We start from the raw sequence: 51,453 nt of genomic DNA, 5'->3' as shown, positions 1-51,453 counted from the left end.
AAAACAGTAAAGGAGGAATAAAAGAACAAAAATACATATGTGATATTTAAAAAATGAAATGGTAGGTATAAATCCAATTATATTAAAAGAGCTACATTTTATAATGGGTCAGTCTGTCAGGAAATTTTAAACATATGTGCCTAGCAACAAGGCCACACACACACAAAAACACCATGACCAAGTGGGACTTATTCCAGGAATACAAGGTTGTTTAACATCCAAAAATCAATGTAATATGCCACATCCAGAGAGTAAAAGACAAAAATAATATGATCATCTCAATAGACACAGATCTGATGCAATTTTGTCAAAACCCCAAGTGTATTTTTTGTAGAAATGGACAAACTTATAAATTAAATTCATATGAAAATTCAAGGGACCCCAAGTAGCCAAAACAATGTTAAAAGAAGAATAAAGTTGGAGGATTCCCACTTTCCAATTTCAAAACTTACAAGGCTACAGTAATTAAAACAGTGTAGTACTGGAATAATGATAAGCATATAGATCAATGGAATAAAAGTGAGAGTCCAGAAATAAACTCTCACATTTACAGTCAATTGATTACAAGGGTGCCAAAACAATTAAGTGGGAGAAGACGAGTCTCTTCAACAAAAGTGCCGGGACAACTGGATATCCAAGTGCTAAAGAATAAAATTGGATTCCTATGGATGAAAGGCATAAATGAAAGTTAAAACTGTAAAACTCTAAGAAGAAAACATAGAATAAATCTTCATGATCATACAATGGAATATTAGTCAGCAATTTAAAAAAATGAAGTACTGATGCAGACTTCAACATGAACCTTGAAAATATTATGCTAAATGGAAGACGCCAGCCACAAGGACCACATATTATATGATTCTATTTACATAATATATCAAAAACAAGTAAGTCAATAGAGATGGAAAGATTAATGGTTTCCTAGGGCTGGGGGTAATGAGGGGGTGGGGAGTAGCATATAAAGAATGTGGGATTTCTTTCTGGGATAATGAAAATCTGAATTGATTGGTATGATAATTGCACAACTCTGTGAACATACTAAAAGCTGATGGATTGTATACTTTAAATGAATGAATTGTATGATATGTGAATTATATCTCAATCAAGTTAAAAATATGTGTTGAATGATAGTGGGTAATGAACATTCAATTCTAGTTCTTTGTGAAATCTCCAAACAGAAGTCAATCCTCTGGCTGTAGTAGTTGTTCAGTACCCACGCCCTAGATTTGCTGACCATACAACAATGAAGCTTCTATGCACATGAGTCAGGTCAAATATCCCCAACATATAATGAAATCAGCCATTTTTGTGATCATAAATAATTTTTGAAGTTTGTAGTCATAGAGGTGGACTGATAAGAAAACTTATCCAGAACTCAGAAATAAACCAAAAGGATAACCAGACGTCTTGTCAACATCATACAAGAGCATGGCCTAACAAGCCTGCCTAAAGATTATCTGATTCTCTAGAAATATGTACGTTTGTTTGATTTACTATTTACTGTTTTTTGGGGGGGAGGTTGTTTGATTTTTTGAAGATATTTTTGATGTGGACCATTTTTAAAGTCTTTGTTGAATTTGTTACAGTATTGCTTGTGTTTTATGTTTTATTTATTTTGGTCGCAAGGCATGTGGGATCTTAGCTCCCTCTCCAGGGATCAAAACCGCACCCCCTGCATTGGAAGGCGATGTCTTAAACACTGGACCCCAAGGGAAGTCCCTTACTGTTTTTTTTTTTTTTTTTTTTTCTTTTTGCGGTATGCGGGCCTCTCACTGTTGTGGCCTCTCCCGTTGCGGAGCACAGGCTCCGGATGCGCAGGCCCAGCGGCCATGGCTCACAGGCCCAGCCGCTCCGCGGCATGTGGGATCCTCCCAGACCAGGGCACGAACCCGTATCCCCTGCATCGGCAGGCGGACTCTTAACCACTGCGCCACCAGGGAGGCCCTCCCTTACTGTTAATTAGGGTCCAGACATTTTACAACTCTATAAAGTTAGATGCTAACTTGTAGAAAATTTGATAAGGTACAGTTAGTTTGTTTGGTTGATTGGTTGTTTGGTCATTTGGTTGGTTGGTTTGTCTAGTAGAGATGCAAATTATTTCTATCTGATGGAAAAGATAACCCCAAAAGTTGTGTTTTTATTCCCCTATATGGTATTAACAAATTTTGCATCTAACATCAATATTTTGTCAGCATTCTTTGTCATCCTACTATTTCCTTCGTTAAACATCTAAATAAAAATTTGACACACACTCACTATATGTATGAATATTTTTAACATTTTCAAAATTATACTTGGACAAACTATTTGGAGAGAACACAGCATTAGAAACAGATCCCGGTTCTGGCACTTACTAACTGTGTGACTTGGGCAAAGTATTTAATGTCTATGAGTCTCAGTTTTCTCTTCTACAAACTGTGAATACCAGTGCCTACCTCCAGGGGTTTTAGTGAGCATGAAATAGGATCAACTCATGAACGTGAAAGAGCTTATGACTGATAACACTGCTTATTTGTATACATAGTAAATATGAATTTTATATTCATCTATAGGTTTTTCTCCTGGGCCCTAAAGTAGATGTTTTTCTTGCCTTATAGAACATCAACCCATTTTGCATCTAATTTATCAATCTTATTTCAGCATCCTTTGTCATCCTATTGGTTGACTGATACTATTTACAGCTCTTCACTTCCTGAATTTTTGATAAATTAGGACACTTTGTACAAAATTAAAGGGAAAACTAAAGATCGTCTAATCTAATCCCCTCTTACAGATGGGTAAACTAAACTGAGGCTCAGGGAGGATGAGTGACTTCCCAAGGTCACTGGCAATTGTCAAAGCCAGACATGAACCCAGGACTGTCTAACTACAGAGCCTAAATTCTCTGTTACTCTGCGCTATGATTTTGGCCAGAGTCTGATTTTATCAAGGCCCTAAGTTCATAACTCATATTGCAATATTTCCTTTTCTATCACCAGCACTTGGTACAGAATAATGTTCCCTCTATTGAATGAATGAATGATGGATGCTGAGAGATCAACCAAGGCTTCTCTTTCCAGGTCTGATGTTCTGCCTAAAGGCAAAGTTCAATGCTTGAAAACATGGTATTAGTCAGGGTTCTCCAAAGAAACAGAACCAAGTGTGTGTGTGTGTGTGTATTATAAAGAGATATGGGGGGAAAGAGATTGATTTATTTTAAGGAATTGGCTCACATGATTGTGGAGGCTGACAACTTCAAAATCTGTAGGGTAGGATAGCAGGCTGGAGGCCCAGGGAAGTGTTGATGCTTCAGCTCAAGTCCAAAGGCCATCTGCTGGCAGAATTCCCTCTTCCTCAGAGGTGGACAGTCTTTTTTTTTTTTCTTTTTAACTTTTGTACTGTGTATTCTTTCTTTCTTTTTTTTTTTAACATCTTTATTGGAGTACAACTGCTTTACAATGGTGAGTTAGTTTCTGCTTTACAACAAAGTGAATCAGTTATACATATACATATGTTCCCATATCTCTTCCCTCTTGCGTCTCCCTCCCTCCCACCCTCCCTATCCCACCCCTCTAGGTGGTCACAAACCACCTAGCTGATCTCCCTGTGCCATGCGGCTGCTTCCACTAGCTATCCACCCTACGTTTGGTCATGTATATATGTCCATGCCACTCTGTCACTTCATCACAGCTTACCCTTCCCCCTCCCCATATCCTCAAGTCCATGCTCTAGTAGGTCTGTGCAACCTAAGTGTCCACCAACAGATGAATGGATAAAGAAGATGTGGCACATATATACAATAGAATATTACTCAGCCATAAAAATAAACGAAATTGAGTTATTTGTAGTGAGGTGGATGGACCTGGAGTCTGTCATACAGAGTGAAGTAAGTCAGAAGAAGAAAAACAAATACCGTATGCTAACACATATATATGGAATCTAAGGGAAAAAATGTCATGAAGAGCCTAGGGGTAGGACGGCGACAAAGACACAGACCTACTGGACAGTCTTTTTCTTAAGGCCTTCAACTGATTGGATGGGGCCCACCCACATTATGGAGAGTAATCTGCTTTACTCAAAGTCTACTTATTAAAATGTCAATCTCATCTAAAAAATACCTTCATAGCAGGACATCCCTGGTGGTCCAGTGGGTAAGACTCTGCACTCCCAATGCAGGGGGCCCGGGTTTGATCCCTGGTTGGGGAACTAGACCCCGCATGCATGCCAGAACTAAAAGATCCCACATGCCACAACGAAGATCTCACGTGCTGCAACTAAGACCCAGTGCAACCTAAATCAATCAATCAATCAATCAATCAATCAATCTTCCTCCCTGGAGGCTGTAAGTGCCTTGAGAACCTGATTTCATTTGTCTCTGCCTCTCCTGTGCCTGGCATGGTTCTTGCCACAAAGTAGATGCTTAATAAACGTTTGCTGACTTGAGATGAAAAAAAAAATACCTTCACAGCAATACCAAGAAGTGTTTGACCAAGTATCAAGGTACCATTTCCCAATTAGGTTGATGCATAAAATTAGTCACCACATTTGTGTTCCTGCAGTCCGGAGGAAACCTTAACTAGGTAATTGCATATGTGTAGAATATAAGAGATTCCTCTCAGCTTCTAAAGCAGACCAGAAAAATACAGAATTGCAAGAAACCAGGATCTAGAGATGGGGGGTTCATGGAGGCCATGTGGACTCTGAGCAAAGCTCCAAGATACACTGGGACAGAGCAAGCCATCTTGAGGGCCAACCTAGAACCAAAGAGTGTCAGCCAAGGAGAGACAACTCTTAGTTCACTCTAAGAAGCAACTTTTTTAGAGCTGTCTGAAAATGGAACAGAATAAACTTTCTTGGGGGTGCTCATGAGCTCCCTACACTGGAGGCACACAAGCAGAGGATTCCACTGGAACGGTGGAGGGCCTGGGAGACAGAGGGAAGTGAGTGCAGCATGGGCACAAGGTAATGGGCACAAAACTCCACTAAATCATACTACACCATGGCTTCTTCTGCTGGCTCTATCACTAGTTTGCTATGTGATCTTCAATGAGTCCCTACCACTCTCTACGTCTTTTGACCCCAAAAGTGAAAAAAAAGGAGTTAAATTAGATATTCTTTGAAGTCACTTACACTTCCAAAATCCCTTTAAAGCTAAGACTCACACATCATAAAATGACTACCGTTTTGAGTTAAAAGCTTGTGAATGTGAGGTGATCCATCTTGTTCCATATATAGTTATGTCCTGGCTCAGACATAATCTCCCTCTTTACAGGCCCCTGAACAGCTCAGTTCTTTCCAGGAAGTCTGAAACTGAGCACCAGAACTCCGGAGATCACTGTGCTCCCTCCCTTCCCCTTCTCCCCTGAAAAAATTCCCAAGGTCTTTTTGCTCTACACATCCTTGGGCAAAATGCCTTCCTACTCTTTGGGGAAGCCCCACTTGCTTGCTAATTCTCTAAAGAAATATGCTTTTAGCCTGAAAACTAGGTGCAGGAATTTTTTTAATTACAACTTTTTTTTATATATACTGTAGCTGAAAGAACTAATTGAACTAATGATTAGGCAAGAAGGTAAAATGATGGAACTCTCCAAACATGTGGAATTTGAGATTAAACAAGTTTCTGCGCAGATAGGAAGAAAAAAAAGGAAATGAAAGTTTCTGTTTTATAGCTTTCAAGCAGAGTGATGGTCACATGGTCTCGTTAATGTGGTTATAATTATTTGAATCAATTCTCATGGCTTAATTCAAAAGTGTTCAATTATCACACAGTCATGTAGCTGAGAGAAAAGAGAATGCCTATTACTGGAAGATATCTCAGTACAGTTGGACTAATTTTTGATGTAAACTGTGAGCTCAAGAAAAATATATGTAATAAAAGCCTTTGCCTTTTTTTTTCCCCAAAGATTACTTACTTAAAAGACATTTCTTTAAGAGCACGTACCGTGTAGCTAGGATTTTCCATGCATCATACCACTTATTCCTTGTAACAATTCTATGGTGAAAACGTTATTACCCCTAATGTTATTAACTTAACCTCCCAAAGAGGATAAGTTAACTTGTCTAAGATAACCCAGCCATTAAGTGGCAGAACTTACTCTAAATGTCCTGCTCCTAACTGACTCTTACTGAGTTAAGTCCTCTCTATGCCTCTGTTTTCTAATCCATGAACTGGAATAATTCCTGTTGTAGTTAGTGCACAACCAGACCATTAGATGCATGACAGTGATAGAGGGTAGAGGACAGTAATTGTGAGAATCAAAATGAAAAATTGTTTTGAAATTGAAACAGTGCTTCTAAATTTTACAGGGTATTGGTAAATATTACTTAGCTACTTTAGATATGCATGTAAGTTTTATTTGTCCCTCCAGATTCACTCTCCAGACAGTTCTCCATTCTGCATTGTACACGGGGAGGTACATCTGTACCACATCTAGCCCACATCAATGGGCCCTGTAGGAGACACTGTCAATGCCTTACTCAAATCCTTTGGACCTCACCCACTTCTGGTCTCCACAGACTTCCAACTGCTACTATCTGCACCTTTGTGTCTGAGGGCTTTTCCCAGAACCACACAAGGCCAGTCTGCCAGCCTGGCATTCCATATATACCCAGGAATTAACACCCATCCCCAGGAGAGCTCTCGACCAAAGACTGTAGAGGTATAAATACCCCAACTCCCTCACCCTTTGATGGAATTATTTTTTTAACAGAAAAATTGTTGGAACCATTTTGAGGCATGTGTTTACATTGTTTTCCTGAGTTTCTCTGTGGGAATCAGCTCCAGTCACCCACTCTGATAACTGGTTTAATACACAATCTTATTGGCTACCTTCTTTTCCCTGTGTCACTTCCTCACTCCTCTACTAGTTTACCCTGAACCTCTCAAATAAAAGACTTTTACTTAAACCCTCATTGCATAGTCTGCTTCTAAGGGAACCCAAACTAACATAGGTTTCCTTGATGTCTGACTTTCTGCTGGGTTTAGCTAAGAGGGAAGCACCAGCAGGAACTGAGGTGTTTTGCATTCTACCCTCTACCCCCGGGATGTCAATGCCTGGCTCTGTCCTGTACCCAAAGGTCCAACTCCTTTCAGGGGCCTTCTTCACACAGTTCTCTCTGTCTCCAGATCCCAGCAAGTGCTCCCTCCCCTTACCCTGTCAGGCCTCAGGCTACAAACAGAAGCCCACCTCCACTAGCCCTGGGGTACTGCAGTATTCCTTCTGATTACGCTCCACCCCACTCACATGTTTTGCAAATAGTCCCTTTATTAAATTTTCTTCAAATTCCAAGTTTAGTCCATGATCTGTTCCTGTTGGTACCACAAGCGGTTCAGCAGGTTTGATGACTTCTGAGTTTGGCCACAGATAGTTGGGTGATGTGAAGTACACAAGGTGATGACAAGGACGGTAGAGGGGACAGAGGTGAAAGGACCAGTGTACAGTGCAACAAAGGCTAACTGCTGTGGTGGGAAGGGAAGCTGGTTATATTAGTTATCTTATTGCTGTGTAACAAAGTATCTCAAAATTTAGCAGCTTATCAGAAGAAAAAGAAAACACTAACTTGAAAAGATATCTGCACCTCTGTGTTCATTGCAACATTACTTACAATAGCCAAGACATGGAAAAAGTTGTTTCCATGGGTGAATGGATGAAGAAAATGTGAAAGATATGTATGTATGTATGTGTGTGTGTGTGTGTGTATATATATAATATATATAATATATATATATAATATATAGAATGGATTTCATGTAATCTTGGCCAAGTTACATAAGCTTTTTTTTTTAAAACTGAAGTATAGTTGATTTATAATATTGTGTTAGTTTCAGGTTTACAGCAAAGGGATTCAGTTATATTTTTTCAGATTATTTTCCATTATAGGTTATTACAAGATATTGAATATTGTTCCCTATATTATACAGTTAATCCTTGTTGCTTATCTATTTCATATATAGTAGTTTGTATCTGCTAATTCCATACTCCTAATTTATCCCTCCCTTGCTCCCTTTCCCCTTTGGTAATCATAAGTGTGTTTTCTTTTTTTTTTTTTTAACATCTTTATTGGAGTATATATGCTTTACAGTGGTGTGTTAGTTTCTGCTTTATAACAGAGTGAATCAGTTGTACATATACATATGTCCCCATATCTATTCCCTCTTGCATCTCCCTCCCTCCCACCCTCCCTATCCCACCCATCTAGGTGGTCACAAAGCACCGAGCTGATATCCCTGTGCTATGCGGCTGCTTCCCACTAGCTATCTACCTTACGTTTGGTAGTGTATATATGTCCATGCCGCTCTTTCACTTTGTCCCAGCTTACCCTTCCCCCTCCCCATATCCTCAAGTCCATTCTCTAGTAGGTCTGTGTCTTTATTCCCATCTTGCCCCTATGTTCTTCTGATCATTTCTTTTTTCTTTCTTTTTTTTTTTTAGATTCCATATATATGTGTTAGCATACGGTATTTGTTTTTCTCTTACTTACTTCACTCTGTATGACAGTCTCTAGGTCCATCCACAAATAACTCAGTTTCGTTCCTTTTTATGGTTGAGTAATATTCCACTGTATATATGTGCCACATCTTCTTTATCCATTCATCTGTTGATGGACACTTAGGTTGCTTCCATGTCCTGGCTATTGTAAATAGAGCTGCAATGAACATTTTGGTACATGACTCTTTTTGAATTATGGTTTTCTCAGGGTATATGCCCAGTAGTGGGATTGCTGGGTCGTATGGTAGTTCTATTTTTAGTTTTTTAAGGAACCTCCACACTGTTCTCCATAGGGGCTGTATCAATTTACAGTCCCACCAACAGTGCAAGAGGATTCCCTTTTCTCCACACCTTCTCCAGCATTTATTGTTTGTAGATTTTTTTTTTTTTTTTTTGCAATACATGGGCCTCTCACTGTTGTGGCCTCTCCTGTTGCGGAGCACAGGCTCCGGATGCGCAGGCTCAGCGGCCATGGCTCACGGGCCTAGCTGCTCCGTTGCATGTGGGATCTTCCCGGACCAGGGCATGAACCCGTGTCCCCTGCATCGGCAGGCGGACTCTCAACCACTGTGCCACCAGGGAAGCCCATGGGTGTTTAATTTTGTTGAAAGCTTTCTCTGCATCTATTGAGATGATCATATGGTTTTTCTCCTTCAACTTGTTAATATGGTGTATCACATTGATTGACTTGCATATATTGAAGAATCCTCGCATTCCTGGGATAAACCCCACTTGATCATAGTGTATGATCCTTTTAATGTGCTGTTGGATTCTGTTTGCTAGTATTTTGTTGAGGATTTTTGCATCTATGTCATCAGTGATATTGGCCTGTAGTTTTCTTTCTTTGTACATCATTGTCTGGTTTTGGTATCAGAGTGATGGTGGCCTCGTAGAATGAGTTTGGGAGTGTTCCTCCCTCTGCTTTATTTTGGAAGAGTTTGAGAAGGATAGGTGTTAGCTCTTCTCTAAATGTTGGATAGAATTCGCCCGTGAAGCCATCTGGTCCTGGGCTTTTGTTTGTTGGAAGATTTTAAATCACAGTTTCAATTTCAGTGCTTGTGATTGGTCTGTTCATATTTTCTATTTCTTCCTGGTTCAGTCTTGGCAGGTTGTGCATTTCTAAGAATGTGTCCATTTCTTCCAGGTTGTCCATTTTATTGGCATAGAGTTGCTTGTAGTAATCTCTCATGATCTTTTGTATTTCTGCAGTGTCATTTGTTACTTCTCCTTTTTCATTTCTAATCATAAGTGTGTTTTCTATGTCTGTTTTGTATATAGATTCATTTGTATTTTTTTAGATTCCACATGTAAGTGATATCAGCTGATATTTGTCCTTCTCTGTCTGACTTACTTCACTTAGTATGATATCCTCTAGGTCCATCCATGTCGCTGCAAATGGCAGTATTGAATTTTTTATGGTTAATATTCCATTGTATATTTTATAAAATATTTATACATACCACATCATCTTAAACCAATCATCTGTTAATGGACATTTGTGTTGTTTCCACATCTTGTCTATTGTAAATAGTTCTGCAATGAACATTGGGATACATGTATGTTTTCAAATTAGAGATTTCCTCTTTTCCAGATATATGCCTAGGAGTGGGATTGCTGGATCATATAGTAGTTCTATTTTTAGTTTTTAAAGGAACCTCCATAATGGCTGCACCAATTTACATTCCCAACAACAGTGTAGGAGTGTTCCCTTTTCTCCACACCCTCTCCAACACTTATTATTTGTAGACCTTTTGATGATGGCCATTCTGACCAGTATGAGGTGATACCTCGTTGTGGTTCTGATTTGCATTTCTCTAATAATTAGCAATGTTGAGCATCTTTTCATGTGCCCGTTGGCCATCTATATGTCTTCTTTGGAGAAATGTCTGTTTAGGTCTTCTGCCCAATTTTTGATTGAGTTTTTTGTTTTTTTGATATTGACTTCTATGAATTGTTTGTATATTTTGGAAATTAAGCCGTTGTTGGTCATATCATTTGCAAATATTTTCTCCCATTCTGTAGCTGGTCTTTTTGTTTTGTTAATGGTTTCCTTTGCTGTGCAAAAGCTTTTAAGTTTGATTAGGTCCCAACCTAACCTTATTTATTTATTTATTTATTTGGCCACGCTGTGCAGCTTGTGGGATTTTAACTCCCCGACCAGTGTTTGAACCCTGAGCCCTCAGCAGTGAGAGTGTGGAGTCCTAACCACTGGATCACCAGGGAATTCCCCCAACATAACCTTTTCAAAACATGCTGTTTAGACTGTAAATTGAAAAATATATTATTAATTGTACTTGTATAAAACTGAGCATGTAAAAAAGAAATGGGCATGTCAAGTTGGAAAGGTGGGGAAGGAATCCATTATTTGCTGAATACCTACTGTATGTCTGACATTGTGCTCGGTGCTTTACATGTGGTATGTAATTTAACTCCATCCTCAAATTAATCCTGTGATTTAGATAATGCCAGTCCCAAATTGCAGATGTGGAAACTGAGATGAGGTAAATTAGTCACACTAGGTTAGAAATATCATTGGGGACACACAAAGAATTGCCAGCAGTCCATGGGCACATTCAGTTGTAAAGAAACCAATTTCTAGACTCTTGACTTCCTAAAATGATCTGCCTGAGAACACTGTCTCCTTTCCAACCTCCTCTTTCTCAACAGCCCTTCTCTCATTTTACAGAAAAAAACATTCCTCTTTCCCCGCTACCCCCCATGTGGCTAATCTGACCTTGGTGCATTGCCCCAAGGGACAGAAGCCTCTGGGTACCAAACAACAGGACCAGCCAAAATAAGGGTGTTGATGTGGAAAAATGAATGACCCTAATCTCTGCTTAACAAGACCTTTTGCAACATAGGAGGTTTATAATTCTTTGCTTTCAACAAAATTGCTGAAGTAACTAATGGAACTGTCAGCTAATAAATCATGAAAATTAATTTTTGAGGCTGAAATGGAATTTTTGGTACATAACTCAGAGGAAATACAAAGAATTGTGTGACAATGCTGTGAGAAAAACTTTTCATTTCCTTCTACTTATTCATGTGAACAAAACTTCTTAGCATTTACATTTTTTTAAAGTGAAAGAATCAAAATAAAACTGATACTGAACCCTGTCTCAAAAAAAAAGTAGCAGCTTAAAACAAACATTTATTATTTCACAGTTTCTGAGGGTCAGGAGTCCAGGAGCTGCTTAGGTAGGTGGTTCTAACTCAGGGTCTCTCAAGAGATTGCAGCCAGGCTGTCAGCTGGGTCTGTAGTCATCTCAATACTTGACGGGAACAGGAGAATCCACTTCCAAGCTCATTCACTAGTTGTTGGCAGGCCTTGGTCCTCACTGGCTGTTGGTGGAGGCTTCAGTTCCCTACTGCATAAGCCTCTCCATAGGGCTGCTCACAAAACGGCAGCTTGCTTTTCCCAAACAATTGATCTAAGAGAGCACCCAACACAGCAATAGGGCACCCAGCATAGAAACCACAGACTTTCATAATCTAATCTCAGGTCACCACCACTTCTACTGTATGCTATTGGTCACACAGACCAACCCTGGTACAATGTGGAAGGGGAATACACAAAGGTATCAGTACCACTGAAGGACAAGTTGCAGGCTGGCTTCTACAGGTGGTCAAGAGTAACAAAACATCCCACTGAACTTCCCTGGGAGGGCAGAAAGATTCTCTCATGTAAAGTGACAGCTCAAAGTCTAAAAGAGCTTCCCAGCTCTTTTAGTGCCCTGTAAGAGGCACTCAAGAGGCACAGGTGAGAGTGTGGGCAAGACTGGAGATCCCAATCATCCAAACATAATAAAAGAAATCAACTTAGTTAGCGCTCATTAAATAAGCTGGAGATCCATGTAACTTCAGACAAACACTTCATCTCTCTGAAACTGTTTTCTCACTTGTAAATGAAGGGACTGGACTAAACTCTGTGGCGGAATAACAAACACGTAGCAACTTATCATGTTTTGTGCTCTACCCACTTTAACTTTTAACTCATTTTACCTGCATGGTGAAAGGTAAAGCTCATTTGGAAGAGCCCTTGGCACCATTGCAAATGTGTTGGGTGCTCCCACACCAGTTTCCTATTCTCAGCCTGAGCTGGAGCTCTGAAGATGTGATTCATGTGTTTAGTAATGGGCTGGCTCTTTCTCTGGGCTTCTTGTGAAATATGCTTTCCTCTGTGGCAATCACCGTGCTTTGTGACTTGGAACAAAGTAAACTAGAGACAAAACAAGTTAGCTTCATCTGCTTCCTTTAAATATAAAAGTGTCTGATCCTTTCTGTGATGTTTTTATTTTGACCTCCGGAAGAAGAGAGAGTCTTGATAATTTCTGAGGAAATAAACTCCCAGCGGCTGAATTTGGCTAAACCATGAAATGGATTTTCCCCCAGCCTAACAAGGGCATCTCTGCTGAGACTCCAAACTACCCTTCATATGACAGTCTATGTACATGTCTTCCCAGGGTTAGGCATTGGGAAATCCTGTGAGTTCTGCTTCAAAATATAGTCAGAATCCCTAGTCCATGACATTGTTGCCTGTTGCCTGGTCACTGCAGTAATCTCCAAACTCACCCCCTGCTTCTAGCCTTGTCCCTCTACAGTCCATTCCCAAAACAGCATCCAGAGTGACCCTTGTTAAATGTAGGTTAGATTGTATCACTGTTCTGTGTGAAATCCTATAATGGCTCCCCACTTCCTTCAGAGCAAAATACAACGTCCTTAAAATGCCTTCAAGATCCTACATGAGCTGCACCCCCATTACCTCTGGAACTTCATCCCCTATACCTCTCTCCCTTGCTCACTCCTTACCAGCCCCACTACCTCCTTGCTGTTCCTCAGTTAGGCCTTAGAGACTTTGCTCAGATGCTGCTTGGAAGGTTCTTCCCCCAGATGGCCACCCAGCCCTCTCCTCACCTCCTTCAAATCTTTGTTCCTATCTTACCTTCTTATGAGGCCAATCCTGACCACCCTATTTAAAATTGTGACCAGTCTCCTTCCCCTATTTCTTCCTTTACCTTCTGAAAGAAGGAGTTACTTAAAGACCAAAAAGAAAAAAAATTTAGTTACTGGATTCCATCTGCAGGAAGTTCCAGATAGTTGAAGATAGTATACTGAGTTAGGCTGGAATTCAATTTTCAATTCTCTTTTATTCAATTCAACAAACAATACACTGGTGGTCTCCCAGAAGCAAGCTTTAGGGTTGGATGGTGAATTGTGGAGAGATGGAGGTCCAGCAAAGTGTAGTGAAGGCAATAAAATTGGAACAAAGACCTGCATTCAAACCCTAGCTTCACCTCTAACTTCCTTTGGGAAGCTGGGCAAGTCTCTTCCCTACTCTGGGCTTCAGTTCTCCATCTTGAAAATAAGGAGAGGGAACTAGTTAGTCTCTAAGGTCACGTTTGGCTCTATAGCTCCATGACTTTACCCTTATTTCACAGAGAGCTATGGTCTCTTGTGTCAGTTGCGAGTTCTCAGGGGTGAGTGGGCACGGTGAGTGGGCACAGAGATTGCCCACTGAGCTATCTTTTATAAGCCAGCACCTCAGGGGCCTGAGGTCTGCCTTAAGCACTAGCAGCAATTGGGTAATAGCTGCAGTGGTTAACCTGAAGCCACCCTGTGCATCCTCCAGCCGAAAGAGGATGCCCATCTCACCTTCCTGCATCCTCAGCAGAACACAGAGGAAGTGTTCCATGTTGCCACAGAATTAGCATTAGCTTCCGGTTAGTCTACTAAGCAGAGAAGGTGGGGGGGTGGGGTGGGGCACAAGCCTTGGTTAGGTTTGAGGTATGCTTGGGAAATTACTGTTGAAGCCAAGCAGACAGCATTCTAGAGGTGTGAAACTCATGTGCCCATAATGGGAATGATGCAATTCCAGCAAAGTTCCAGGGCAAAAATGAGCAGGCCATCGATAAATGTTCCACTTGCCCTTGCATTTGCTTTCTTCTCTTTTTAAGTTGTTAGAAGAGCAACTGGTTTCTTACTCTGCTGTGAACATGAATGAACTGCTGTAGTGTGCAGGGAACTGCATTTATGGAATTAGAAAACAGAATACTGTACCAGGAGTGAGAAAACCTGGGGCATGTTCCTGGGGCATGTTGACGCTCAGGACCTCATTTTCTTCATTTGAAAAATACAAGCATTGAACTAGGATCTTTCTATTATATGATAATTCTAAGGTATCCAGTCCACTACCCCAGGAGGCTATAGCAGGCGTCAGCAAACTCCAACCCGTGGCTGTTGTCTGTTTTGGTAAAACCTGCCAGCACCACTGAAGCAGGCTGGCCCTGGGAGCCTCAGAAACCAAGCCAGGTAACTTCCTGACTCACTTTCTCCCTCTGCTCCCAGTGCCTGTCTGCAGTGCCAGTGCTTGTGCCTTGCTGCTGCCCAGGGCCCAGGCTGGTCCCTACCTACACATTGGGGATTCTGCCACTGCTGACTACCGGTCACAGAGCAGAGGAATCTCAGTCTTCCCCAGTTGAGATGGCCAGGCTTTCTTGGGAGAAGAGAAGGGCATCCGGATCTCAGTTTCCTGCACTGTAAAATAGAGATAATGATAGTACCTGCCTTTTGAAGTTCTGGTGAAAATTAAATGAGACAATGTATGTATAGTTTTGACACAGTGTTCTGCATTCAGTAAGTGCTCAATAAACGTCAACTAATATTACTATTCAGTTCTATTTCTTCTCAATCACCAACTCTAATATCAGGTAATAATACAACACTAGTACAAAGGGAAAAGCACTGAACTGATGGCAGGTAACATGGGCTCCAGTCTCTGCCAGCCCAGCTCTAAGTGGTTATTTTACATGTCTAAGCTTTAGTTTATGCACTAGAAAAATGTAAACGACACCTAGCAACATTGTTCATTCATTGATTCCATTCCTTCACTAAGCAATATTTATTGAACACCCACAGTATAGACTAATTCCTAACGTTAAATATGCAAAACCTGAAAATGAATGGGATATGGCTTCTGCGTGGAGGAGCTCAATCTAAGAAACTTCAAACGAGATAACGTCCGTGAAAGTTTCCTATAGGTCAGTAACAAGACTGTCAGAAGAAAGTGCTGGTGTGGACTCTTAGTTTTCCAGTTCCCATGAAACTCTGTCTCAGAGATCCTCCCTAACTTCCGGATGTTTGTCTGGAAGGTGAGGGCAGTAGAGGTAGTGTTAAATAAAACAGAAGAGCAGCCTTCCTTTCTGTTAGAAACAAAGGAAAGGAGCGCACTGAGTCTGTCTGGATTTGTTCTGCGACTCCGTACTTAGCAAAAAAAGGTCTAAGCTCAGCCCAGACGGCTGACGCTCACAAAAATTCTGGAGGGGTAAGGTGGAGGCGTAAGGTGGAGGCGGGGGAAAACCTGGAACCCCAGATGAGCATGCGCACTTTGACTTTCGTCCCTCGCAAAGCCCCTCTAGCTCGGAAACCTTACGTCAAAGTATACGTTGAAAGACGTAGGGAGCGAAGCCAGGGAAACGCTGGCTCTCGGGTCACGTGATGCGACGAGAGCGTCGTTGACTCCTCCCCCTCAAGATGGCGTCGTTGCTGCAATCGGAGCGGGTTCTGTACGTAGTCCAGGGAGAAAAGAAGGTTCGGGCTCCGCTCTCGCAGCTTTACTTCTGCCGCTATTGTAGCGAGCTGCGGTCGCTGGAATGTGTGTCTCACGAGGTAATGCAGTCGTCCCATGAAGAGTGTGTGTGTTGGGGGAGGGGGAGGCGGTTCCTCCTAGTCACCGCGACCAGCGGGTGGTAATTTTCCTAGCATGCTGATTGGCTCTGCCTTCCGTCACTCAGATTTGCCTGTGATTTAATTTGCTTATACGTACGTAATTTGTCACTTGGAAAGGAGGAGAGGCCTTGGGTGGGGCTGAGCGGCCAGTCTGTTCTAGAGCGCCCTCTGGGACAAACTTGACTTTGGGGACCCTGGCCATCTCGGGGGGGGCGGGGTTGGTCATTGGGTGGGTCGGGGGAAAAAAGGTATGGGGATGCTTAGTTCAGGCCACTTGAGGGGCGAGATATCGTCTTTCCAGCATTGATTGAGGGAGTGGGGAGGTCCGCGGGCATTCTCATCCAAGCCCCTCCCATCCTGGAAGTTCTGCCCCTGCTTGGGCAGAAACTGGGCCCTCTTCCAACTGCCTTGTTCTGTTTCCTGACCTAGCCCAAGGCTGCAGCAGATAAGAGGTTGGGATGGGGTGAGCTGAGTGAAAAGCGCTTACAATCGGGTCTGTCGTTTAAGAAGCTCAAAGTGTTATATTCATGGCGCTTCTCCTGAGGGTACATTTCTGACCTTCACTGGCGCAAGTGGGCGTTGGAGGTGGGATTGCTCAAAATGTAAAAGACCCCCGGAAAAAAAAAATCACCAAATAACAAAACCCCAGAACTTCTGCAGCACTTGGAACATGTTTTACATTCAATAGGCTCTGCGGATTAAAAGACACGTTAAGACGTAAGTCTTGCTGTTGAGTAACTTGCAGTCTCGTGAAGGAACAGCTGATTAGTAACAATACATAGTTAATGCTTATTCAGTACTTTCTATATGCCATGTGCTTTACATAATCTTTAATCATCCTACAAACTAGAATGGATACCTTTTTTTAAAAAGCACTTTACAGTTAAAGAAAGAGGCACATAATGCTTGCGCTGGGTCACACAGCCAAAAATTTGTGGGTGGGAGGGGGCAGCAAGATTTGAAACCAAGCAGCCTGATTCAGAGGACTTCAGTGAGGATCCCTGGACGGTTAAAAATGCATATGAGAATATGTCCTATACTATAAGCCATTTTACACATTATGAATAATTATTATTTTATTGGGAATAGTTTTCATACTGTTAAGAAAAGTCAGAGAAAGCAGTTAAATAACACAAGAGCTGTATTATATACATGATTTTTTTTTCTCCATCTCCATTAGCACTTTGTATGCTTATTCTTTGGCAGGTCCTTTCTCTTTAGGATGCTGTCCCAGCTCCACCTCTAGAATTTATTGGATTAGATTCTCATTTGGTGATCATTAGGGAGCTGAGTCTCCATAATCTGTAAGGATCTCTTCAGCTAGGACATTCAGTCTGTGACTGCATCTTTTTATTTATTTGTTTGTTTGTTTGTTTGTTTTTATGTTTATTTTTGGCTGTGTTGGGTCTTCGTTTCTGTGCGAGGGCTTTCTCTAGTTGCGGCGAGCGGGGGCCACTCTTCATCGCCGTGCGCGGGCCTCTCACTATCGCGGCCTCTCGTTGCGGAGCACAGGCTCCAGACGCGCAGGCTCAGTAGCTGTGGCTCACGGGCCCAGTTGCTCTGCAGCATGTGGGATCTTCCCAGACCAGGGCTCGAACCCATGTCCCCTGCATTGGCAGGCAGATTCTCAACCACTGCGCCACCAGGGAAGCCCTGTGACTGCATCTTTTACGGACTGGTGTGCACCTGTGAAATGGAGGCCATTAGGGTTTGGGGAAGGATGATGCTAGTGAGGGCTGAATCAGTCCAGAAATTTCTAATGACAAGCCTGGGATTGGAGCTGCATGAAGGGATGAGCATAATTTGGAAAGGGGACAGGGAGAAGTGAATTATATTTTGCCTTTTATGATGAGTAAGTGCAAATATAAGTTAACAGTATTATATTTTGTGTTCCTGGAGACAGGAACTTGAGCAGTAACTTTATCTTTTCAAAGGTGGTTCTGTTTGTAAGCAGATGATGAAAAAAGAAAACAGTTTCTGTCACAGTATTTATGTTCAAGTGAATCTGTCCATCTGCAGGTGACTAGAGTTCTAGAATTATCAAATAGGATCTACTACATTAAAGAAAATATTTAGTCCTTAAAAAATACAATGAATTTAATTTTTGTACTATGTTTTTGCATTAAATACAATAAGACTATGTTGTTAACTTAGTTTAATTTGCCATTTAAAAATCTCTAATTGGTTGGCTACAGCTGACTGTAAATGTTAATGTATGCTTTTCTTCGGTGGACATGTAATACCTCAGTGATGGGAAAACTTTTAAAATCTCTTAACAATTTGTGTGGTCAAGTTATTGCAGCTAGACTAGACAGAAGGATATTTGATCACAGCCTCATAAATTGGGTTATTTTATTTGTTAAACTATTTAGATTATCATAGAGATCTTCTTTTACATAAACATGTTTTAACACGTCTAATACATAAAACCCTGATGAAAGGGAATAGGAAAGATCAGAAAGGAAAAATAGAAGGATTTCAGGAAATTCAAAGGTTAAGACAACAACAGGTGATTGAAGAATAAACCCGATGCTGAAAACAGTCCAGGTTCTTTGCCAGATCAGTGGTCTCTCACCTCTGCTGCAGAATAATGTAATTTAAATTTCACTAATTGGCATAGGCATATATATATACAAGCCAAGCTAAATGTCTTTTCCTCTGATTTTTTGATTTCTTGTTTCTTTCTAGGTGGACTCCCATTATTGTCCCAGTTGTTTAGAAAATATGCCATCGGCTGAAGCCAAACTAAAAAAGAATAGGTAAGACTGGGATCAATTTTTTCTATTTTCCCCAACTATTTTTTAAATAGCTGGTAAAAAAGGCATGGAATTGACTCTCATTTTTAACAAGCTGGTTTTTTTTTTTTAGCATCACTTATGCCAAAGATGAAACTTTCATTTTAAAATAATAAATTGTATTTTAGAACACTTTTAGACTTAAGAATTACTGTGAAGATGATACAGAAAATTCTGTTTATTCCTTACCCAGTCTCCCCTACTGTAAATGTTGTATGTTAGTATGGTATATTTGTCTCAACTAATGAACATTATTGGTAACATTATTATTAAATAAACTCTATTTTTTATTTAAATTTCCTCAGTTTTCCCCTAATCTCCTTTTTCTGTTCTAGGATCCTATTCAGGATACCCACATTATATTTAATAGTCATGTCTCTTTAGGCTCCTCTTGCTGTGATATTTTCTTAGATTTTCCTTAGTTTTGAGGAGTACTGGTAAGATTTTATAGAATGTCCCTCAATTGGAAGTTGTCTTATGTTTTTCTCATCAGCTGGGGGAATGTGTTGTGGGGAGGAGAACCACACAGGTAAAGTGCATCTCTCATCACATCATATCAAAGGTATATACCACCAACATGACATTACTATTTTTTTTTTTTTTTGCGGTACGCGGGCCTCTCACTATTGTGGCCTCTCCCGTTGCGGAGCACAGGCTCTGGACGCGCAGGCTCAGCGGCCATGGCTCATGGACCCAGCCGCTCCACGGCACGTGGGATCCTCCCGGACCGGGGCACGAACCCGCGTCCCCTGCATCGGCAGGCGGACTCTCAACCACTGCGCCACCATGGAAGCCCGAACATGACATCACTATTGATGTTAACTTTGATTACCTGGCTTGAGCTAGTATTTGTCAGGTTTCTCTGATGTAAAGTTACTCTTTTTTTTTTTTCTTCTCCTTTTCCATGTTGTACTCTTTGTAAAGAAATGCACTATTATAGCCCACAGTTAAATAGTGGGGAGTTATGATCCCCTTCCATGAAGGCTATCTCCATGTATTACTTGGAATTCTTTTGTATGGAAGATTTTTCTCTTCTCTCCTTTTTATTTATTTAGTCATTTACTTCAAGCAGTATGGGCTTGTGAATATTTATTTTATACTTTAGGTTATAATCCAGTATTACTTTTTTTTTTTTTTTTTTTAAACACAGATTGTTCCAGCTTTGGCCATTGGGACCTCTTTTAGTAGACTTCCCTCTCCCTTTGGCATACCCCTGTCATTATATGGCAGTGAGGAGGAGGGAAGTGTTATTCAGTTGTTTGAGAACTTTCTTACTTACTCCAGGCTCATCCTCTGTATTTTCTGCTCCAGTCCTAGAATTAGCCATTTCTCCAAGGAGCCCTGGTACCTTTTATTCGAGATTGGTATTGCAAACTAAGATTGGTATTAAAAACCAAGATCTGGTACTCACTGCTACTGGTGCCATTTTGGTTTTTAGCATGGTGTGGAAGTCCTTTGTAACCAGTCACACCTCTGTACCTCCATGGATATGAACCACTGTTTTGTCTTTCCTGTCCCGGAGAAACAGCTCCTTATAAACCAGTTTTGTATGCTTTCCATACATTAAATTTTGTCATTTAATCCTCAAAATATCCCTATGAGGTGGGTACTATTATTATCCTTATTTGAGGATATTATCTAGTAGCAAAATATCACAGAAAATTGGAGTTATGGAATGGAACATCAGAACAAGTCCTGGACTGGAGGTGAAATCCTGATAATCTCAGATGGTGGGAAAGTTAAAACCAACAAGGCATGGGGGAGACCGTAGGGGAATGTTGAGTGTTTCACTAGGAAGAGTAATGCCTAAAGAGAGCAGAAAGCCCTGAAAATGCCCCGCTTCTGAAACATTTCATCTTGGTAACATTGTTTAGTATCTGTTTCAGCTCTCTGGTACAGCAAACAAGCAGTTATTTTCCAAAGCCAGTTTCACAGCTTATTGTATTGTTGCCTCTCAGTTTTCCATTGTGCAGTTGGTCTGTCCTCTCTAAAGTCATAAGGTGTGACATTTCTCTGTCCCACAGAAATCTTTGTGGTCTGTAAAAGAGTCTAAAAGTTAACTCCAGACTGTTAACCGTGATTCCCTCTCTGGAGTAGGATTGGGTCATGCTGTAACTCTTCAGGAACTTTGATGATGATTGCATTTTTAAAAATAATTATTGTAATACTTTTGAAATTTTAAAATGAAGTTTGTAGGAGCCTCTTCAGAGTACTTTTTAATTTCTTTTTGCTTGAGAGCCACCCTTCCCTTATAGTTCTCTCTTGAATTCCTAACATGTAGAACAATGTCTGGCACATAGTAGGTGCTCGGTAAATATTTGTTGAATGAATCAATGGTTGTTTGTCGTGTCCTAGATGCGCCAACTGCTTTGACTGTCCCGGCTGTATGCACACCCTCTCCACTCGGGCAACAAGCATTTCCACACAGCTTCCAGATGACCCAGCCAAGACCACGGTGAAGAAAGCCTATTATCTGGCCTGTGGATTTTGTCGCTGGACATCTAGAGATGTGGGCATGGCAGACAAATCTGTGGGTGAGTGAGTCGGACTTCAACATGAGATTTTGTGAAATCGGCAGTACTGTAATTGCACACAAATCATTATTTCTGTTACCTGTTGGGAGGTAGGCGATAAATTCAGAGTATTTTGTCATTAAATCTTTTATGTTCCCACATTCTCACATGGACCGTGATGTTTCATCTGAGACTTGGTAAACTATTTCATTTTCTTAAAGTTGGTAAAATAGCATTTATAAATCTGATACTTTTTTAAATCAAAAGATTAATGTTCTTCATAAAAAATAAATGCTCCTGATGGTGGAACACACCATGAGCAAACCTAAAAGATAAAAGTCACAAAGCTTGCATCATATATAACAGTAAAGATAAATAACCAAAAATAAGGAACCCTTAGAAATCAGAAAGCTACCCAATAGAAAGAAATTGTCAGAGGATATGAACAGCAGCTCTCAGAAATGGAAATAAAGATGGTCAATAACCAAAGTGCACAAATCATTGGATTTTTTTTCTTGCACACAACTTGGTGAGGTGATTTTTTTAAGTCAATAAATATGCAAAAAGATAAGTTCAGTTTTGCTAGTAATCATGAAAATGGAAATTAAAACTTCGTCCATTGATTTGGCAAAATTTTAAAAATCTGGTAGTATGACAAGAATATGGGAAAATAGTTCTTTTGTCTGCTGCCATTTTAGAGAGCAGTTTGACAACATTTATTAAAATTTCAAATTGCTTTTATTCTTTTACCCAGAAATTACATGTCCAAGTATCTATCCTGGAGCATTCAAACACATACTCAAAGATACATCTATATGTATCATAAGTGAAACAGGAAAGTTATGTATGTTTGGACCTAAAGAAAACCTAAGGTATTAAATTACCTTTCCATCATTTGTGCATTTCAAAGCAGAGGTTGCATTTACCTTCATTAGGAAACTTCCTTTATGTTTTCATATCCTGTACTCCATGGTTAATATCAGAGAGTAGAAACACTCTTTATTACAATCAGTTCAAAATCTTGAGTTGCTGTTTATTTTTTATATAAACAGCAGCACTGCTAACTCCCCATTGTCTTTTTTCTTTCTGAAATTTCATTTGTTTAATTTTGTGAAAACTTTTTAGACTTGTTAAAAATTCCCATTTTTACATTTCCATTAAAAATATCAACTTACTATTTACATGAGGAAGCCAACTAAAAACTCATTATGTTATTTGACATAACTAAAATGAAGATGGACTTCAGCTAAAAGTTTTCTACAGATTCTTACATAGTTTGGAAGTAAATATGGGTGAAGTTCCTTTAGATTCAACTCTATTCTTAAAACTTAATCCTTGGTTCTCTTGAGTTCGCCCTTTGGTTTAGAATGCTTGAGCTCTTGGTTGTTTTTCTAACTTCATACATTATGTTGATAGTATACTCTTCAAAAACAAAAAGCTAACTAAACAAGTCCCTTAAAAATGCTCATTGGTGGGTAGGCATTTCCTGAAATGTGATTTATATTGGAAAGTTTCTGTAGCATCTTCTTAGATTGTCAGTAAATATTTGTGTGTGTGTGTGTTTTAATGTCAGTGTAGCAAGTAAATTGTTTGAATTTGTTTATGAATTTATGTTACATGTAAAAAAACAACCTCAAAGTGGCACTTAGTTCAGTGAGTTAAAGTGTATTTTTTCCATGTTTGTATTTTGTTTCTTTTTATCAAGTTAAAGAAAGGAAGCCTAGAAATCCAGATAGATTTCTCAGTTTGTTACTCTGTAAGTGCTTTTTTAATACTTTCTGGACTGTAAGCTATTAGGATTGGATAATTTATTTTTCAGAATTTAAAGGCTGTGCTTGTTTCTAGAAATCTAGCTCCTCTAGGGTATCTTGACAGTGATAATTGAATACTAGGAGTTCTTAAGGAGTACAGGTAATTTCATTTCTTCCATGATGTCACTGGTGTCTGAGAAGCCCTGAAACCACTTTAGTTAGAACTATTTGTTTATTTTTAAGTAAGCCATTGTGTCAGTAACATGCAGAAACTTTTTAATGTCTCTCAAATTTATATTTAGAATAAATCACCCGTTCTAAAAACGCAATTAGGTAAAACATTCAGATTTTCTAAAATATTACTAAAATATTTCTTTCACATAATTATTTTTCATAATTGCCTTAAGGCAACTTTTAAAATATAAATATTGTACTTAAGGATGTTATTGCTGCCTTTTCTTGCAAGGGGCTATAGTGTCACCTTCAACGGGAGTCCTTTTTATTTGGAAAAAAAGTTATTTTAAATTATACAACTGGTACACTTTCATGAACTTACCACCCAGCTTAAGAAATTAAACATAACCAAAACAGTGTAAGCCCATTGTATAGCCTTCCCCCAACTGCATCTGCCTTCTTCTTCCTTCTAGACAGAGGTAGTCATCACAATCCTGAATTCAGATGGTCATCAGTGTCCATCTGAAAAAAAGCATGCATGTTTTTGCACTTCTTCATGTATGTATGTAGCCACTAGCAAAGAATGCTTCTCAACTTGAAACAAATAGAACCATGCTTTGTGCATCCTGCTACAATTCATCTCTATCAGGTTTGTCTGTGGTATGTAGTTGTGATGGTGGGTGATTCATGCATGACTTACCACAGATTACTTCTTCACTCTTCTTCACATTTAGGTTGTTTTCAATTTTTTGTTCTGACAACAGTGCTGTTAGAAACATTCTTGTGTGTGTTTCCTGTCACAAGAGCAAGGGTTTCTCTGTATAACAAAGTAAAATTGGTGGTTTTAAGATGTGTACATGTTTAGCTCTCCAAAATGGTTTGCCAATTTTTGCTCCCACTAATAATATATGAGTAGACTACCCATTGCTCCAGATCTCTGGCAGCTTTTAGCATTGTTGGACTTCTTTCAAGTTTTTCCAAACTGATGGTTGTGAAATGGTATCTAATTACAGTTCCCCCCCCCCTTTTTTTGGTTAGCTTTATTGAGATATAATTTACATATAATGAAGCTCACCAATTTTAAGTGTAAAATGCTTTGATTTTTGACAAATGTGTATAGCCATGTAGCCACCTCCACAATCATAGAACATTTCCGTTACCCCAAAAAGTTGTCTCATGCCCCTTTGCAGTCACTTCCTTCCCCCCACCTCCTGGCTCCTGACTACCACTGATTTCTTTCTTTCACTGTAATTGTGCCTCTTCTAGAAGTTCATATAATTGGAGTAGTTTAGTCTGTTGTGTCTGTCTTCTTTCACTTAGCATAATGCTTCTGAGGTTCGTTTGTGTTTTTGCTTTTTATTTTTGAGTTGTATTCTATTGTATGGATATACCATAATTTGTTTATTCATTCTCCATTTAATGGATATTGAATGTTTTGCAGATTAGGGCTCATATGAATAAAGCTGGCTATGAACATTTGCCTAGAAATCTTAGTGTGAATATGTATTTTCATTTTTCTTGAGTATATACCTAGGAATGGAATTGCTGAGTCACAGGGTTAAGTGTATGTTTTCCTTGACTGAAAACTGCCAAACTATTTTCCACAGTGGCTGTACTATTTTGGGTCCTCACCAGCAGTGTAGGAGAGTTCCAGTTCCTCATCAACTATTATTATTGTTTTTTTTTTTCATCTTGGCCATTCTAGTGAGTGGGTAGTGATACCTCATTGTGGTTTTAATTTGCATTTTCTTAATGTGCTTGTTTGCCATCTATGTATTTTCTTTGGTGAAGTGTTTGTACAAATCTTTTGCCTATTTTTAAACTGAGTTTTAATCTTTTTATTGAGTTGTGAGAGTTCTGTATTGTAGATACAGGTCCTTTGTTGAATATATATTTTGCAAATATTTTCTCCCAGTCTGCGGCTTGCCTTTTTATTTTCTCAACTGTGTCTTTTGAAGAACACAGTTTCTAATTTATTTTTATTTTTATTTTATTTTTGGCTGCATTGGGTCTTTGTTGCTGCACTTGGGCGAGCTGCGGTGAGCGGGGGCTATTCTTCGTTATGGTGTGTGGGCTTCTCATTGTGGTGGCTTCTCCTTGCAGAGCACGAGCTCTAGGCGTGTGGGCTCAGTTGTGGCTCATAGGCTCTAGAGCACAGGCTCAGTAGTTGTGGCACACGGGCTTAGTTGCTCCTTGGCATGTGGGATCTTCCCGGAGTAGAGCTCGAACCCATGTCCCCTGTATTGGCAGGCAGATTCTTAACCACTGTGCCACCATGGAAGCCCTACAGGTTTCTAATTTTGATGACGTTCAGTTTATCAATTTTTTATTTTATAGTTGTGCCTTTTGTGTTCTAGTAAAGAAACTTTAGCCTAACCCAAGGTCACTAAGATTTTCACTTCTGTTTTGTTCTAGAAATATTATAGTTTCAGCTCTTACATATAAGTTTATTACCATTTCAGGGTAAATTTTGTAAATGTTGTGAGGTAGGGGTCAAGGCTAATTTTTTGTAAATTGTTACAGCACCATGTGTTGAAAGTATTCATTATGGTTTTACTTTCAGCTTTCTGGAATAATCTTTTCCCTTATGATTTGTGCTTCTGTCTCTTATGTAAGAAACTCTTCTCTAAACTGAAGTCATAGAACACAGAAATTGCCCAGTGTTGCAGATACGGGCAAGTTCTCTGGAGTCAGACTGCCTGAGTTTGAATCCTGGCTTTACCTCTTACTGTCTCTATGACTTTGGGCAAGTTATTTAATTCTCTGAGCCTCAATTTCCTCATTTGTAAAATAAGACTAATAATGAGAGTCCCTACCACAGAGGGTTATTTTTTTATTTTAATGAATTTATTTATTTATTTTTGGCTGCATTGGGTCTTTGTTGCTGTGCACGGGGGCTTTCTCTAGTCTCAGCAAGCAGGGGCTACTCTTCGTTGCGGTGCGCGGGCTTCTCATTGCGGTGGCTTCTCTTGTTGCAGAGCACGGGCTCTAGGCGCGTGGCTTCAGTAGTTGCAGCACGCGGGCTCAGTAGTTGTGGCTCGCGGGCTCTCGAGCACAGGCTCAGTAGTTGTGGCACGTGGGCTTAGTTGCTCCACGGCATGTGCGATCTTCCCGGATCAGGGCTTGAACCCGTGTCCCCTGCATTGGCATGTGGATTCTTAAACACTGAGCCACCAGGGAAATCCTCAGAGGGTTATTATGAGAATAAAATGAAGTGTGATACATTTCAAATACCTGGCACAGAAGTTATACATGTGTTAGTTGTAGTTGTGGTTCTAGTGGTGGTTATTGTTATCACCATCATTATATTTAAAGAAAAAATTTCATTCTGAGCCCTTTGGTCTGTATAATTTCTAGGACTCTTCCTTGGAAATTGTGTGATTTTATGTTTTTAAGCTTTATTTTGTGGCCTGCAGATGACCTGTTTTTGTGGAAATAAAATTATCAAATTATGTAAGTCTTGTTTAATATTCCTTTATTTTGCAGCTAGTGGTGGTTGGCAGGAACCTGAAAATCCTCACACGCAACGGGTAAGTAAAGGGTCATCAGAGAGAGGATGAAATGAGAAAAGATGAAGAAAAAGACCATTTTATCAGTGTATGTGGCATATGCTTATAAATCCATGTGTATTTTGGTGTTTTTTACACTTAGAAAGTACTTCTCGTTGTAAGACATTAAATCACAGTGGCAGTTTTTTCCAGTCTGACTTAAGTAAATAGAGAAACCTAGGTGTAGTTTTAGTTCTGTACTCAGGTTGTGAATTGGAAAAGGGAAATGATACATTTCTGTTTTCCACATACCCACCAACTGTGTTAAGGATCCATTTGTCCTCAGAAATATCATCCACATATAAACATCTTATCTCTTGGAAACACCACTAATTTGGAAGATGCCCTTGGACTCAGTAGTGTTTGCTTATAGAATCATGATTTAGACATCCTTTAATAGTTCACAGTGAATTGATCTCTGCAGTATACATTAGAACTGATTTTGTTGCCCCTGGAAGTAGAATATTAGAAAGATGATAATATGCTATCGAAATGAAGTTGTACAGACTGCAAATTAAATAATAATTTATAATTATTCACTTATGACATCAGCAAAAATTAGAAATACTGAAAATATCTTGGATGGGAGTGTATGGAACTTGACCTTTTCACATGTACTATTGTTAGTGTAAATTAGTACAGATTTATTGGTCTCTCAGCAGTATCTACTTCCTGGGCCCTGACCTACAGAAATACTTGTACTTATGCACAAAAATATGTATATTCATTTATCAAACACTTATCAAGTATGTGCTGCATACTGTGTGTCAGGGATTGTGCTGAACAATAGGAATACATGGTCCTTACCCTCATAGAGCTTAAGTCTAATGGGAAAACAAAAATCAATTAAATAATCCCCAGATAAAGGAAAAACTCAAGGTAATATGAAGGACAGAGAAATTGTGCATGTGGACATTTATTAGGGGGAATTTCAACTAGGTAGGTCCACATCTGAGGATTGTGCTAGGATCTGAGGATGACAGGCAGAGAAGGGAAAGAATTCAGGGCAGAGGAACAGCATAGGCAAAGAGCTTGTAAGTGGAAGGAGCAAAGCAAGTTATAGACAAGAAGGCGAGTGTGCCAGAGTGGAGCATAGCAGTAGGTGAATGGAGAAAAGGATTTGGGGTCAGACTGTGCAGAACCATGTGGACCAAGTTAAGGAGTCTGAAAAGCCTTTAAAGGAAAAGAGCTGACAGGATCAGGTTAGTGTCTCTAAAAATAATTACTGCAGAATTAAGAGGACACCAGTGGGTACCAGGAGACCATTTAAGTGCTCTCAGAGGAAATGGTTAAATACCTTTAGGACATCTGTCTGTTTAATAAGATGCAGCCTTTAAAAAGAATGAGGTAGATCTATTTGTACTGAATGGAAAGTTCATGGCACTTAGAGTGAAAAAGTTTTAAAATAGTAAGTTTTTTCCCCTTATATGAAAAATAAAAAGAGCTGTATTTATTTTACACATATAAAAGCGGTATGTCTATACATGCATTTTTTAATGTATGCAGGATATAATATCATACCTGTGTCTGTAAGTGTTTAAGAAAGATATCTAAACTCTAATGGTGGATACCTGTGGGGAGGGGAAGGGTGGACTTGGGCGTGAGAGATAAAAGAGAAGTTTCACGTTTTATTCTTTATGTTTCTATATTGTTTGAACTTTTCACAGTTATCATATATTGCTTTTATGATTAAAATATATTTTTTAAATGAAAATATGTGATGGAGAGTGGGAGAAAATAAAGTATGAAATGTCACATCCTTGGAAATAGGTGGTCCTCTGGTCATGCAGAGAAAATAGGAGCAGTTGTGAGGGGAAGTAAGCAATGAAGTTAAAGAGCAGTGAAAAGACAACATGAAATTTTCAAGCCTTTTCATTGCTCATTTCTTCCTGTTGTTGAACTTGAAGGTTCCATTTCAATTCTGAAAATAGATCATGTAATGAAGACAAATTCTCTTTGAAGAAGAGGGCAAACTTGCCCACCTTAATAAATTTGTCTTGTCTATTCATTATATGTCTAGTCAGTGGAGTTGATTAATTTTGTACGTTTCTTGTTAGCTTTTTCGTGAAACGAATACTGAGTCTTTGATTTCTTACAGATGAACAAACTGATTGAATATTACCAGCAGCTTGCTCAGAAGGAGAAGGTTGAGCGAGATCGCAAGAAACTGGCACGGCGTAGAAACTATATGCCTTTGGCTTTTTCGGTGAGAAATTGGTACAGAAAGGAGTTTGCAATTCATGGATCAAGACCGGTGTGGCATAAGAACAGGGAACATTTCAGAAAGCAGCCATTGTCCCTAGATTCCGGAACGATGGCTAGCAGACGAAGGTTCCTCAGGTGATAGGTGTCTAAGTCCAGCGGTTATGCTTTTGCCATATCATAAGTTCTGTTTGAGTTCTTTGAGTTTTAAGTACATTTGTGTTTCTTTCTCCATCACACCCCTTTCTCTTCTGATTATTCCTAAAGCGGCTACTGTTTAGTTTTGTAGGCACCCACATTTACAGCGTTTGGATATTACAGAAAGTCAGGAGAATATGGGCGAGTGGTAGGTTTTATCCATATTACCTATGTAGCCCACCCACCTTTGGCATCCTGGTAGTAGTGATTTCCCAGCTTTAGTTACCATAATTTTTTGGCCCCTTCCAATATTTCTCCAGTATAAAAAACCCTGACTTTTACACAGAGCATTTTTGTGGTTAAATAAGTAGTGATATATGCAGGTGTAATTTTTGATAGGAATTATTTACAAAAGTCATTCTCTACTCATTTGTAAACTACCAATTAGAAGCAAGAAATTAGGATTTGGAGCTTTTGCTTTTGTCCCCCAAGTTTTATTTGCTCTCACAGAACAGTTTATTTTCTGTGTGTTTGCTTGGAGCCAAGCAGGTTGGCATTTAATAAATAATGTTTATTGAATAGCAGTGATGTGGCAAGCTCTGTGCTAAGCACTTTATACATATTATTTTGTTTAATCCTCACAACAATACTGTGTAGTAGGTGGTATATCCCCATTTTACACCAAAGGGAATGAGACCTGTAAAGGTTAATTAACTTCTTATACTATCTCTGCATGAGAATTAGTTAAGGCATTAAAACCCTAAGAACTGGTAAGGTTCATATAAAAATATCTAGTTTAGAATTTAATACAACATTAAAACTTGAAAAGCATCCATATTTGCCAGAGACTTGTATGAAGTCTCAGTGAATTTTTTGAACAATCCAGTGGTATAATCAGCATATGCACTAGTGTATTTAGGAGAGGAATTTGAATTAAATGTGTTATTCTTCCAACTTTCCCATATAACCTGCCTGCTGTATGAGTTTGCTTCTATCTTATGCTGCATTTTTTTGTCTCTGTTGCAACCTGCTGCTATTTTGGGGCCTACAGCAACATACTATTCATGTAGTGGTAAGTTCTCTTTTATGATTCTTGCTAACCCTGAAGAAGTTAGCAGATGATCACTGGTGTTCCAAGAAGACGTTCATCGTGTGTCTTAGATACTCCACATAGTTCTGGTCTAAGCCATAGCTTAGATATTCTTAGATTATCACATTTTGCTCATTTTCACTGCATTAATGTAGTTTCAATCTCCATGTTGGGTGCTTTTGTTATTATTTTAAGAGTAAGATTATGTGGGGCTACAATTACTCTCTTTAAAAGAAGCTTTAAAATTAGCTTTTTTTTTTTTTTTTTGGCTTATTTCCCTGAGCTTCTCATGCTGTCCCTCCCAAAATTCTTTATTTTGATACACAGGATATATAAAAGTAGAATTTCTAATAGGAATTTCTGAACTCTGTTTAGGACAAATATGGTCTTGGAACCAGGCTTCAGCGACCACGAGCCGGTACAACCATCAGTACCCTTGCTGGACTTTCGTAAGTTTGGACGTTAAATGGCTTTGAGGGAAAAAGCTGATATCAAAATGAACATTGAAGGAATGTGGTTTTAAAGTTAATAACAGTTGCCAATGGGGAAAAAGATACTCATACTTAGGAAAAACCTAAACAGAATATTCTATAGTAGAGGAATACTTTAATTATTGATATCATGGACTTTGAAGATATTCAGGTGGACCCTTGAGAAATGATGGCTTTTATCTTTTAGCCTTAAAGAAGGAGAGGACCAGAAAGAGATAAAGGTTGAGCCAGCTCAGGCTGTAGATGAAGTGGAACCTCTACCTGAAGACTATTACACGAGACCAGTAAATTTAACAGAGGGTAATTTTATACATGATTCTGCTTTGTTTGTATTTTACATTTAATTCTGTTTTTGTTACTTATATATGCCTTGTGATTTGAGGTGTTTTTTTTTGATTTGAGATTTTTAATAGCATAGTTGTTAGTACTAAAATGAGTCATGTAGAAAATAAAATAGATGTAATCATTTGAAGAACTTTAAAACATTTGTCAAATTTCTATATTGTAGTTTTTTGAAGAGCACTATTCACAAAGGCAGTGTTATTTTGTGTAATTATCTCATATACGTCTGATTTTGAGCAAGTCACTGTAAACAAAGCTTGGTTTCTGCCTTTCATGCTAGTGACCACCCTTCAGCAGCGCCTCTTACAGCCTGACTTCCAGCCAATCTGTGCTTCACAGCTCTATCCTCGTCACAAGCATCTTCTGATCAAACGGTCCCTGCGCTGCCGAGTAAGTATTCCTTTCTGTAGAGTTGTCATTTGTGTAAGAGAAAAGCAAAAATAAACACGATTGGCATCTGGTCAGTATCAAAACCTCTGGAATGTAGTAAATGTAAAAAATGCTTGTACATAACGTTCCAGTGGCCAGGCACTATTTTAAAACTTTCAAGATAAACTTAATCCCCCTAACTCAGTGAGGTAGGTACTGTTGTTACCCTTGTTTTACAGATGTGGAAGCTGGGGGTATTTGAAGGTTAAGTTCATACTGCTAACCCCTAAAAGAATGGTGAAAGAATATAAAGCTTTTAGTCCAGTAGAGAGGGGGAAAGAAGGACTAATAAAAAAAATCAATTTGCAAGAAAGAAGAAAAATCAGCAAAAGCCTCTGGGAATCTATGAAACTAACAGCAGGGTTTCTTCAATAAATAAAAGAAACATTGTAAAAGAAAACAAAGTATGAAAAAAAAATGGAAAGGAAACCTTTGCGATCAGTACCATCCAACAGAACTTTCCTGTGGTGATGGAAATGTTCTTTATCTGCATAGTCCAACATGTTAGCCACTAGTCACCTGTGGCTGCTGAGCACTTGAAATATGGTAGTGCAGCTGAGGGCCTGAATCTTTCTAAGATGAAATTCATTTAAATAATCACATGTGACTAGTAGCTCCTGTTATCAAATAACACAGCATTAGATTAGAAGAGGCCTATCAACCAAACGCAGTGTATAGACTTTAATTCCTGATGCAAACACAGCATAGAAAGATAGAAAGAAAGGGACCAGGGGAGGAGGGAGGGAGGAAAGAAAAATGTGTGAAACCTTTGGGGAAATTTAAATACTGACTGGATTTTTTAATGCTATTAAAAGAATTATTCATTTTTTTAGGGATAATAATGGTATTGTTATTTTTTTTAAGTATCTTTTAGAGCTGCATACCAAAATGTTTAAGGATGAAATGACATGATGTCCGATAATTGTTTCAAAATAGTCAGGCATAAGGAGTGGGTAAGAGTCTAGGTGAAACAAGATTGGCCATTGTTGCTAACACGTTGCTGATTGTTGAAGTTGGGTGGCTGGTACCAAGGGATTTATAATACCACTCTGTATTTTTGCATATGTTAAAAAAATTTCTATATTGAAAAACCTTTTTAGAAAGAAAGGGGCTTCCCTGGTGGCACAGTGGTTGAGAATCCACCTGCTAGTGCAGGGGACATGGGTTCAAGCTCTGGTCCGGGAAGATCCCACATGCCGCAGAGCAACTAAGCCCGTGTGCCACAACTATTGAGCCTGCGCTCTAGAGCCCACGAGCTACAACTACTGAAACCCGCAGGCCTAGGGCCCGTGCTCCGCCACAAGAGAAGCCACCACAATGAGAAGCCCGCTCGCCACAACTAGAGTAAATCCCGCACGCAGCAACAAATACCCAAGGCAGCCAAAAATAAATAAATAAATTTATTTTTTTAAAAAAAGAAAGGAAAAGCCCACTTTAAATATAAAGACACATATAGATTAAAAGTAAATGGAGAAATCCAAAAATGGGCAGAAGACCTAAATAGACATTTCTCCAAAGAAGACATACACATGGCCAAGAGGCACATGAAAAGCTGCTCAACATCACTAATCATTAGAGAAATGCAAATCAAAGCTACAATGAGGTATCACCTCACACCAGTTAGAATGGGCATCATCAGAAAATCTGCAAACAACAAATGCTGGAGAGGGTGTGGAGAAAAGAGAACCCTCTTGCACTGTTGGTGGGAATGTAAATTGATGCAGCCACTATGGAGAACAGTAAGGAAGTTCCTTAAAAAACTAAAAATAGAATTACCATATGATCCAGCAATCCCACTACTGGGCATATACCTAGAGAAAACCATAATTCAAAAAGACACATGCACCCCAGTGTTCATTGCAGCACTATTTACAATAGCCAGGTCATGGAAGCAACCTAAATGTCCATCAACAGACGAATGGATAAAGAAGTTGTGGTAATATATACAATGGAATATTACTCAGCCATAAAAAGGAAGGAAATTGGGTCGTTTATGGAGACGTGGATGGATCTAGAGACTGTCATACAGAGTGAAGTAAGAAAGAAAAACAAATGTCATATATTAACGCATGTATGTGGAACCTAGAAAAATGGTACAGATGAACTGGTTTGCAGGGCAGAAATTGAGACACAGATGTAGAGAACAAATGTATGGACATGAAGGGGGATAGCCACAGGGGTGGGGGGGATGGTGGTGTGATGAATTGGGTGATTGGGATTGACATGTATGCACTGATGTGTATAAAATTGATGACTAATAAGAACCTGCTGTATAAAAAAATAAATAAAATTAAAAAATTAAAAACAAAAGTAAATGGAGAAAAATATACCATGTCAATACTAATTGAAAGGAAGCAAGAGTAGCCATATTAATTTCAGACAGAACAGACTTCAAAGTAAAGACAGTTATGAGGGATAAAGAAGGGTATTACATAATGGTAAAGGGGTCAGTTCTCCAAGAAGATGTAACAATTCTTAATGTGTATGTGCTGAACAATAGAGTGTCAAACTGTGTGAGGCAAAACCTGATAGAACTGCAGGAGAAATAGGTGAGTCCACCATCGTAGTTGGAGTCTTCAACACCTGTTTCTCAGAAATGGACAGATCCAGCAGGCAAAAAATCAGTTTCATATTGACCCATCGATCTCACTTCTAGGAGTCTATCCTGAAGGTACACCTCTACAAACCAAAATATATAGAAGTTAGGGTACATCCACACAATGAGTACCAAAAATCTATAAAACAGAATGTACTAATGTGGGATGTATTTTTAAATGCAAAAAGCAGGGTGCTCAGCAGGTACATAACTTTTTGTATAAGAAAAGGGGGAAAATAAATATATAAACATAAAAATATTTGTGTATGTTAGATTAATAGACTGTTGGAACAGAATAGAGAAAGCAGAAACAGACTCATGCATGTGAGGAAACTTGATTTTACTAAATAGGCCTTGCAGGTCCCTGGGGAAAGAATACTATTGAAATTTTGCTAGGTCAAATGATTCTATGAAAAAAAAATAAAATTGGGTCTCTAACTCACAGCATACACAAAAGTCAATTTCAGGAGCATTGGAAACTTTAAAGAGTAAATATGATGACCAGTATGTCTAGAAGGAAATATGGGAGAATATTCTTTATGGGTTCTAGTTAAGGGAGTAGTCCGAAAATAAGACAAACCATAAAGGAAAAGTTATATATTTGACACATTAAAAGTAAAATTTATACCCCCATTCCAAAGAAAACCGATAAAGAAATGAAAAGGTAGGCCATAGACTGAGAAAAGTAATTTGTAAGGTATATAATTGACAAAGAATTAGTATCCAGAATATGTGAAGAAGTATAGCAAATCAGTAAGGAAAAGATACCCAGTATAAAAATAACAAATAGGTACTAACTTGCAATTTATGGCAGAGGAAATCCCAATACCCAATAAATAGGAAAGATATGCAAACATGTACAGTAATCAGGGAAATGTACATTAAAACTACAGTGAGAAACTATTTCATAATCATCAGATTGGCAAAAGTTAGCAGTTTGGCAATATCCATCAAAATAATGCAGGCTTCCTTGGTGGCGCAGTGGTTGAGAGTCCGCCTGCCGATGCAGGGGACGTGGGTTCGTGCCCCGGTCCGGGAAGCTCCCACATGTCGCGGAGCGGCTGGGCCCGTGAGCCATGGCCGCTGAGCCTGCGCGTCCGGAGCCTGTGCTCCGCAACGGGAGAGGACACAACAGTGAGAGGCCAGCGTACCGCAAAAATAAATAAATAAATAAATAAATAATAATAGATGCATGCACCCACTTTTAGGAAATTATCCTACAGATATATTTATACGTGTGGGAAGTGATTTGCATACAGGATTACTCATTGCTGCATTATTTGTAGTAGCAAAATCATGGAAACATTTATCAGTTTGGGTCTGGTTACATAAGTTATGGAAATCATTACGGTAGGACACAGAGGTACATCTGTGTGTGCTGGTATGTCATTCCAAGATCGAGTCAGTGAAAAAGGCAGAAGAATATAAAATGTTCTCTTTTGTGTTATTGTAAAAAAGAAAGGTGATGTATGTGTATACTTCTATGTGCATCAGCTATCTGTGAGAAAACACATGAGAAGCTTGTTGGCTCTGGGGAGAGGAACAGTGGGACAGGTAACTGGTATCTTTACACTGTTTCTTTTTTATACCATTAAAAAAATGTTTTAACTGGATGCATGTGGAACCCATTGAAGAAAGTAAGCAAGTAATTGTTACTGTATTTTAAAGCATGAGATCTGGAATCACACCACTTGGATATAAATCCCAGCTCCAAGTCTTGCTGGCTCTGTGAAGTTTGCACAGATTATATACCTTTCCTGTGTCCCATTTTTATCATCTGTGACATAGGGACAATAATAATTATAGTACCTACACCTACCTCGTAAAGTTGATGTGATGTTTAAATTCACTTAAACCAAGAATGCTTATCTTTTAGGCTAGTAGAAAGGAAATTATAAAAGACTAATAATAATATAAAAGAAAACAAGGAAGGGACTTCCCTGGCGGTCAGGTGGTTAAGACTCCACACTTCCACTAGACTCCACACTTCCACTGCAGGGGGCACAGGTTCAGTCCCTGGTCAGGGAACTAAGATCCCGCATGCTGCAAGTCACGGGCAAAAAAACAAACAAAACAAAGCAAGGAAGAGGAAAACTCAGAAAAATCCACATCTTTCATACTTAATAAGAAGTCTGTGTTACTATTTCAGTAGTTTTGAAGCACTACAAGGTTATTAATATTTGATAGTGTGGTTGCTAATTTCCAGAAGTCCAAAACATCTTTTGTATATTTTGGTTATGGGTAGTATACACTCTATTTCAAAACATCTGTGATCTTTCAGCAAAGTAAAACCAAACTAGTAAATGCTATGCTTCTGGATTTGGCATGTCTCTGGATCAGTAGAGTGTGTTCCTGTTTTCCTCTGATACATATTTTTTTCTTTTTAGAAATGTGAACATAATCTGAGCAAGCCAGAATTTAATCCAACATCTATCAAATTCAAAATCCAGCTGGTTGCTGTGTGAGTATTTGGGATTGGTGTTTTGGGTTACTGTTTTTTTTGTTTTTTCACTGTGACATGTGCTTACTCTTGGCTTAAAAAAGGAAAGAGAGACTACTTCAGAATAATCTTGCTGTTTTGTTCCTGTTTTGGTTTTGAAATACATACCAGGAAGTTGAAGGCAAATTTACAGACACAGAATCCAGGGTGTTATATCAGGGCACATGATAGTATGGTCTGTGGCAATGTGGTATGTTGCTGGTTGGAGAGTCACTAGTCATTCATCACAAATGATAAAGTACCTCCGTTTGGGAATGATCTCTTTAAAAAATTAATAAAATAAAATATAGCAGATGGGAGAATATCCCTGTAACAATGTTCCTGCTATTTAACTGTGTTCTGATAATGCTTTGTTGAGTGGGATAAAAGTGATTTAATTAGTGTTAACTCACTGAGACTTGTCAGTAGAAGGGAATTTTGTGTATGAAAATCATCTATCAAAGAAGAAAAATTAGGAAACTATTGTCTTGACTTTAGGGTGAGAGAGCCCTTCCCAAGTAAGGCAGGAAGCCCAGAAGCCACTAAGGAAAGTCTCCAGCTTTGACCTTAGCAGAAAGATATGAGTTGTAAAAACCAAAATTGACAACAAAGTCCCGAGACAGTAGAGCAAGAAAGAATATTTGTTACTCCATGATAAATAAAAGTTTAATATCCCTGGAATGGGCTTGTTGAGGAGGGCGGGATGAGGTAGGGCAAAGGATTTGAACATGTAGCTCCCAGAAGAGAAATTCCAAATGGCCGGTAAATATATGCTGAGACCTGATAGGAAAAATTTTAAATAATAAGTAGTATTGAGTGCTAGTGAGCGTGTGGGTAAACATACTTGCATACACTGTTGGTAGACTGAATTGCTAGAGTCTTTTTTTGGAGAGAGACCTGGAATATCAAGACAAAATGACATAGACCTTCTAAGCTGGTAATGCTGTCTCAGGAATCTATTCTCTAGAAACAAAGCAATATATAAAGACCAATACTTAAAGATGTGTGTTATAACATTTTAAAGGCAAAAAGCTGGAAACAATTTTAATGTCAAACTGATTAGCCATTAACAAAAAAAAACTGATTAAATTGAGATACACTCATGTAGAATATTATGCAACAATTAAAAAGAAATCATTGGCAGTCAAAATGGCAGAGAAGTGCTGGCCTTATGACTTAGGAGGGCCAGATATGGGTTCTGGCACTTACAGAATTTGTCTAAACTGATTTCCCTCATCTCTGAAATGGGCATAACACCAGTCCTACCTCTCTCTTGTGGTTGTTGAGAAGGATCAGATGAGCTATATGTTCACAAATGCTTTGTAACTGTAAATCACCGTACAGTATGTTCTGTTTTCCCAACTATTATTTAATGCATGACTGGTTAGGACTACAAAAATGGCATGTGAAGTGTGGTACGAACTCCTTTCTTAATTAAGAATTACACTCATTACAGAAATCCCAAATGGCAGGATGTGCTTTGCATCAGTTTCTTAAGATTGCTTTGAAAAAAAGTGCTTTTCTTCTGGCATCATGGCAGAGTCACTGGGGAATCTTAATACATGTGTTCTGGTCACACATCAGACCAGCTAAATCCAGATCCTTGATAGTGGGGCTCTTGAATTTGTATCAAGTTACTCAGGTAGTCCTGATGACTGTCATGAAAAATACCTAGTCTGAAGTTAAAATACCTTAATGCTAAGATGCACTCCTACCCCTGCTCACTTGTAGTGTTTCTGCAATAGATTTTGTCTTATGTTAATATATGCACGATAACATTTATGCATGCTTTGTTCCAAGCACTTTTTGCACTATTATTTAATTTATTCTTCACAATAACCTCAAGATAAAGGTACTTTCAATGTTCTCATTTTATAACCGAGACACAAAGAGGTAAATATCTTGCCCTGCTTTTTACAAAGAAGTATCTTGGTATATAAACACTAAGCTGGAATTTGAACCTGGGTTTTGACGTTTTGAGTCCAGAACAAGCACATACAAGTACAAAATTCTATTGTCTTATTTAGAGAGGTAGTGTAACATAGTGGTTAAGAGCAAGGACCCTGCAGCCAGACTTCCTAGATTTGAATGCTGGCCACTTACCAGCAAGCTACTTCTCCCGAGCCTAGTTTCTTCCTCTTTATAATGGGGATAATAGTAATATCTATTTTACGCAGTTGCAGTGCAGATTACATGAGTTAATATTTGTAACATACTTCAAATGTTACACATAGTAAGTGCTATATAAAAGTGGTAAGTAGGTGGTAGTGTTTTTATACCCCTATAATGTATTATTAAATCAGTCTTGGATCTTGTAACCAGTTGCCTATAGGTTTACAGAAATGAATTAATAAAAATCTCAAAAAATATATCTAATACATATAGAAGGTAGAGATATCTGCCATGATGCACACACACATATAGGCTCTAAACTAGAGGTATATGTAAGATTTCAGAAAGAATTCATTACCAGTTTGGTTTCATATCTTAAGTTCTTATCGAAGTGGTATGATTCTTTAAAATGATCTCTGACAGGTTCTAATTAACGTGAAGAAATCATTTCTTTGCTGCACTACCTTTAAAAAAAAGTAACAATTTTAAGAGACTCCAATGACCATTAATGCATTTTTTTATTCACGCATAGCAATTATATCCCAGAAGTGAGAATCATGTCAATTCCCAACCTTCGCTACATGAAGGTTAGTACCATGCTTATTTATGGGAAGAGAAAGAATTAATTGATCAAAGATGTGTGCATATATGTATGTGGTGGCTGTGTGTATTTGACATGGGATGCAATGAGCAAGGGATAAAAAAGAAGAAAGTTTGAAATAATAAAGGGATTGAGATTTTAAGTGTCCCTAAGCTGGGATTCTTGATAACAGCATCTTTGAAATATATGCAGAAGGAGCAGTGTGCACATTACATTGAGGTAGAATCATGGCAGGGAGAGAAAGGAGATGTTAGACCCCACAGGCATCTTCAGCTCTCCTCCAGCCAGGAGATTCTCCGCCATCTCACGTGTGTGTATGTGTGAGATATCAGGAATCAACTAGATTTCTTTTTTTTCTTTTTTTTTTTTTTTTTTTTTGCGGTATGCGGGCCTCTCACTGTTGTGGCCTCTCCCGTTGCGGAGCACAGGCTCCGGATGCGCAGGCCCAGCGGCCATGGCTCACGGGCCCAGCCGCTCTGCGGCATATGGGATCCTCCCAGACCGGGGCACGAACCCGTATCCCCTGCATCGGCAGGCGGACTCTTAACCACTGCGCCACCAGGGAGGCCCCTAGATTTCTTCTTTACCACAGCCCCTCTCTTCTTTGAGGTCCTTATCTCCCATACACTGACACCCCAGTGAATTCACAGTGTTCTGCAGCAGCGTCTTAGTTCTTTCATGCTGCTCATAAAGACACTTTTATAGTCCCTGTTCATTTTAATTTTATTTATTTTTTTGCTAATGTAAAGAGCATACCAAACAAGGGCAAATTATGGTGCAAGAAAACTTAAAAGTCTTTTACAGTCTTGATGTGCCATTTTTTTTCTATGCTAATATATCTGGCTAGCCTGTGGCTCCCATATTTTATTTATGAGGGCTTCCTTCTTTTTAGTCCTTAAGTGGAGACCTGGGTAGGGCAAGAGTTATAAACTTTAAACAGTCACTTAGATAATGTGTATTTCTCAGAATTTCTGCATCTAGTAACTGGCCCTTTCTGTGGGATCTATTCCATTTCCTCAGTGAAAGAGAAGCTCCAGAGAGTGTGTAAACTAGCATATAAGTAACAGAATAGGAGTTAGTGAGCACTTGGAGAATGCAGTGATGTAGAGGCACAGGTGGGTGTTACTGTTGAAGAGTAATGCTGGAGGCGTGGAGGTCGGAGTGGGTGATGATTTTGTGATCTAAGCATCTAGGAAAGTGGACCTAGGTGGCAGCAGTGGAACATGTCTGAAAGATGCCTTTCCTTTTCCCCAGGAGAGCCAGGTCCTCCTGACTCTTACGAATCCAGTGGAAAACCTCACCCACGTGACTCTGTTGGAGTACGAGGAGGGGGACCCTGATGATATCAACAGCACTGCTAAGGTAGGAACGCTTTGCCTCATCCTGAGTAACCCTGACTTCTCCTGGAGTGGCCTCATTTGCCTTGGCTTAAAGGACTCCACACTGTCTCATTTTCACCTCCGAACAGTCATCAAGTTCTTCTGATTTCACCTCTTGAGTTTTTTTTACTTTAACCGCAAGCACACTGCCACTGCCCTTTTTGAAGGTCTCATCGTTTCTTACGTGGACTGTGACAGTAACTTCCTAACTCCCTGTTTTTTCTTCACCCCCACTTTCATGCCAGCCCGTCTTCCATCTTGCCATTAGGGTGATCTTTCTAAGATCTAACTTTGATCATGGCATGCAGCTTGTTTGGTGTCCCTCTGACGTTGGGATGAAGTCCACATTCCTTGGCATAGCTTAAGAGCTCCCTGATGTCCTCACCTCTCTCTTTTCTTCCAGGATGACCTTCCCTGAAACCCCCAAATCTAGCATTCTCGAAATTGTGCATATTAATGGTTGAGATCCAAGCATATCCAATGGGTCATAAACTTTCATGCTTCTGAAGGACTGCATATGCTATTCATTTTATCTAGAATTCCTCCTTCCCATCCCCACTCCCCTGACATATATGGCCACACCTCTCTTTCTGCCTGATGCATACTCATTTTTCAAGACACAAAGGAAATAACATTTCCTTTTAAAAGCTGGTGTGCCTCCGCTAGATGCCCTCTGCTTACACAGAGTATACATAGCACTAAATATATTTTTTTAATAGTCTATTGATTGATTGATTGATTGATTGATTGATTGATTGGCTGTGTTGGGTCTTCATTGCTGCACGCGGGCTTTCTCTGGTTGCGGCGAGTGGGGGCTACTCTCCGTTGCAGTGCGCGGGCTTCTCATTGTGGTGGCTTCTCTTGTTGTGGAGCATGGGTTCTAGGTGCGTGGCTTCAGTAGTTGTGGCTCACGGGCTTAGTTGCTCTGCGGCATGTGGGATCTTCCTGGACCAGGGATCGAACCTGTATCCCCTGCATTGGCAGGTGGATTCTTAACCACTGCGCCACCAGGGAAGTCCAAGTACTAAATATTAAAATAGGTGATTTTGACTCTCAGTGTTGGTTGAATGAATGAAATGAGGCCTTTCTTCTACATTTTGCTACTTCATGATTCATCTAGTACTTGAAATTTTAGAACAAGAACCTTTCTCTATAGACTGTCTATTACTGACTCATAATTCAGCATGATACTCATAACAAAAGTTGGTAGAAAGGATGCCTGTATCTTTAATTAGCTGTTATTCAAGTTACACTTATTAGTAGAGAATTTATCTTTTTTTTTACTTCTGCTTTTTAATGATTTCATTTACTAGCATCACTTCCAAAGAGAGATGACACTCATCTGTCCTTGCTCCTTTTTAAAATAACACTAATAAGCTGTGCCAGTGGGGATAGAGACAGAAATACGTGCCTGATGAGTATACCCAGCTTATGGATTTGCCATTTTTCTCTCTCTTCACAGCTCCCCGGCCACATTTATATCCATAATTAGTAATGTTGTTTACATTGTTATCTGTTAACTTCTAACATAGCGAAGTTGAAGCCTAGTTACAACATAAGGCTAAGTGTAAAGAATGCTTAACTGTTTTTCATGGCCATAAACATACCCAATATCTGCATTTCAGAAAATATGTTGGAACCACTGTTTCACATTATGTTTTTTCTTTTTTTAAAAAAAATGAAGAACTGTTTCAGATATACCACAAAGCATAAAGAATAACATAGCAAACACCCATATTCCCCCAGCCCCTTAAGAAATAAAACATTAAAGACACAATTGAAGCCCCCGCATCCTGCCCACTTAAATTCCCCTTAGCAGCCCCAATGAAGAAAGCACTCACCTGACTTTACCATTCCCTTAAATTTCTTTGTTCTTATACTTTTATCAGAAATGTCCAAACAATATGTTTGTTAAACTTTTTATAAGTGAAATAATGTATGTTTCTTGAAACTTGCTGCTTACTTCTGCATGTCTAGTTCAGGACAATACTTTTCTGTATTCCACTGAATGAATGTTCTACACGCACTGGTTCCTTCTGAGGCAGTTCTCTTTGTGTTGCTCTCCAGGTGGTGGTGCCTCCCAAAGAACTTGTTTTAGCCGGCAAGGATGCAGCAGCAGAGTATGATGAGTTGGCAGAACCCCAGGACTTTCAGGATGATCCTGAGTGAGTGATCCTTTTCTCTCTCTCTCTGTCTCTCTCTCTCTCTCTCTCTCTCTCTCTCTCTCTCTCACACACACACACACACACACACACACACACACACACACACACGTATGTCAGAACCCCAGGACTTTCAGGATGATCCTGAGTGAGTGATCCTTTTGTCACACACACACACACACACACACACACACACACACACACACACACACACGTCACAGTTGGCTCGTACACGAGGCCCACTCACAGATCTCAATTTTCTTATCTGAATTTTTAAAGTAATTTTTTCTTCCTATTTATAAAAATAATTACTATAGAAATTTGGTGAATATATATTTATATTTATATATAAAACCATGAAGAAGAAAATAAAATCTCACCACCAGAGATTAGCACCATTAACATTTCCATCAGTGGGATCTTTCTGTAAGCACAGTTTTTTTGTTTTTGGGGGGTTTTCTTGCGGTACGCAGGCCTCTCACTGTTGTGGCCTCTTCCATTGCGGAGCACAGGCTCCGGACACGCAGGCTTAGCGGCCATGGCTCACGGGCCTAGCCGCTCCGCGGCATGTGGGATTTTCCCGGACCAGGGCATAAACCCATGTCCCCTGCATTGGCGGGCAGACTCTCAACCACTGCACCACCAGGGAAGCCCAAGCACAGTTTTTATAACCTATTTTTCCTGTGTTAAAAAATTTTCAAGTGCATGATTGTTAATGGTTGTGGACAGGATATAGTATTCTATCCCCAAAGATTTACCATTGGATTTGTCCACCTACCCCCCCAACCTTTCCATCTTAGAGTAACAGATTTTACTCTCTCATACCTAATAACTGAGAAGTAAAAAACCAAACCTTTCCCAGATGAGGAACAGAAATCACATCAGTTATTTGAACAGAGAGAATTTAATATAAAGACTTGTTAACTGGGTAACTTCAGAGGTTAAGAAGAAATCTGAAATATCCCAGAGATGGTAATTTTATGAAGCAGTTACCACTCCTAGGGCTGAGGGAACAAAGGGAAATGGTTTAAATGATTCAAATTTAGAAGCTTGAGGGAGGAGCCCCATGGAGCTGAAACTCAGACCTCTGGGAAATGGGAGCGGGGACACTGCCTGACGGGTGCTGGCATCACAGGGTGCCAGAGGAGGGGTGGCATGCTGAAGCTGGTTATGCAGTTGGAAAACCTGGACACGGCCACTTCCTGAGTGAAGAGGCATTGCTGGAGTGCTGCCCACAGGAGCTGCATGCAGACAGGAAGCTCACCGGGAGAACCAGGCCCCTTTTTCCTGCAGGCTTCTGGTCTCCATTAGAGCCCCTAAAGGGAGCCTGGTAAGGAGCCAGCCTACCAAGCAGAAATGTGGTTAGCAGAATCCTGTGTCACAAAGCAGGCTACAGAAAGTGGGCTTGGAGCTGAAAAGCAATAGCATTTAATACACTGGTGTAGGGAATATTTAAGGTTTTTTAACAGAATGATCAAAAACTCCCTCCACAAGATCCCGGAAAGAAGAAATAACATGGGACAAATTAGAAAGACAAAGTGAGGGCAAAGAGGAGGTTAGTACGGTGATTACCAAAGTTGGGTGAACTTCAGAAAGCACCAGCATGGGTGTTTTAATTTTTTTTTTTTTAATTCTGTATAGAGTACCAGACCCCACAGCTTCTCTTTAACAGGTCTAGGTAGGCACCAGGAATCTGAATTTTTTTAAAAAAAGCTTCCCAGGCATCAGTGGTTGCCTGGGAAATTAAAGCTAGAAAGACATTTTCTTTTTTACTATTTTTGAACTGAATTTTTAAAATGAATCTGATGTAAATCAAAGGTTTGATTAGTTACTAAAAAATGATTGTGTTAGTATAATACAAAATGCATTCTCTATAATCCTTGCTTTATATAAATTAAGTACAGAAATTTGTTAAGCCAAGGTGAACTTCTGGAAAGATCATCTGAGATAAATTCCAGTCAGATTACATGACAGATTAATGAAAGAAATTTAATTATATTCCACATTACTGTACTTTATAGGACTTCCAGATATCTGGAAATTAGTAGTACTAATACTGGATAATATGTAAATATTTTATTTCAGTAACTTTTCTTAAAGTAATTGAGTATCATCTGGATAGTAGATCAAATTCTGTTTATTTCATTGCCTTTTGACTTTTTGAAGCTAAGTTATTTAAACACAAACTTCAAGTGCATATCAGAAAACTGAAATGGAAACTTCAACTAAAGAGATTTTTTTCTATTCTAAAAATTCCTAATTTACAGACTCTATTTACAAAACACACTGATTTATGGTATTCCAGAGACTCCTTTAAAGCTCCGAGTTAGCATCCGTCTATATCCTATAGAAATAATACCATATGTATATAAAGGTTAATGTGAAGGGATGTGTATAACAGAGGAAATCGGTGTATACTAATTATGGTCGCTATGCACCCATTAAGTAGAAAAGGCCTATATATACCAATATGGACAGGTGTTTGTGATAAACAGTGAAAAAAAGCATGTTACAGAATAGTGTCCCTTTTGTGTTGGTTGAAAAAGCAGAAAAGTGTAAGTGCACAGAAAAATATTTGGTAGGTTAAGAACCAAACCGTTTACAGTTGTTCTCTGTACTGAAGAGGAAAATAAGAGGAAAGACTTACTTTTCCCCATTTAAAATTTTTATGACTATATTTTACTGTTGTAATATTAAAAAAATAAGGAGGTCAGCATTTTGCTGAAGAAACTCTTCATTGTTGACAAACGGGATGGTGGTCATATCTTGTCAACAGAGATTTCCTGTGGGGCATAAAATGACTGTGAGTCTAACAGGCTTGGCTGACTTACGACCTGCCTAATACTATGCTTATTTCCTTCCATAGCATTATAGCCTTCAGAAAGGCCAACAAAGTGGGTATTTTCATCAAAGTGACCCCACAGCGTGAGGAGGGTGAAGTGACCGTGTGCTTTAAGATGAAGCACGATTTTAAAAACCTGGCCACCCCCATCCGCCCCATCGAAGAAGCTGACCAGGGTACAGAGGTCATCTGGCTCACCCAGCATGTGGAACTCAGCTTGGGCCCGCTTCTTCCTTAAAGTGTTCCAGTGGCGGGCAGATCCCAAAGGACAGTACCATCACCAACCCGCGTTAAAATGTGGAAGCCGCTGCTTCGTTAGGCCTTGTTTATAATGATGTACCCATGCACTACTGAATCCTGTTCCTAGGAGGTTGGGGGCATAGGCAAGGCATTAGGAACACAGGGTGACTGCTGTTCCTCTGGCCCTCTCTTCTGTTAACACCCGTAAGTCTGTGTCTCCCTCACTGAACCCTGCACGTTGACTAATAACAGCATAGTTCCATCCCAAGAAAGGGGGTGGCTGTTTCCTGGAGTGGCATTCGATTGACCACTTGAGAAACTGACCATACTATCTCCCGATCTGATCTCATAAAGGATCACAATCTCACAGATGAAACTTAAAATAACCGAAAGGTAGGCCCGCTATTGATGACCCAGCATTGGTCTCAGTATACCAGCTGCTTTTTGCATTCCACTAGATATGATCTAGCACTCTAAACGTATCCCTTCACTTGCCATCTTGGCTCCCATCCATTTGACAGGATAATAGAATCGTCATGTTGTCTTTAGTTTTGTGATGATTGGAAAAACCAGTGAAATAGTTAAGGCACCTTAATTTGCCCTCTTTTAAGTGAATATAAGATACTTATTTATTAATTGTTCTTAAAAAATTTTTCCCAGTAGAATACAGAACTTTTTCTTCTAGGAAGAATTTGAGAAGCAAGCAATTACGTGTCATGTCAAGGGGGTGGCAAATTCTGTTCATTTTAACTGTCGCCACAATATCCAGGGACTGATGCTGCCGCAGCGAGCCCATCTTTATGTCTTACTCCCTACCCTTCTCTTCGGCTCGGCCTCTTTAACTCAATAAGTTGTTCTGAGTACTGGGGACCTGGAAAGAGCCCAAAGAAAACTTGGTGGACAAGTTCACTTCTGGAATGCAGAAAACATTTTAAATGTTAGATATTTATCATGATCTGAACTAATGTTCTTTCCATTGATTTGAAGGGGAAAGTTAACATTTGTAATCTCTTGAATCCAAAACTGGATATTCAGAAAAAGAACCTTCTCCCTTCCTGCATTTAAGGCTTTTATCATACGGTTTGTCAAATAAGAGCATTTTGACCATAAGTCATAAAGAATACTTGCCTAACAGCACACATGCTGTTTTCACTTGGTATCCTGGAGTTGGGTTGCTAACCTTAATTTCTGTGATGTTTTCTCAACTGAGACTTGACAAAGTAGACCACCACCTGCACCACACTTTCTGTAAATGTATTGTTAGCAAGCAGCCAACAGACTTTTGGGGAAAGAGAAATTTCCTGTTTATTCTGGTTTTGTCTTTAAGTTCAAGCCTTTCATTAAAAAAAAAAATTAAAGGTATATATAGTAATCTAGAGTATAGACAGGACATAGTTACTTTTCAGCTCCCCTTGGAAGATAAAAATATTTAGGAAGCCTCTGAAAGACACTAAATAGTACTCTTAAGATAAAGCCAATATTATGAAACAGTATTCCACAGAGCAATATGTATGCTGCAGTATGAGAAAAAAACACTCATGTCTCCAATATTATGACAGTAATAACGCTTAGCAGGAGTTGGGGCAGGGTGTTGTATAATGACAAATCTGCAGACTATAGAAATAGCTTAACTTTTTGTGACCCCACAGAGTGTCAAATTAATTTTTATTTCACTACTCACTAAAGCCTCCTGTGACGTGAGTGCTCCATATTTGCCAGTGGAGGAGATAAGCCTCAAGGTAGAGGATAGCTTCCTATGTTTACACATTTGCATAGACTACACACAGTTACGTGTTTAAGGCATATAGCTGGTGTTTGTTCCCAGAAATAATAATGTTGAAGTAATGGGTCTCATCACGCCCATGTGACACAGAAACACAAAAACACTATTGATCGTAGAATTTTTTCCTCAGAAGCCAAATTAACTTGCAGAATAACAGAGCCATTGATTTAATGGTTCCTCAAGATAGTTTTCAGTGCAAGCTGGTACTTCGTGTGTTAGTAGAAATGGTTCAGTATCTGTGTGTGAGTAGAAATGGTTCAATACCTGCAGCTGGTGAATTTGGAATTCTATTTGTTCCTTTTCTATATTCGATTAGGTGCAAGATTTTTAAAGTATAGTCAGTGTGCACCACTGCAGGCAAATTAGATGTCATTAGCACTAGAAACTACAACTTTGGAAACTTAAAGCTAAGTTAATTTGAATTTGTGATTTGATTAGCCCACCAGAGTTTTCATTTGTTCAGACTGTTTAATGAGCTAAATGTAATGCATATTTATAAAGAAACATCCTTTGTGGTCCCTTTTGGGAATGAGAGGCACTCCTTGGTCTTTATGAATGACAGGTTACTGTTTTGCCTGATTGCTTAACTTTGTGTGGTGAAATAAAGCAGAAAAAGCTTGAAAAGTGTCTTTTGTTTGGTTTCATGAAGACTGATTGGAGTAGCATGCCAGGGGTGGAGTTAGGGTTAGCATGCGAGTCAGTGGGGCATGCTCCCTTCTTCCATTTGTCTAAATGAACTAAGGTAAAACCTCAAGGTAGTTCACTGTAACATTATATAGATAGATGTTGCTTGTGCTCCTTATGAATGTATTATCAGAACCAATATGTAAATGTTATGTTGTTAGGACTCTACCAGCTTTTATCCTGGGTCATTGCTCCCAAAGATATCCTTTTAAGTGTACAAAGTGGCCCAGCCCTCTCAGGTAGCCACTCGTCCACTTTCACCTGTACTCAACTTTTCCCTCCTCTTAACTGTAGATTCATCAACTACTTCCCTTGCTCTCTGCACCCTAGCCACACAAGTCTCTGCTATTCCTGATTCACCCCAGGTTGCGCCCTCTCAGGTTCTTTGCACTGGCTGTTCCCTCTGCCTGGAAAACTCTTCTCCCAGATATCTGTACAACTCAAACCCCCCGCCAGTCAGGTCTGTGCTTAAATGCTTCCTTCTGAGGCTTTCCCTGACCTCCCTGTGTGATAATGCCCTTCCCTAAACACGTATCTCCCTTCTTTGCTGCTTTTTTTCCCCGTAGCACTGATTACCATCCAGCACTGTATTTTTTGTTTCATCATATGAGAACATAAGCTCCATAGTATAGGGATTTTTGTCTTTTTAAAAAAATTGATGTATCTGCGGAGCATAGAGCAATGCCTGGCAAGTAGCAGACAATGAATATTTGTTAAATAAATTAATACCATCTTCCTTTTCCTTGTTTACGTAGCTGTTGGTCTTTTATCTTTTTAAAATATATATATATACATATGCCTCTTTCTGTCATAAGCCAAATATCTTAACTTCCCTTGAGCTCTCTTGTGGCGGTGTTAGCTCAACCTAGGATACTCCCTAGGTATCCTACTCCCATCTAGATGTGGTCTTAATCTGTAGTACTTAACCTCTCCAGGGCATTTACCTCTGCCTAGTATTGGGTTTTGTATGTGTATAGTTCCTTTGCTGTAATGCACACCCTTGCAGAGCCAAATCCAGGCCCCTTTGTCATCTCTTTCTCCTATATTCCAGTCAAAGGGTAGCCTGAAATAAACTCAAAAACTCAGAGCCAAGTCACTTGCTCAATTGCAATATAGTTGATCCTTGAACAATGCAGGGGTTAGGGACACTGACGCTGGGGCAGTCGAAAACCTGTGTATAATTTTACAGTTGGCCCTCTGTATCCAAGGTTCTGCATCCATGCATTCAACCAAGTGCAGATCATGTAGTATTGTACTATGTATTTAGTGGGGGAGAGAAGTGTGTGTAAGTGGACCCACGCAGTTCAAACCTGTGTTGTTCAAGGGTCAATTGTAGTTAGCTTTATTTATCCCCATTTTCTGGTGGTCAGGGACATCAATAGTGAAATATATTTCACAATACAGACCACCTACACAAGATAATGACTTTAAGTGTTAAGTGAAAGTAACATTAAATGATACGGAATCAAATAGTGAGAAAGTTGTATCATTCTCATGCCCTGCTCCCCTCTCCCCATCCTTCTGTCAAATAAGGATAAAGTATCAGTTCTCTTATGTAGCACTTTTTTTTTCTTTTAAACATAGGCTTCTGTCTCAGAGCCTTTGGCAGACAACAGAGGCTTACTTACTAAAAAATATTGTTTCATTTTCATTGTACTTGTTCTTAAGGCTACATCTACACAAGCGATATTAATTTTCCATTTACAGAAGTGATAAAAAATGTTCCTCTTAAAATATATTTAAGTAAAATGAGGAGACTTCCACTTGTGCCTATGATGTAGATGTGTGGAAAGAGTGTCACCCTGACTCAAATAAAAAAAGTGGATAGATGACAAAATCATAAATTTTATTGGATCTATCAGATAGTTGATGTGGCAGGGTAGTCAACTAGCCTGAATTTCAAGGAAGGACAGACCCCTCCAAGGAGAGATGGGATGTAGACTGGCTCACCTGTAGCAGAGCATGGGAGGAAGAAGTGTTGACCAACATTTAAGCAGGTAAGAGGAAATCAACTAAAAGAATTGCTAAAGGCCAAACTGGGGCTAACATGACAGTATAAAACCCCTGGGAGCCTGAGATACGAGGGGACCTTGCATGCACTGACAAGCTCTTTCCAAAACCTCCACCGGGTGTTCATGAGAAAGACCTGGTGGGAGTGCGGTGCTGGAGCTCTACAGAGCCTCCCTTGGTTTGGAGGCATGCAAAGGAAGGAGGAGTAGGAAAGGCATGAAACCTTGCCTCCCCCTGGCTAGGCCCTTCCCTCATTAGGAGCAAAAAGGCCTAAGCCACTGGGGGAGGAGCAGAAAACCCTGTCTCCCTAGAACACAGGTAAAGACCCGTTGCTGCTGGGACAAGGTAAGAAAAAACCTCTACCCTTGGGAGGGACAGGATTCAGTCCTGAGCGCCCCCCCCCCCCAGGATTTTACACCAATACCATTAAAGGCCTCTTGCAAGAAGGGCAAGAAACTCTCCCCCCTCAAGACCAACCACAGATACAAGTCAGGGTTTGGCTGCCACAAAGAAGAGGGGCAAGAATGCTGAGAAAAGACCCATTCCCAAGGCCTGGGCACGAAGGACCTACTAAAGACAGGCTTTGGGACCTCCCTGGTGACGCAGTGGTTAAGAATCTGCCTGCTGGACTTCCCTGGTGGCGCGGCGGTTGAGAGTCCGCCTGCCAATGCAGGGGACACAGGTTCGAGCCCTGGTTCGGGAAGATCCCGCGTGATGCAGAGCAACTAAGCCCGTGCACCACAACTACTGAGCCTGTGAGCCACAACTACTGAGCCTGCGTGCCACAACTGAAGCCCTTGCGCCTAGAGCCTGTGCTCCACAACAAAGAGAAGCCACCGCAATGAGAAGCCCGCGCATCACAACGAAGAGTAGCCCCAGCTCGCCGCAACTAGAGAAAG

General features: G+C 39.6%; 1 protein-coding gene across 1 annotated transcript; it reads left to right on the top strand.

Annotated features, from left to right (window-relative positions):
- Positions 1–15,974: 15,974 nt before the first annotated feature.
- Positions 15,975–48,487, top strand: DCTN4 (dynactin subunit 4). Its single transcript, XM_060093662.1, has 13 exons — positions 15,975–16,133; positions 18,882–18,952; positions 21,344–21,522; positions 26,913–26,956; positions 29,073–29,180; positions 30,780–30,853; positions 31,083–31,195; positions 31,518–31,627; positions 36,650–36,723; positions 39,386–39,440; positions 40,709–40,816; positions 42,901–42,998; positions 45,862–48,487. Exons 1-13 carry the CDS (start codon positions 15,999–16,001, stop codon positions 46,073–46,075), a joined length of 1,383 nt encoding a protein of 460 aa, XP_059949645.1. The 5' UTR covers positions 15,975–15,998; the 3' UTR covers positions 46,076–48,487.
- Positions 48,488–51,453: the final 2,966 nt, after the last annotated feature.

The sequence above is a fragment of the Mesoplodon densirostris genome, chromosome 3 (genome assembly GCF_025265405.1).
Source record: "Mesoplodon densirostris isolate mMesDen1 chromosome 3, mMesDen1 primary haplotype, whole genome shotgun sequence".
Classification (NCBI taxonomy): Eukaryota; Metazoa; Chordata; class Mammalia; order Artiodactyla; family Ziphiidae; genus Mesoplodon; species Mesoplodon densirostris.
This window is presented reverse-complemented; position numbering and strand designations above follow the sequence as displayed.

Excerpts from the sequence above, each read along its gene's own strand:
- DCTN4 (XM_060093662.1), top strand. The coding sequence starts at position 15,999 with ATGGCGTCGTTGCTGCAATCGGAGCGGGTTCTGTACGTAGTCCAGGGA. Across the intron at positions 36,724-39,385 it reads AAAATCCAGCTGGTTGCTGT|CAATTATATCCCAGAAGTGA; the intron begins GTGAGTATTTGG and ends ATTCACGCATAG. Across the intron at positions 39,441-40,708 it reads CCAACCTTCGCTACATGAAG|GAGAGCCAGGTCCTCCTGAC; the intron begins GTTAGTACCATG and ends CCTTTTCCCCAG.